At 43.1% G+C, this 58,761-nt stretch overlaps 2 protein-coding genes across 2 annotated transcripts; both read left to right on the top strand.

The window, feature by feature from the left end:
• Nucleotides 1–1,790: 1,790 nt before the first annotated feature.
• Bpifc (BPI fold containing family C) lies at nt 1,791–39,597 on the top strand. The gene is made up of 16 exons (XM_046429725.2): nt 1,791–1,987; nt 6,581–6,704; nt 9,519–9,639; nt 13,035–13,163; nt 13,880–14,035; nt 14,157–14,220; nt 16,102–16,162; nt 20,021–20,112; nt 21,082–21,258; nt 22,287–22,340; nt 23,340–23,510; nt 24,511–24,578; nt 34,865–34,907; nt 37,515–37,578; nt 38,271–38,347; nt 39,306–39,597. The coding sequence occupies exons 2-16, from the start codon at nt 6,581–6,583 to the stop codon at nt 39,426–39,428; spliced, it is 1,524 nt and encodes a 507-aa protein (XP_046285681.1). The 5' UTR covers nt 1,791–1,987; the 3' UTR covers nt 39,429–39,597.
• A 1,763-nt stretch (nt 39,598–41,360) lies between these two features.
• Nucleotides 41,361–58,416, top strand: Rtcb (RNA 2',3'-cyclic phosphate and 5'-OH ligase). The gene is made up of 12 exons (XM_046429716.2): nt 41,361–41,516; nt 43,127–43,205; nt 43,712–43,779; nt 45,190–45,289; nt 46,852–47,008; nt 48,753–48,909; nt 49,831–49,990; nt 51,517–51,692; nt 52,325–52,513; nt 53,153–53,263; nt 54,804–54,923; nt 57,353–58,416. The coding sequence occupies exons 1-12, from the start codon at nt 41,424–41,426 to the stop codon at nt 57,458–57,460; spliced, it is 1,518 nt and encodes a 505-aa protein (XP_046285672.1). The 5' UTR covers nt 41,361–41,423; the 3' UTR covers nt 57,461–58,416.
• The last annotated feature ends 345 nt before the right edge of the window (nt 58,417–58,761 follow it).

Genomic DNA, 58,761 nt, shown 5'->3' with positions numbered 1-58,761 from the left:
TTGAGTCACCCCCCTTATATCCGAGGAGACATTCGGCATTTGTTTTTTGGGGAGGATTGGCTAACTTCACTTAGCATATCTGCTCTAATGCCATCCATTTCCCTGCAAATGCCATGATCTTACTATTTTTTAGTGCTTGGTAATATTCCATTGTGTATATATGCCACATTTTTTTTTATCCATTCATACATTTAAGGGCATCTAGGTTGGCTCCACAGTCTGGCTATTGTGAATTGTGCTGCTATAAACATTGATGTGCAGACACTTTTCAGAAGAGGATATACAATTAATCAACAAATATACGAAAAAAATGCTCATCATCTCCAGCAGTCAGAGAAATGCAAATTAAAACTACTCTAAGATACCATCTCACTCCAGTCAAAGTGGCAGCCATGATGAAGACAAACAACAACAAGTGCAGGGGGAAGAAGGCACACTCATTCATTGCTGGTGGGACTGCAAATTGGTGCAGCCAATTTGGAAAGCAGTATGGAGATTCCTTGGAAAGCTGGGAATGGAACCACCATTTGACCCAGCTATTCCTCTTCTCAGACTATACCCAAAAGATCTTTTTTTTTATATTTATTTTTTAGTTTTCGGCGGACACAACATCTTTATTTGTACGTGGTGCTGAGGATCGAACCCGGGCCGCACGCATGCCAGGCGAGCGCGCTACTGCTTGAGCCACATCCCCTGCCCCACCCAAAAGATCTTTTTATCTTTTTTTTCTAAAGAGGACTTTTCACACAGTAGGCCCTCAATAAATGTTTGTTGATTGAGTGAATGAATTGATGTATGATGACTGACAGTAAATGATTATATGAGGACACTCTCTACAGGCTCATACCACCATACGGCCACATAAAAATAAAATATTATAGCACTTAATGGTGTTATGGAATGATCTCATATATTATCAATGTTCCTCTTCCTCAGAGCCTCTCACTGTAGATCCTGTTTCTATCCCCACTTTACCCCTAAGAAAACTCAGGTTACATGGGTAAACATAGCTTGAGGTACTTCAGATGAGAAACCTGACCCTCTGTCAGAGGTGGGGACAGTGCCCAGGAAAGTGCCTGTTCTTCTTACTGCAGGACTAAACTTCCTGACTTGCCCCAAACTGTCCTGTATTGCAAATCCGGCATCCTGGGAAAACTGGGGCAACTAATCCCCTTATCTCACTAAGAAGATTGCAAATAAAGACCTAGACACACCATGTAACCGGGTCCCTGGCCATCTAAAAGGCATTGACTAATAATAAAATAAAATGCATTGACCAAAAGGTAAGGGATGGAGTGGGGGTGGGGTTTTAAAGCCAAAGGTATCAGATTATCTAACAGTTGATGCCCCCCTCTAACTAGATCCAAGAAGCATCAGGACAGGAAGTCACTAACAAACATTCTAAACAGGAGCAGACACTCCGAGAGGCACCTGTGGTCCTGCCCACAACAATACAGGTGCCAACTAGGTCAGCCTGGTTGTCAGGTCGACTGAATCTGATGATTCAGGACTCTCTGTGGCAGGAGAACCAACACCCGGCGAGGCACCCTGACCTGGGTAGACTGGCTTCTTATCGCATAAAGGAAATGTCCTCCTCCTCTTCCAATTCAATGTGATTTGCACCTTTTTCAATACATCAGGAGTCTTGACTTAGTCATTTTGGTGAAGTAGTGGAAACAATTTCACAAGTGGTGTGTGTGTGTGTGTGTGTGTATGTCTGTGTGTGTGTGTGTGTTTCCAGCTGGTAACTATCGCCTAGGTGGTATTGGCTGTTCACCTTGGTAGAGACTGTAGTGTTCATTCATGCCATTGGGTAATTGTAGTGTAGCAATCCTGTGTCACATTTTGAAAGAATCCACCAGGGCAGTGATTCAGACTTAATTATCCCCGCGATCCGGCAGCTGGGTTAAGGCTGGAGAACACATCGACTTCAAAGGCAGAGGGCAGCGAAGGTGCTCCCCAGCTTTGGACACCTCCTGTGCTTGAGGTAAGTAAGAATCAACAAACTTCAGGTCTCTGCCAGCACCCATCTTGGAACAGGGATCTCTCGCTGGGGTGTCTCAGATCTGGTAGAACCCTTTGAAAAGTCAGCTGTAAAAAGTCCTGAGTTACTACTACCCTCTGCCTAGGCTTTTCTGTGTTTTATTCATTTTATGTCACTCATGTCCACTTGGTGTCTACCTAGGCAAAAGGTTTAATGAAAACTGGACCAGACTCAGGAAGATCCAAGTGTCAGTTTAGACTATCTGTTTAGTTTCGTCTGGTGTAGCAAAGTTAAGAGGGTTGCTCAATGGTCTGGACTGAGTTTTGCCTCCATTTCAGGGAGGAACCCAGCACAGGGGCAGAAAAACTCTATCTCATTTCTCCATCGGGGTGGTTAGGGCAGAGGAGCTATTATGATCTCTGCTTTGGAGCCAGGCCTTAAACTGTGTCAGTGACCCGGATCTTGCCAGAGCAAAACTGCCCTCTCACTGGCCTGAATAGTTGAACCTGTCGGTGTTCACCTTGGGGTCTGGGGAGGAAAGACTTACAGGATTTTTCAGGGTCCTTTTGTCATTGAAGATCTTGCTATAAAATCAGATGTGAGTGAGGGTGGAATCCCTTGAAACAGTCTCCAGTGCTGCCCACATTCCGTTCCTGTTGGTGGAGACTTCTGCACTCGTTCTGTCTTAACCAATGTACGTTGGAATATCCTCCTAGCATCGACGTCTTTAAACCCGGTGAACTTAATTTTCAACGTGTGCCTCTGCTTTTGAAGGCTACATTTCACTCACTCCTCGCTCCCTTACTCAAAGTTTTCCAGATCTGTCAAAGCTCTTGCCAACGAGCCGCAGTGGTAAGCCAAGCTGTGAGTCTCGGGAATGTTCTACACTGTGCTGGTGTTTTCTTATTCCTGGTCACCAGTGGCTCAAACAAGAACCATTTCATCTAGGGGAGCTCTTCCAGCTGCATGTTGGCACGGAACTCTTAACTACTGAGGTTTTGAATCTTGGAAAGAAGCAGTTCCTCAGCTGCCGAGAGGGCTCCTAAGTCATCTTGGATCTTTTCTTTTAACAAGCCACGCACCCTGCCCTTACTTGCCAGCCAAATTACTTAACCTTTAGGAGTCACCACCTTGCTTGACAGGCTTCCTGTCCTCCCCTGCCCACAAATTATCATCCTGACCAAACAAATCAACTGAAAGTTAATGTACAATCCATCCCTTTCCTTCACTCATAAAATTTCTAGAGGGAAAAAATATATATGTTTTTCTATAGACAGTTTTCCGTTCCTAAATCTCCATCCAAAAATATCAGTTCGGAAACTTCTTTTGACCAGGAAAGAAAAACAGGTTTTACTGCCAGAAGGGAATTTTAAACACTATCCATGCCCAAGAAAACACAGAAATGCGGTCAGATGCTTAGAAATTTCCAGTTGCTTACTGAATTTTTTCCACTTTAAAGATGGCATTGAGTGACTCCTATTTAAAATTCCCAGAAGAAAATAGAAAACCTAGCGTTTATCAAGTCATTCCTATAGGAAAACCATTCACAAACACTAGAATTGGGAACCAGAAGATTTTTATTCTTAGGTACTTGTGGGGTCTTGGGATGAGTCATTTGGACTTTATAAGTCTCCAGGTCCGGGTGTCTAAAATAGGGGCAAGAAATGACATCTACCTTGTGAGTTTTGTAAATGGTAAAGAAATATAAATTTATGATCTGGGTCGTTGTTCCGTTAGTGAGTGTTATCTCGGCTTTGGTTTAGTTGGCTTTTTTCCACTGTGGATGTGGAAAAATCAAACTATCTTATATAATTTTTTTCCCAACCTTTTCTAGAACTTTTCTTAGTTAACTGGAATCTCGTAAGCCAGTCAGCAAATATTTACTGAGGTTCTGCTCCTTCGTTTCACCCAGTCTAGGGGGCACCGACTTTTCGGTCTAATGTTTTTTCCTATCTCTTTCCACTGCTATGAAAATAGTTTGCTCTTTGATAAAAAAGACACTGCCACTTACAGTTCTCTCTCTTCTAGTGATATTACTGTGACCACACATCCATGTGGCCTCACCATTAGTTAAAATGTGGAAATGGTTCCATACCAATAGGCAAACAGCCACCAACCTGAGTCCCTGGACTGTCCCCCTCCTTCCCATGGTGCCACTCATGTCAACCTGACCTCCTCCTCTCCAGGACCCCTTGGCCTTCCGGAACAGTAAAGGATCAAGGAAGCTCCCACACAGGCCCTGGAGCAGCCTCCATTCTGAGCGTGGGCCGTGTGGACAGCACCTACCTGCCCACTCCTCATCTCTCCTCCAACCCTCAGATGGCTGGTTGCTCGGCAGAGCCCCTCCTCTCCCTCCCGATGCTGTCATTCCCACTCCTCTAGGCGTCCCCTGGGGTTGCTGCTCCTGGCCTGTCCTCAGGACCCCCCCAGCCCGGCCACCACTCCTTTCTGTAGATGGCCCTGCAGAACCAGACCAGTTTACCCTGCAGGGTTGAAACATCCACGGACACAGAAGGCCAAACCTGCTTAAAATACTGAAAAGCCTCAGCCTCTGATAGTAAAGAGTCACTGACCGGTGCTCCCAATGCGGGTGCCTGATTCAGTGTCACTAACCGGTGCTCCCAACTACCCTGGCCACTCCTCCAAGACTTCGCCGGTCCCCCCCATGATCCAACGTCCAACCTCCTGGGTCCTCTCCTAACTCTTACCTGGCCACAGGCCACTCCCCTCCCTCTGCCTGAACACGTGGCTCTCAGGGCTTCCTCTTCCTTGAGCACCTCCTCCAGGCCCCTGCCTCGATGTGTTTCAGGGGTGTGTGTGAACTCAGTGGCACCCGTCACCTGTGGGTCTTTGGCATGTGTGAGTGCAGCAGGGACAGATCACCCAGATGGGAAACCTCAAGACCAGAATCAAGGTCTGTGAGCCATCCCTCACTCGGCTGCCAGTAAAAGAAATCTACATCCCTGTCGCTGTGGGCACCTGTGCTTCTTCTGGCAAGAAAATAGGGTGGCATTGATTCAACAGGCGTAGATTGACCCATACGCTAAGCACGAGAGACATAAGGGTGAATAGACGCCATCCCTCTCCTTGGACAGGGTGTTTATTTAAAGACTCATCTGTCTGTCTAGTGGGAGCCGAGCACTGTGCTCAACTCTGGAGTTACAAAAGGAAAACAGAGCCCCTCGGAGGAGAGACAGACAGGTGGAAAGACCTCATAATACAGGGCAATACATACGAAGGTCAAGGACTGTCCTGAGTCCAGTAGAAACCCATCAGGCGCACTGACCCAACTCACAGCCTCATGAAGGAGCCGTGAATGCACTCATCCCAGTCAGTCAGTATGTCACCTACTGTGTGCCAGTCGCTGTCCAGGTTGCTGAAGTACTTCCCTGTGAAGACTAACGGTTTCCGTAGGGAAAACACAGGAGTAACCGTGCACTATGCCAGATGACGAGTGCTTCGGGGAAAATGAATCAAGGGAAGGGGCAGGGGGAAGCGTTCTGGCCTTCACAGAGTAAGAAGGAAGGCACCAAAGGGCTTTCGCAGTGGGGCAGAGGTGGGACGCGACCTGACTTTTATTATAAAAGCCTGCGTTGGCTGAGGTGGGGTGAAAACCCAGAAAGGGACAAAGGCTGGAGCCCGGTGACCAGCAAGGAGGCCATGGCAAACACCCACGCGAAGTGATATTGGTTGGAACCAGGGGGTGGGGGTGCCCCCCTGGAGTCAGATAGCATCATGTGTCCAATGTGCGTTTCCGCATCATGCAAATGTGGCCGAGGCACAGAGGAGAGTGTGCTGAGCCCAGAGGGATGTGACACGGTAAGGGACGTTCTCACAGAGGAGGACATTGGAGCTGAGCCTGGAGGATGCCTTCGCCAGGCAGAATGTGGGTGCCTGATTCAGGTGGTGGGGTGCAAGATGTAGACATGCGTGTGTGTTGCTGTTGGGAGAGTTGAACACAGTGTCCCCAAGAATGAGAGAACTTAGCAAACCAAGGAAGAGCAAATAGCCCAGAGTGGCCTGCTTGGAACACCACCACTTGGAAGAGGAGGCACAGTGACTACCTAGTCACCTGTGAAAAGTCTTGATCACCAAGCTAAGAGCTAAAGCCCAGTCTTGCAGGCAAAGGGGACTTGGCAAGGGTCTCTAAGCACATGAGGGATTCCTCACAGCCACAAAGACCATCTTTTTAATCTACCAACTTGTTTGTTCTAAAACTTCCAAGAATCCCTTCCCCCACCCCACCCAGTGTCCATTCCAGGGCACATCCCAAACATTGAGTTTACTATAAGGCTGTTGTGTTGTATCATATTATAATTGTGTGTGTGTGTGTGTGTTCACACACGTCTCACTCCCTAGTCTATGGGAAACAGAGGTCAGGGGCCACATGTTGGTCACCTCGACATCCTTAGCATCTACAACACATTCTGATGTGCTCAATAAATGGAAGCATGAATGGGCTGATAGACACGTGGACAGATGAATGAAGTTCTGGAAATCAGTCATGAAAATGAGGAGGGCTAGGGATTCTGAGTGGGACTGACCCAGGAGCGAGTCCAGGATATTAAAGGAGCCATAAATGTCTGTTCGTTGCAGATGCGAATGAAGGCAGTGCCGGTCCTCTGGGGATGCTTCCTCCTGTGGAATCTCTATACCTCCTCCTCTCAGACCATGTACCCTGGCATCAAGGCGAGGGTCACTCAGCGGGCACTGGACTATGGTGAGTTGACCCTTTCAGCAGCCGGCCTCAGCCCTGCCCCGTGGAGTCTAGGACCCACGCCCAGCAGCTCATGGCTTGGACTGTCTGGGGACTGCAACAGGCTCCCCTTTGGGGTGATCCCGTCCCTTATATGGAAGCTAAGTGCTCACCCCCTGGAAGGCACACCCACACACAGGCTCCCACCCCGCCTTCCCACACACATGCAAGAGGGATACCTCGGGGTGCTGAGTAAACAGCTCTGTAGGAGAGAGGAAGGAAATGTGAGAGTAAAAGCAACTCCGTTGAGCTTTAGAAAATGTCTGACTTCAAAGGGGACTTGGAGTCTTCTCCAATCAAGTGCAAAATTTAATGTGGGTGATGATTCTGTGCTTCTTGATAGAGACTCTGTTGTATTTATTTGATATGCAAAGGAGCCGGGGACTCTGAAAGGTTAAAAGGCCCTGGTTTAGAGGTTGTTTGTACCTAATAGGGAGAAGAGAAATGTTAGAACGTGGTTTTCTTTGGGCTAAACTGAGGTGGGAGCAGATTGTACCAAGGAAGGAGACTGCAAAATCAAAGTATATGGACCTATATTTCTCCTGTGGGAGATTTTTCCTGAGATTAGCTGGATGTAGTTTTGCAGAGCTCTCCTGGTACTGTGTGTGCGCCCACGCACACACCAGGGATTAAAGATGGGTGCTCTGCGGGGGGGGGAGCTTAACCACTGAGCTACATCCCCATCCATTTATATATATATATATATATATATTTTTTTTTTTTTTTAATTTAGAGACAGGGATCTCTTTAAGTTGCTTAGGGCCTCTTTAAGTTGATGAGGCTGGCCTTGAATTGGCAATCCTCCTGCTTCAGCCTCCCAAGTTGGTGGGATATAGGCATGTGCCACCTTGCCCAGCTTCCTGGTACTCTTTAACTGAAGTAGTTAATCCAACAACTACTAGTCTAACCTGAAAATACTTACATCTAACCAAGAAATTCCTCTCCAGTGATAATGCAAAAGAAATAAATGAGGGATTGAGGAAAGGAAGAAAGAAAAAAGGGGGAAGAAGGAGGAAAGGAAGAGTCAATTGGGGAGAAACTCTTTGTCTTTTCCCAGTAGCTCACAGGACACAGGGAATCTAAAACTGATCCATCTTGCACAATTTTGTGTGAAGGATGATGTGTACAGAATTACACACTAAGAACACGTGTGAAGGGCTGGTAGAGCGCTTGCCTAGCACGCATGAGGCACTGGTTCGATTCCCAGCACCATATAAAAAAACTAAATAAACAAAATAAAGGTATTATGTCCATCTACAACTAAAAATATCAAAAAAGAAAGAACAAGTCGGGCGCAGTGGCACAGGCCTGTAATCCCAGCAGCTGGGGAGGCTGAGGCAAGAAGATTGGGAGTTCAAAGCCAGCCCCAGCAATGCGAGGCCCTAAGCAACTCCGTGAGACCCTGTCTCTAAATAAAATACAAAATAGGGCCGAGGGTGTGTCTCAGTGGTCGAGTGCCCCTGAGTCAAGTGGGGACCAAGCCTTCAACACAGCAGCTTTTGGGGACATCTAGATCCAAACCATTGCAGGTCTGCTCTGCCTGATCCTAAACCTGCCCTCGGCTCTCTGTTCCTAATTGCTCTAAGTCCTAGAGGAACCGTTCTTTCGCTGGCTGTGGACTCACCAGCAAGTTCGTGAACTTCTCTGAGCCCTCAGCTGCCTCCCAGTGAAATTGGGATAAGGAGACACATGTCCCTGGGTTGCTTTGGGAATTTGGGAGAGACTTTCTTGGCCACTAGGAGTGGTCACTAGGCCGCAGGGCCACCTAAAATTGATTCATCCTGCCCAGTGTGTATGTGAATGACAATGTGGATAGAAACTCGTCCTAAGGAGAAGGAGAGAAAGAGGAAGTTCCAGGGAATGAAAGGGAGCAAATTCCATCCCATGCACGTCTGGGAGAACCCCACCATGTGTGTGACTATGACGCAGTAATAAAAACACGTGAAAGTTCTTTCTTGATTAACTATGAAGGTGGCTTCTCTCAAGCTCTTTAATGTGGGAGAGTGCTCTTCCCCCATGAGCTCAGAGAAATGTGTTCCGGGTGCTTCCATAGGAAAAGCCAACCGGCGACTCCCAGGGTGAAACTAAAGCAGAGGTCATTAACCTTTCCTGAGCCTTGGGATCCTTCCCGTGGGGGCCCGGGTGAAAACGTGGGTCCTTGTCTCTGGAAAAACCTGAGGCACATTTGCACACGCAACCCACCCACCGTCTCTCATTAGGATTTCAGGTCATTCTAGAGTGGCCCGTGGACGGTGGCCCTCAGGCCCCAAGTCCTTGAGTTTAAAGAATCTGGAAAGAAAGAAGAATGAGAAGGAACTTTCTGGAACTGACTACAGCACACAGATTCTGGAGCAAAACCGCTGAGATTTTGACGACTGTCTCCCCACCCCCTCATTCTTAGCTGTATGATTTGGTCAAGAATTAAGTCCCCTGGGAACAGCGTTCCCCTCTGTAGGGTGTGCCAGGTGATGACAGCAACGTCCCCTGCAGAATATTTCAGCTCTTCCTTCGCAGCTCACTGTCTTTTATCCAATGTCACCCCGGCCACATGATGGAAATTCCTCGTGATGTTAGCTCCATGGTCCTGGGCCAGATCCTTCGCCTCTCTGAGGACCAGTGTTTCCATCTGTAAAGCATAAACAACAATACACACTTTGTAGAGCCACTGAGTTCTTACCTAAGAGCATTTCCTGCTCAATAAATTGCATTTATGTGGCTAATATCATTACATCACTGTCACCTGGGTTATTATCACCGCTTTTTTTGTTTCCTTCACAGCTGTTCAAGCTGGGCTGGAGATGATTGAGGATATGATAAAGGAAAAGAACCTCCCAGATTTAAATGGTTCTGAGTCTCTTGAATTTCTGAAGATTGATTATGTAGACTACAATTTTTCAAAGTAAGTAGGCATCAAGAGCACTTTGTCTTTCATGTAAAAAGATTCACTTCGTCATAATTCAGCTTCCTTGTCTTGTTCTGTTCTGCCATCCTTATCTCTGATTTCCATTCTCAAGTTTGCTTCATGGCCCAACATGGCCACTGCAGTTCCAGCCATCAAATCCATGTTTTATGCAGCTGGAAGAAGGAAACAGAAAGGGTAAAAGGACCCTTAAAAGTTCAGTCAGTGTCTCTCTTTTAGTGAGTTCTTTCGGAAACTCTACCCTAATAAGATCGTGCCTATGAACAATAGATAAATGTACCAGCAAGAGAGATAGGAAAATTAGTTTTCCAACCAGACAACTTTGTCATCTCCAACAAATTCAGGGAAGTTTAGGGAAAGGGGAGAAATGGGTGTTCAGAAAACACTGCAACCTCTTTTGTAGTTGCTGACAAGATCCCCAAAGGCGGCACAGGGAGAAGATGCCTTTGCCAATCATGAACTGAATCTTAAAGGGGTGGGGGGTGGGGTCAGGCTTTTATAAGAAGTTCTCTGTGACTGAATCACAGATTGCCCAAACACCTTTCCAATCCAAAGAAAATTCCCTGCTATTCCAACTCTTTGAGGGAATCATTTCCCTGCTGTCAACAACGACCTTCTATAAAACTAAGAGGTTTCTTTGTGGGGAAGAAAGATGGTGATCTAGGGAAAGTTCCTAGTCTATTAGAAAGTCAGTCATTCAGCAGTATTTACTGAGCAGTTACTACATTCCAGGCTTTGTTTGAGGCACTGGGAATAATATAGTGAACAATACAGACACATCTCTTACCCTTAATGTCCAGCGGGAGAGTTGGACATTAAATATATATTCACAACTTCCTTAATTAAGCTAATTATTTAATTATAATGATAATGCCATAGCAGAAAAATACAGAAAGAATCATATACTATCAAGTGTTAGTGAAGATGAGGGGAAAAAAATCCAACGTCACTAATTATCAGGAAGAAACAAATCAAATCCACAATTCGATGTCCTCCTATCCCAGATAAAACAACTATTCCAAAAAAGCCAAAAGGTAACAAATGTTGGAGAAGATGCAGAGAAAAGGGAACTCAAACACTATTGCTGGGAATGTAAAGTGTTATAGCCCTTATGGAAAACAGTACGGAGATTCCTAAGAAAACTAGAAGTAGAACTACCATATAATCAAGCAGTCTCATTACTGGGTATATATCCAAAAGAAATGAAATTAGCATGTCTAAAAGAAATCTGCACTCAACATCTGTGTTGCGATACTGTTCACAATGGCCAAGACACAGAATCAACATAGGTGTCCATTGTCAGAAGATTGGATAAAGAAAATATGATACAAACATATGTAATGGAATATTATTCAGCCATAAACAATGAAATCCTGTCATTGTAGCAATGTAGAAGAAACTGGAGGATGTTGCATTAAGGTGAAACATCAAATGTTCTCACTTTTATGTGTGATTAAAAAGTTTATCTCTTAGGGGTAGATAATGGAATAGTGGTTACCAAAGCCTGAGGAGAATCTGAGGTGGGGTCCAGGGGATGGAGATAGTGTGGTTATCAGACATTGGAGTGTGTTAAAATAGGAATAATAACCTCTAACATTCTATAGCACAGTCGAATAACTAGGACTGGTAACTGTTAATTGAATATTTCAAAATAACCAGTGGAGAAGATTTGAACACTCCCACACAAAGAATAATAAATATCTGAGGTGATAGATAAGCTTAGTACCCTGATCTGATCATTGCACATTGTAGACACGTATTGAAATTCTACACCTTGCCCCCATAATATGTAAATCCCCATGAGCCAATTTTAAAATAATAAAATAAATTTCAACTGTTTTATTTTCTTTCTAAAATGTGATTCCTATAATTTTTAATTACATGTATATCTCCTATTTTTATGGGGCGGTGCCATTTTAGAAGGTGATTTACGATTTATATATGCACATGTGTTTTTTGGACTTGATAATTTCACTCCTCAGCATCCTCCCTAGAGAAGTTCCTGGGCACAGGCAGTGTGAGTGAGAATGTTCACTGTGGCATCATTTATAATACAGACATCCTGGAAATAACCCTGGAAATAATAATAAATAATCATTCCTAACGAAGGAAGAAATCTTAAATGTTCCATCTACAGCTTGGAATACTGTGCAGCAGATATGAAGAGCTGGCTAGGCCTACATGTGTCCAAATGAAACTATTTCCAAGACCTATGTTAAACAAATCTCCACCATTCTCTTTCCATGGTGGGACTCAGGATGGATGGTGGGGAGTAGCTAGGAAAAAATGCACAGATAGGTACATGGCAAATAATCCTGTATCACTATCATGTTCATGTTTTAAAGTTTTTCCTGATCTTAGCTCACAGCTGGGCCTTTCCCTGTGCTCAATCATACGCAGACAAACTCACCTGGGATGAGCTCACCTGCGGCACGTCTTCCCAGCCCCCCTGCGAGTAGCTCTTCTCTTGAGTGATAAGTGAAAGAGGTCGAGTGCCTTGCCCAAGGTCATAGGGCTAGAATTAAACCTGGCTGCAAGTTGAGAGCTCATTGCACCACACTCCAATGGCCCAGCTGGGGCTTCAGAGCAGTCTGAAGTCAGACTGAGGAGGGTCCCAGGTCCGCCTCCACCACTTACGTGTGACTTCCCAGCAACTGCCTCCCAGGATCACGGGGAGGCTTACAACGAGCTCGGGCACAGGCTTGCACACGCCTGGCAGGAAGTCCTCCCTCAGTGGGTGTTCACGATATCGTCCTTGTGCATGTGGCCATCTCGATGACAAGCAACCCAGGGCCTCACCGGTACCTGGGGTCACCTGCTCAACAGCCCAGAGAACCCCAGGGCGAGACAACTCTCTCAAATCAGTTTCTCAGCTAGGAAAGGTACCGGCCACCCAGAGGGCAACTGGGAGCAGGAGGAGGGCGTGACTTACATTGTCTCAGTGATGAGTAGGGAACGACACTCCTGTGCAGACGTCCTCTGATGTGCACCATAGTCCCCTACAAGGAGCTGTTCCCTCCAGAACACTGATGTCACCCACTCTGAGTAACACTACAGCTGCTGAAGGGAAAAATAATGACAGCGATGTTGCACCTGCTTTTGTGTTTAAAGAGACTCAAGGAAGTAGGTTTATTTGGTTATTTACTAATTTAATTCTGAACTTGCCCACTACCCTGCTCAACCAGAGAGCAGACGCCTCCTGCCAAGGCTAAGTGGAATCAGGAGGCAGTGCCCAGACTCTGCCCCGAAAACAGGAGGGTGGACAGTCACCCAGGGCGGGGGATGGGCAGTTCTACAACTGCAGGTCCAGTGTGGCCTGAGACGTGCGGACGCTCTCTTTGCTCTAACTCGGTTTCCTGTTTCTTGTCTCACAGCATAAAAATCAACGCCTTTTCATTTCCAAATACTTCATTAGCCTTTGTGCCTGGGGTGGGAATTAAAGTACTGACCAACCACGGCACAACCAACATCAGCACAAACTGGGCCATAAAGTCTCCACTTTTGTAAGTATCCCACCGAACACCTGCTGCTGATCTGGGGCAAAACGGAACAAAAATGGGAAAATGTATAAATTCACCACGATTTTCTCGGCGAGGTTGGTCTTCTCTCAGTAGTAACAATCCTTCTCCAGAGTGAGACCGAAATCAGCAAATTCCCTGCTTGCAGTGTGTGTGTGTGTGTGTGTGTGTGAGAGAGAGAGAGAGAGAGAGAGAGAGAGATTGAGAGCGTGCAGAGCAGCTGATCGAAGTCATGTAAGACTTCCCAAGAACTGGAGGCCCCTGAGTGTCAGAGGAACAAATGTGCGCCCCATTTTAGGTCCACTAGCAAATCACTGCATGACCTTAAGCCTCTCGTGGAGGGCACTTTCCCCATCTACAGGGACAGCCATGGGAAAGGGAGCTTCCTAGCTCCCGTGGAGGCCGGAGGATGGTAGGTAGATGAGCCCCACTCTCCTCCTACCAAAAGCCCACAGAAAAGTAGAGGTCAAATTCAAATACCTTGGTTGGTGCCCCAGAATACCACATTCATTCATTCTACAACCGCTTGTTGAGTGCCTACTGTGTACTAGTTCTCCCCATCTCAAGAACTCCAGTCTTCTAGAATGTACAGAAATGACATCGTCTCCCTGTAGGCAACACATTCCGAGAAACAGGCTTCATCTCCGTGCCTCGCCCAGACTGCGATAACCTTACATCTTTTTTTTTTTTTCTTGGAGCAGCCACGACTCGGGAGGAGCTGATCTGTTTCTCTCTGAAATCTACTTTACTGGTATCATTATCCTGACCCAAAATGACTTTGGCCACCCGGTTCTGAAGCTCCAAGACTGCTATGCCCAAGCCAGCCATGCCCACGTCTCATTTTCTGGGGAACTCAGGTGAGTGGGAACATAGTGGTGGGGCATGGCTAATCCGGGGCTGGTTCTCAGCACCCGCGGGAGGTTCACCACTGGCAGATTGTGGGCCCCGGTAAACTCTTCTTTCTTTTTCCCCCCCTAGTGTCCTGTATAACTCCTTTGCTGAACCCATGGAGAAACCCATTTTAAAAAATTTAAATGGAATGGTAAGTCTTCCGTAAAACAGCATTGGCAGTAGGTCTACCAGTAAGCCCTCACTGAGCACCTACTGTATGCAAGGCCCTTACACACTATCCTTTGCAACTCAGTAACAATTTCTCAAGTCCCTACTCTATACCAGCCACATGGTAGGTGCTAGGGAGATGAGTGAAATTACTCCCCTCTCCAGTTTCTCACCCTACAGTGGGCAAACAGCCAATAGAAATTTATTTATTATGTATCTATTGCATGCCCCACACTGGTCTAGGATCTATTGGGAACATGAGAGTGATAAACTTGTCTATTTAAACAAACAAACAAAACTTAGGCTTGTGAAGCAACAATTGTATGAGGACTTGAATCTAGTACATAATTACATGATGATTAGATTGAATCTAAGACATTTTAAGAAATGGAAAAAATTTGAACTAGAGGATGCAAGACTGAGTAGTGCCTCTAGGTAGAATTCGGATACGTAAGGAACAGGGGAGAAGAAAAGCTATTTCCAGATTATGGTGTAAGAATAAATTAAGAAAGCAGAATGTCAGGATGCCTCCTAACGCTATAACAATCCTGATTCCAGTGTCTGAGGAAGGGAAGGATGGAATTGGCTGTGTGCTCTTTCCAATCATCTTACCTTCTCTGAACCATATTCTCATATTTCGGGGAGAGACAGGGACAGAGATGAGGACCCGAGCAGAAGGATGAGGATGATGGGGTCTGGCTCCCTCATCTCCCCAGGGCTCAGGTCTGTGCTTGTCAGACAGTAGGTGCTTAATGAAAGTCAGTAAGAAGCTCAACCCTCCAAAACACCAAGCTGTTTGCCCCCCAGAGGCTGCAGAGCTGGTCAGGGGACTCTGGAGTTTCATGGTCTTCTCCATCCCGACCTGGCAGGGATGGCTGGCAAATAGGATGTCACCTCCAAGGTGACCTTTCCCTTATTAAAAACAGGGTGTGGTCTTTTAGCTTCTGACAGGAGGTCAATAAATGAATTATGTCACAGCAGCTAAGCTTCCCTGGAATTTCTATGTGGCTTGGAGATAAAAGATCTTTGCATCCATGATCCTCTCTGAGCCGCTGGGGGGAAAAAAAAGAGAGAATGTTCAGACCCCAGCTGTCTAGCTGTGGCACCCTCTGTTCTTTGCTTCTCCCATCTGTAAACAGAGGAAGAGTGCCTACATCTCAAGGCTGTAGCAATACTAAAATGGAATTAAGGTTGTAATTGCTAACATTTACTGAATGCTTACTCCACGCTGGGCGATTTTATGTCGATTACTTGCATTTCTACTTATAACTTGATGAGGTAGATATAATTATTGCCCCCATGTTGCAGATAAGGAAACCGAGGTCAGAGAGCAGAAGTGGTTTCCCAAGGGATTCAACCCCAGGCTCGAGGCTCCCTGATATGAATACGAACCTCCCCCCCCACCCCAACCCCACTTGGTCTCACAACATTCCCTAAACAGGTCTCTGATCTCATGGGCTCTCCAACTTGCCCGGGGGTAGTCAAGTGGCTCCAGCTGTCCAGGCAGGGCATGAGCTGCTGATAGAGGTGGAGGGAGGAGACGTCACCTCCAGCAGTGAGGAAAGGTAGTCGCTCCAGTGGCACGTTCTCCAGGTGTGACAGCAGCAGCATGAACTGGGGCACATGCCCTCCCCTGCCACAGGAGGAAAGCCTCAGGCTAAGTGGGTGAGGTCTCAGTTGCTATGGAGTTTAGCCAGCATTCAATGACGTGCTGCCCAAATAGACAGGACTCAAAGCCCACGGGTGTCAAATAACTTAAGGGAAAATCATAGTGACCGAAGGGGTAATGTCTCCTAACCAGAAGGCTTGCTTTCAACATGATAACATGCTTTTTATTTTTCTCTCCGATTTCTTTGGTGGCCAGCTGTGTCCCATTATCACAAATGAGGTGGAAGCGCTGAACGTCAACCTCAGCACACTGGAGGGTGAGTCTCAGAACCGGGTCTCCTGGTGATTCTCTTCCCACCTGCAAATGCTGCTGCTTCACAGATTTGCTTGGCAAGGCAGCGAGTGCCCACTCCTCTCTGTTCCTTCCACCCTACAGATTCAAGTCCCAGGACTTCAAGTGGCAGGATGCTCCCTCTGCAGAGAGCATGTCCCCTGGGCTACTAACCAGCTTCCTCGTGCAGAAGGGGGTTGCTCCAGGGAACAAGAGGCAATTCCAGGAGCTAAACCCTCACAAGTTCTAATTCCAGCTTTGACATTAAATCCATCCACTTCAAAATGAGTGACACTGACCTTGACCACATTATTCCCCTGTTCCAACCCCTTCAGTGTCTGCCTTCAGCATGGAGTCCACACACCTTCACCTGGACTGAAGGCTGGTTAGACTCTGCTCTGCTTACCTGTCTCTGCTTCGTCTTGCTCCTCTCTCTGCACCTGCAACCACACTGTTCCCAGTGCTCTCTCGCTCCCGGCCTGGGCTTATGCCTGTCCACCCTGCCTGGAAGCGCTTTCTCCCCTCCCTCCATTTCTTCCTTTAATAGATATTTCTGCACCAGCAGCCTGCTGATCCCTGCAGATCACAACCTTTCCTCTCTCTGCCCTCAGTCCTATTCACTCCTCTTTAAGATTCAGCTCAATCACTGTGTTTCCCAAGAAATCTTACTTGACCACCCCCAACCTACAAAGTGACACCTCTCGATGTTTGCACAACACTTTATATGTATCTCTTCCTTCGTGTTCCATGCATTCACCCGAGGATGGTGTAGGAGCACCTGAAATCGGCTGGGCACTCACTGATCTTGGTGCTGGGGATGTAGCAGTCAACTTGGGAGACAGAAATCTCCACCCTCACAGGACTAGAGGGATGAGCCAGACAGAAAGCAAGATAAGCAAGTAAAATCTGGTTTATGGCCGTGATAAGTAGTAAGAAGAATAACAAAGCAAGGGAGGAGCTGGGTGAAGGTTTCCATTTCAGACAGGGTGGCCAGGAAGCACTGATGAGCAGGTGGCATTGCAGGAAGAACCTGAAGGTAGTAGAGAGTGAGCACCCCCCAGAGCTGGATCGTCTTCACCCTGACTCTGCTGATGCGACAGAACTACACAGATTGTAAGATGACAAACCGTGGAAGTCTGTTCATCTCAGAGTTGTGAAGACTGGACAGTCCAAGATAGAGGAGCTGCCTGGGGGTGAGGCCTCCAAGTGGAGTCACAACATGGCGGAAGGGCAAGAGAGTGTGCCTGAGACAGAGGGAGGAAATCTAGCAGCATTCGAAACTAATTTACTCCTGAGAAAAGGGCACTAATCCATTCATGAGGACACAGCCCCGAGGCCTAAGGAACCCTCAAAGGCCCCACATACCAATATCATTATATTGACCATTAGGTCTCAACCTAAGTTTGGAGGAACATTCAGACCACAGCATGCACAAAGAACATTCTAGGTAGAGGAAATCACAAGCTTAAAGGCCATGAAGCATCCAGGCATGATGGTGCAAGCCTGTAATCCCAGTGGCTCAGGAGGCTGAAGCAGGAGGATCACGAGTTCAAAGACAGCCTCAGCAAAAGCAAGACGCTAAGCAACTCAGTGAGACCCTGTCTCTAAAAATATATATATATATATATATATATATATATATATATACAAAATAGGGCTGAGGATGTGGCTCAGTCATTAAGAGCCCCTGGGTTTAATCCCAGGTCCCAAAAAAATAAGCAAATAAAAGGCTGTGAAGCAGGGCCTTCCTCCGAGGGTGTTGGTGGAACAGTGAGGAGGCCATACTAGGGACAGAGGGAGTGTGGGGGAACAGCAGGTGATGAGGTCAGAGATGGGGAAAGGGATGATTCAATTTTCAGGACTCTGGAGACACTGCAAAGTCTGCTTGGTCTGAGATGAGGTTCTGGAGGGTTCTAAGCAAGGCCCGTATGACCTGACTTACTATGCTAACAATACCCAGGAAGGTTGGGTGGGGACAAGGATAGAATTAGAAATAGTGAAGTCCTGACCTGGTATCAGGGCAGCTGGCCCAGGGTGGGTGGTAATGATGGGAAGACATGTTCAGCTCCTGGATACACCTTGAAAATAGACGGTGGTATTTGCTAGCAGCCCAAATGTGGGTCATGAGAACTTCTGGTCGAGGCTCACTTTGGGTTTTCAGCCTAAGCAAAGGAAAACTGGAAGAATGAAATTAGCATTTACTCAGATGAGGAAGAAAGTCAGAGCAGGTGGGTACGAGGACCCTCAGCTCAGCTTTAGATCCTGTCTTACTAGACTGCATTATAACTTCCTAGTTTTATGTCTGCCTCCTCCCTCAGACTATGAGCTGGAATTTTGACTCCTCTTTATGTCCCCAGTACCAGGCCCACCCAGCCCCTACCAGGTTAATAAAGACTGAATGGGTGAAGGGATAAAAGGAAACGGGTAAGAGGACTGAGGGATTGATGAGTGGATAGACAGATGGATGGAAGAATGTGAATGGGGTGGAGAGTAGGCAAAGAAGATGGAATGGAGAAGGAGCTAGCCAAGGATTCCCACATCCTGGCCTGCCTACTCTGAGCCTCATTCTCCTCTCCTGCTTCATCGGCTGAGTGGTGGGGGATCCCTCCACATGGGACACTCAGACACATTTCTAAAATCATAATGAGGTTGGATAATGTTGTGCACCTACCTTAGCAAGTTGCTTCATCTCTTCTTGCTTCACATCTCCCCCAGCAGATGTGATGCTCAGGTAGCTTCCCCTGGAACAGAGAGGAAGTCTTCACACCTCCAAGCACCGTGGTCAGAAGGCAGCTCTCCCTAAGCCAAGGCTGCCTTGCCACACCTACTGTTTGTCTCAGACTCTGCAATCTTTCTTCCCAAGAACTTCACCCACCACTATCCCCTGATTCCTTTGCCTTCTGCTTTTGTTTCGAAAATGCTAATACAAAAAAAATTTAATTAAATTAATAGCTTTTGCATGAGAATTTCCTGGTTACTTTAACTTCATGGATTTTTATCTTCTCTCTCACAAGATCACTTCTCTGAAAAAATTTCTAATTGTGATAGTAATTGCGTGTTTATTATTTTTAAAAATGAAGTTCTAGCTACATAGAACTCTAACATTGAACTCGAAAGTCTCTCAATCCAATATATACGGCTTGATATTTGGAAGGGACTTTGTGCCAATTTCCTTTTTTAAAAAAGTATTTATTCATTTATTTTAGTTGTAGTTGGACACAATACCTTTGTTTATTTATTTATTCATTTTTATGTGGTGCTGAGGATTGAACCTAGGGCCTCGCACGCACTACGTAAGCACTCTACCACTGAGCCACAATACCAGCCCCTGTGCTAATTTCCTTTTCAAAGCTATAAACCGAGCATGGTGGCACACACCTGTAATCCCAGAGGCTTGGGAGGCTGAGGCAGGAGGATCTCGAATTCAAAGCCAGCCTCAGCAACTTAGCAAGACCCTGTCTCTAAATAAAATACAAAAAAAAAGGGGGGGGGGTGCTGAGAATGTGTCTCAGTGGTTAAGTGCCCCTGGGTTCAATCCCTGGTACCAAAAAAATAAATAAAAATAAAAATGAAACTCTATAGTTTCATTGTGTGTATATTCACGAAGATATCGAGGGAAGTGCCTAAACAGGTGTGCACCAAAATTTTACCTAATTTTTATTAGTGTAACATGATTAGGACACAGTTTTTAAAAGTAAACATGTATTACTTATTTAAAAGGGGGGGGGAACTGTTATTTTAAATAGAAAATTAAAAACATTGTTCTGTCTTTCTAGACATTATTCATGTATTATAGTATGCTTTAGTGAATATAAATTCTCCTTTTTCTCTTTTGCTCACTTAGTTATCACCAAGATCGACAACTATACTTTGGTGGATTTTTCCCTGGTTGGTCCTCCAGAAATCACTGAGCATTACCTTGACCTGAACCTGAAGGTAAACTTATGATTCTCAAAATCCTCACCTGGCTGTTAATACTTGGAGAACAAAGATTCTATGCAGAAGAAAATATGCAAACATGCTCTTCAAATAATTTTATCTTCTTTCTAGCTACTCCTTCATGTTCGGGCCTTTTCAAAAGACTCTTGAACCCTTTCTTGATGGGTTTAATGATTGTTTGCAGACAACATATGTCTGCCTTCTCTGTGAGAAGCATCAGGAGGTCTTTGTCTCGGGGAGTACGTGGGAGACTAGGAGCCTGAAAGTAGGGAGGCCTGCCTTTATTAGAACTTAACACCTGAGCAGGTCGTACATATTGGTACTTCTGTTCACGACTCAGGCTGGTGGGTTTAACTGAGGGCTGCTGGCCTCTGTCAAGGCCGTATGTCCATGGAAATGGCTGTCCCTGAGCCTGGAAAAACATTCCTCCTCGTGCTTATGTTCAGTTTTGCCTCAAGGTGAATGTCCTTGTTCTTTAAAGTGCATTTTGGCTTGCCTTTCACTCAGAGTCTTTCAGATCCGTTGAATGCTGTTCAATGACACCTGATGGCTAATGAGAGCAGCATTAGGAATGCCCCAAAATGCTTCAAGCCATTTGGAGTTCTGGGCTCTTCTGAGTGTTTTCACAATTTCCCAAGTAGCTGGTAGTCACAGATTTTGAAGGTCAAGGGTCTGATACCTTGGGAACTGTTCAGAGGTGGCCCCATTAGCCCCTCCTTCCTTTATCTGAGAAAAGTACCAGCCAGGAGCTTGTGCTGTGTACCCCCAGATGGACAGACACGTCCAAAGGTGCACAAGTCAGCACAGCTTTGAAACAGTCACGGCCCCAGGGGTCAGCAGGCCTTGCTGTTTTTCTCATCCCTGCCGAGTTTCTGGAATGTTCCATATTGGGACGTGACAGGGTCCACCTTCTCACTCCCGCACAGTTGAGTTTTCCTCTGGTAACTGGCCTTTGCTTTCCCACAGGGCGTATTCTACCCTCTGGAAAGCCTCGTGGACCCCCCCTTCTCTCCAGTTCCTTTTGAGCTCCCGGAACGCAGGGACTCCATGATCTACATCGGAGTCTCCGAGTATTTCTTTAAATCTGCATCCTTCGCTCATTTCATAGCCGGGGCCTTCGGCATCACCCTCTCCACGAAGGAGGTGAGCAGAGTTGGCGGATGGTGACCACTGGCACCATTGCTTAGCCTTTTTCTAAGCATCACATTCTGGGATTTTCGGGTCCTAGTGTTGATTTCTGGGCCTTTGGGGGCTATCGCTCCTAGCAGGACCATGAATGAAGGAACATGGAATGCAAGTTGTGATCAGGTGGGGGGCTGTTGGGTTTCCAGATCCGTGTGTTTGTTTTTACGTGATATCTGGCCACTGTTCTAGGCTGAGTTTAACTAATGCTAAGATTGCCTTCCGCCACGTGTTACCTACAACCTTTGGTCATTTCAACTTACTTAACATCCCTGTGCCAGAGTGTCCTCACTTGGGAAGGAGCTGCACACTCGCAGGCTTTTGGTGGCACTAAAAAGTTTAAGTGCATGTGGAGCCCCCAGACCAAGGCCCAGCACAGAGCAGGTGCTGTGTAGCTCTTGGTCGTCCTCAGGACTCCCGGGCTGGGTCAACAGAAGCCCTCCTGCTGGCAGTAAGCGCGTGTGCCTCCCTTCTGTGAGAACACTCCCTCCAGCCAGTCAAAACCTTTTCTTGAGCATCCCTCTTAGATCTCCTCCTCCTCTGTGCCTTAGTTATACGGGTAGTTCTAAGTCTTATGTTCAAGGTGGTAAGTGTGGCAGCAACAGCTACTTTATGCACTAAAAGTTAGACACTTCTACCTTTGGACCGAAGGCTGTTTATCTGTGAAGGTAAATTACATGAGCATTCCTTCTCAGTCATCTCTGAAGATGACCACACAAGCCTTATTGTTGCAGAATATCCCCACACGGGTGCCCCTATAGGATACACACAGAGTACAGCTTATTCGGATGGACTGTAACCCCTGTCTGACCTTGGGTGACTTACTTTACTTCTCTGGGCCTCAGGTTCCCAGGGGTTGGACTCTAAAGCAATAGGTCACCCTAAATGTTTTATCTTCATAATTCATAAAATTATAGGGGACACCACGTTTGCCCTGAAAAGACATCAGGGTAAAAGCCTTACAGTGACGTGGTGTGCTTGTGTTTCAGATTTCCAAGCATTTCATTCAAAACTCCCAAGGCCTTGGCAACGTGCTCTCCCAGGTGAGTGCTCTGGGTTGGAGCCCCTGGTTGTAGGCTTGTTTTGACTGAAATCACTTGGGGGTGGGGGGGCTTGTGGGTTCTTGTATTTTCTTTTGATCCCAGCATGGGTTCATCTTTCTGTTCTTAAGAGGTTGTTTGTTTTGTTTTTTTTTTTTTAATCAAATATCCACCTATATTTACTAACCAGTATCTGGAAAAGTAGAATTAAAGTATAGGTTAAAGTACTATTAAAGGGGGGCTGAGGTGGTGGCTCAGTGATAGAGTGCTTGCCTGGCATGTGTGAGGCACTGGGTTCAATTCTCAGCACCACATAGAAATCAATTAAATAAAGGTCCACTGACAACTAAAAAGTATTTTTAAAAAAAAAATACTATTAAAGGCCTGTGAGTTCATAAAATAAATCAGTTCCTTCCACATGGTTCCACCACACCTGAAATAATTAGTTTTATTTATTAGCTTAAGTGAAGAACTCAATCCTTGAGTGAAGGGTAGATGCCCACACTTGTGACCTTAGTGAAGCATCTATTAACAGCATACCTTTATGGCAGACTGAGTTTGGGACACGAGGGACCTACAGGCTCAGGTCTGCCTTCAAGGATGATGACACTTTAGAGAAAGAAGCTCCACTCAAACAGACCTAGGCTCAAATCTCAGTTCCACAACACTTTAGCTTGAGCCTTGAGAAATCCCCTAACCTCCACACGACTCACATTCTCCATTATGAATCAGGGGTACAGATACAGACTGAACCCGCCTCAGGAGCTTTTTGAAGATTTGAGGAGATAATACCTAAAGCCCCTGCCACGGTAGCTGGCACCCTGGATGGATGATAAACGTCAGCTGTAATTTCTGTTGGGTTTTCTCGTGCTATTTTTATTACTACAAAAGAACTTTCTTCTATTCTAATTCCATGGTGTAAAATCCAGTTCTCCCAGACCACCCCACATTCACGGTTTCCCTTCACCCACTCAGTCTCTGTTTCTTTCCTGAACGGGGCAGATTGCAGAGATCTACATCCTGTCCCAGCCCTTCATGCTGCAGATCATGGCCACGGAGCCTCCCATGGTCAACTTGCAGCCGGGCAACTTCACCCTGGACATCCCTGCCTCCATCATGATGCTCACCCAACCCGAGAACTCGACGCTCCAATCCATCGTCTCCATGGACTTTGTAAGTCTGGGGGCCAGGAGGGCAGCCTGTGGGCGCCATTCCCGTTGTTGCCAGGGAACATTGACCAGCAGCTTCTAAGTGTTTGGAGGAAAAGGCTGAAGCATCGATTAAGAGTGAGGATAAGCCGGGCTTGGTGGCGCATGCCTGCAATTCCAGAGGTGCGGGAGGCTGAGGCAGGAGGATCCCAATTTCAAAGCCAGCCTCAGTGAGACTGACTTGCCCACTGCACAGAATGCCAATCACTGTTAATGAGTTTGGGAAGAGAAAGTTTATTCATGAGGCGGCCACATGTGGAGACAGAGAGCAAGTCAAAAATGCATCTCCCCAAGGATAGGGTTTGGGGATACTTATGGCTGAGGAGTGGGGAAAGGTGATTGGCTCAGACTTCATCAAACTTCACCCCTGGGACCTACATGTCAGAGGTATTATCTGTAGTCAACTAAAAGCAACTAAGAACAGGTGAGGTCTAGAGGACTTGTTCGGGAACCAAGAGCAGGTGGTCTGTTCGGAGTTTCCCTCAGTTTCAGAGGAGGGGTGTGGAGGGGTGGGAGGCCAGACTCACTCCCCCATGCAATGTCAAATCTCTCTCCAATCTCTGCATCCTGTGTTCCCTCCCCACTACCTCAGTTACATGGATAGCTGGATTTCCTTTTTCCTCAAAATAAAGCAATCAAGGTGGAACTCAAGTTCACTTGATCAGATGAAGTCCAAGTGCAGTCTGATAGGAGGGAATGAATACAATGAACCTAAGCAAAATCACAAGGCCTACACAGAGAAGAGAGGTTAGGAGAAAAGAGAAGAATAATCTAAAGAGCCTCAAATAATAAATCTTTATAGTTTCCCTAGCTGAAAGGCAGGATTTTCAGAGCTATTTCTTGCCAGCTTCTTTGAATAAGAGGGAAAGTTTGGTTGATGATGCTTCCACTATTGGAAACTTCAACGTGTGGCCCAAACAGACAGATTCATTCACCTTAGTGACAAACGTTTTTGTTGTCTGCAGGTTGCTAGTACCAGCGTGGGCCTGGCTATTCTGGGACAAAGATTGATCTGCTCATTGTCTCTGAAAAGGTAAGATCAGTTGAACAAATGCATCGACAGACCCCAGATTCAAAGTCGCCACAGAGAACAGGTGAAGGTAATCCTGTGTGAACAAATTCTTCAGATCACTTCAGAGTATGCACTTCACTAAAAATCGCATTGTGAAGTTTTCCTTTTTTTCTTCCCATTAGAATACTACTAAGATAAAATAGGGAACAAAATAATTGTAAAAAAAAATCTATAATCTAACTGCTCAGTCTATGCTGCAGCAATAGGAACAAGTTCCCCTTCATCAAATTCAGAGATCATGGTCTTAGGAAAGGGCAGAAATCTTTTAGAGTTACAGAGTCAAGTTTCAAATCGCTTCTTGGTTCTCTGATCCCAATTGGGTCTAGTAACCTCTTTGAGCCTCCGTTTCCTTATCTGTAAAGAAATGAAGTTGGATTGAATTGTGTCCAAGGTACCTTCAGACTCTGATGATGTGGTCCCATTACTAGAACACAGTTTATTCAACAGGACCTTGGCCCGTGGCCCAGATGGCTCTCAAACGCAGGCGATGCAGTATGGAGGGGGGCAAGCAGGTCATTGAACGCCAATTGCCATTTGGAAAAATTGTCTTCAAAGTGCATTTTCTTTGGTGCAATCAACCTGATAGTTGAAGTTCTGATTGAGACATGGGGTGAGAATTTACAGAAAGCTCAGCTGTCCCAGACTAAGTCTTGGAAAGAAGAGGAAACAGTAAGACAGAATAAAGGCAGAGTCAGAAAAGAAACGAACAGGGGGAAGTCAGTGGAGCGCCACAAGTCAACCTGACGGGTAGGAAGAGTGCTGTGGAAACACAGAAAATGTTTTCAATAAACTAACGTTTTTAATGGGGCTGGGCTGGGGCTCAGTGGTAGAGCACTCGCCTAGCACGTGCGAGGTGCTGGGTTGGAGCCTCAGCACCACATAAAAATAAATAAAATAAAGGTATTGGTGTCCAACTAAACTGAAAAAATAAAATGTATACATATATTTTTTAAAATAAAATAATGGTAAATGGTAAAAACAGAGTGCAAAACTGCAGAAGCACCATAGTGAGGGGTTGTGTGAAATAACTTCACATCTGACAAAGGAAGTGAACCCCTCACATGAAAAGAGTCATGTTAGAATATGAGATTATGAGATCTGGGGGAGTGTATAAAAATATTCTTAGTAATTATATTGTTTTTCCAATAAAAAGAATACAAAATTTCAAAGTATGTTTTCCAAAGAGAAAAAAAAATCCAAGGGGCTTTACTTAAATTTACTGACCCTCAATGCAGAGCTGACTTTGCCATGATGCCCAAGAGGCATAGCCCCTGGTGCCCCAGGAACCCAACTTTAGGAACCCAAGAAAATGTTTTCATATATTTAAAATAAGAACTTAAAAAAGAATATATTCCAAACTTGATTATACTTATTTTATACCAATGCAGTTGTAAAATATAATTTTAAAAATATATTTTAAGAGTCAAGTGCAGTGGTGCACACCTAATCCCATTGACTGAGGAGGCTGAGGCAGGAGCATCACAAGTTCGAGGCTAGCCTCAGCAACTTAGTGAGACCCTGTCTCAAAATAAAACCAAGGTGTCTGGGGATGTAGCTCAGAAGCAGAGCACTTGCCTAGAATTTGTGAGGCCCTGCGTTGGATCCTCAGCACCTCAAAAAAAGTAAGGAAGAAGACCAGTGCCTCAGGCCCCAGAAGTCACAGGAGGACCTATGGGATCCTCAGGGATCGCTGGTGAAACCCAGAGGCATGGCAGGTGATCTTTGATTTAATGGTTCTACCAGGTGAGAGGATGTGAACCAGAGAGCAGGAAGAGGAGGAGGGAAAAGCCAGAGGGTGAGAAGCTGGGGCATCCCAACTAGGCCACCAGAGAAAGGCAATGGATTGGGATTGAACTGCTGGACTGAGAGTAAAGGTGAGAGCCAATCTCTTGGAAGACAGAGGAAAGAGGCAGTAGGGCCAGAGTGATGGGGGAAATGCAGGCAGGTGCTAACCAAAGCAGCAAGCATCTGGAGAAGGTAGGAACAGCCCAGGCTGCGCCCAGTGCAAGGGTGGTTCCTTCAGGCAGTGAGTATCTTGGAGCAAAGCAGGTGGGCAGGGCCTCTCTAGCCTTTTTGAAGTCTCCAAGACTGTGCTGAACCAGCCTGGGCCTTTGGCAGTAAGAGCAGTGGCCAGGCCACCCACATGCCACCCCAGCAGGCTTCTCCACTCCTGGGCGTCACAAGCGCTGCCTTTCAGGATGAGCTGGTTTGGCCCTGGCTGATGTCAGAGAGACACAGCAGGAAAGGTGTAACGTGGGTGGGGATCTGTGGGACAGAGAAGAACCCAGGAGCACAGGATCTCTAAATAAAGTTTCCAGCACATCTTTCTGCCACCCCTGCCTCAATGTGTCCCTTCTGGAGCCACTCAGGGCTGCTGCATAGGCATCTGATGCAAAAATCAGACAAACCCTGTGTGACAGGTTTGACAAGCAGTAAGACCATGAATTGTGGAGTCAGTCTGGCTGGGTTCAGATTATTAGTTGTGTGGTGTCAGGAAATGTACTTTCTCCCTCTGGGTCTCCATGTCCTCCTCTATGAAATGAAGCTCTAATAAAACCTATTTTAGGGATTAGGAATGTAGGTCAATGGTAGAGTTCCTCGATTGGGAGAGGCCCCGAGTTCAATCTCCAGGTCTGCAAAAAAATTAAAATTAGATTAAATAAATGAGTAAAGGCTACTTTAGAAGGTTATTGTAGGATTGTGGACTAATACAAGTAAAGTGTATATTTGGTGCTCAAGAAAATTTGGCTATGACTATTCTTGAGTCTCAGCCAGGGCAAGGAGGTATTTGATTATGCAAGATTATATGAGATCTGGGTTTTTTTTTATATTTTGTCTGTTTTGCAGAGCTGGGAATCAAACCCAGGGCCTTGCACATGCCAGGCAAGCGCTCTACCACTGAGCTTGACTACACCCTTGACCCCTACAAGGTCATTTCGAGAGTGTCCCTACTCAGGATACACCTCATTCCCTGTCTCCTGCCCAGTGATGGCTGTTCTACAATTTGGGTCTCCTCTTCATTATCCAGCCCCTATTGTCTTCTAGGTCCTGTGCCCAGCACAGCACCTATATTGTTTCACAGAAACCTTACAACTGTGGGTCTCTGGGGCCTGGCCTGGTGCTGTAGATTAAGCGAACGGTTCTGGAGGTGGGTATTATTGAGGGCTCATGGAGGTGGAATAACTCAGTCAAGGTCACAGAGCTATTACTGGTCGAGTACAACTTGAACTTTTTCCCAAAGCCTTGGGTGGTTTTCTGTTTGTTTGCTTTGTGGTGCTGGGATGGAACCCAGACCCCGTGCCTGCTAGGCAAGTGCTGTAACACTGAGCCACACCCCCAGTTAGTGTTTACTTACTACATTATCCTGCCTTTGAGCTAGTGAAGAGCTAAGACTCAGAAATTAACACTTAGGCCTAGGACTTAGGAAGCCAATATCCTTGCTCAGAAGAGAAAACCCACAAGTGAGGAGTTAAGCAAAACTGAATCAGGCAGCCTGCCCACGTTCAATATTGAAAGTCCAAAGAGAAGACACTGGGTGTCCTGAAATGGAAAAGACACACAGCTCTCTTTTCATTGCCAGGATAAAGAGGAGGAAATAATAAAGAAAGCAAAAAAATCTAGGAATACTAATAACAAACCTGACTTCTTTGGGCACGTCTAGTTAAGAGCCGTCTCTGGAGTCAGGCGTATCTGGATTTGGATTCTAGAACCTTGGGTTCCTGCCAGCTGGGTGGCCTTGATCAAATTACTTAACCTCTTTAATTGTCAATGTCCTCATCAGCAAAGCAGCTCTGTGGGTGAGGAGATCACGGATGTAAAGCCCTTAGCACGATGCCCTGTGCAGTTCGTGGCTAGCAGTCCCAGAGTTTAATTCTCTCTTCCCATTTTAAGATCCAAGTCTCACCCCCAGGAGGGAGAAACTGGTCCCAAGGGATATGAGAAGTCAGGCTGGTCTTAAAAGCTGTAGGGCTGGCCCTCGAAGCTCTATCTGCCATGGAGTCTCTTGTTCCCAGCATGATTCTGTCTGAAGGCAGCTCCAGAACAGGCTGGCCCACACGGTAGACGTCTGTAGATTGATACAGAGGCCAACCTTAATGACACTTTCCCTGCTTGGGTCCTCATCCAGGTGGCTTAATTCTAACCCTCTTAATCACATTCAAAACTCAAAACAATCAAATTCATATTACTGTTGAACCAGTTAGAACTTTGGAACTTTTTCTTGACATTACTACGATTGAGACTCTGATGTCCCCAGCTGCACCCTACTCCAGGCCCATCAGCACACGCACACACTGCAACCCCTCCCAATGGACACAATCAGAGAATGCAAATACAGCTGACCACCACAAGCAGATGGAATCGCTGCCTAACTCCATCCTCACAGCTTGGGGAGGGTGAACATTTCCCCGCCTGAGCCACCTGAACAGAAACCCAGGAAAGAAGCTTGTCAGGCAGAATGGACTTGCAGTTTCTACAGGATGGTACTTTGGACAGGTCAATGGAACGCACACTTGGCATCCGGGATGACCCCCATCTGAACCCTTCCTCTGAGCCCCGGCTGAGCCAGGCAGAGGAATGCTAAGGTGGGGTGCCATCCCATCGGAGGAGGAAACCCCAAATGGATCCTTCTCCCAGGGATCCTGGAGAAGATCTCCAGGTTTCCAGAGGTACTTAGATAAAAACACTGGGGAACTCTTACCCATCGAGAGGGTGCTTTTACTTGTGGAATGGGTCCAACACATTTCTCCCCTCAAAACCTTTCCAGGGACTGGGGACGTGGCTCAAGCGGTAGTGCGCTCGCCTGGCATGCACGCGGCGCTGTGTTCGATCCTCAGCACCACATAAAGATAAAGATGTTGTGTCCACCGAAAACTATATATATATATATATATATATATATATATATATATATATAAATTCTCTCTCTCTCTTTCAAAAAAATCTTTCCAATATAGATGAAAGGGGAAAAATACTCGGATCAACAGGCAATTACAAGAATGGGTGCTAAGGGACATGCTAGCAGATACAGGAAGAGAGGTGCACAGAGATGTGCAGAGTGCTTCTCCCAGAGGGCAACTCCTTTTCCCCCAGGACATGATCCCCCCACACACACCTTTAGCCCATGATGGTTTCTTCACCTTTTCAGAATCCCTGCATTGAAATTTTGTGGTGTGTAAACCCATGAATGAGCATCTGAGTCCATAATGCTTTTTGTGTTTATTTGTTGATTAGTGCTTTATAGTTATACGTAATAGTTGGGTTCACCTCAACAAACTCATACCTGAATGGAATTGGATTTCAGCTCATGATTCCCTCCTTACCCCCTTTTCCTTCCCACCCTCCCCCCATTCTCCTTCCTCTACTCAACGAAACTTCCTTCCACTTATCTTCTAATTTATATGTGACTAGTTCTTCCTAGCTGTGCCTGAAGGTGAGGTTCCCTGTTGTATATTCCTATATGCACATTACATGATGCTTAAAGAATTCATTCTGCATTGCTCCCCTAACCCATCCCCCCACTCTGCCTCTTGCTCTTCTTCTGCATTACTCATCTACCCTGTATCTTTGTAATATTTTATCCTTTCCTCTCTCTTTTCTTTATTTTACTCTGGCTTCTGCATATGAGAGAAAACATTTGACCTTTGATATTTCTGAGTTTGGCTTATTTCACTTAGCATTATTAGCTTACTTCACTTATCCATTTACCGGCAAATAACATGATTTCATTATCCTGTTTCATTCTTCTTTATGGCTAAATAGAACTCTATTGTGTATATATGTATGTGTATGTATATGTATGCATTACAATTCTTATTACACATACATATATATATATATATATATATATATATACACAATACAGTATACATATATATACACACACCACAATTTCTTAATTCATTGATAGAAGGGCACCTGGGTTGATTCCTTAATTCGGCCATTGTCCACACTGCTTTTTATTTTCCTCTAAATGCTCCCTGTGTATAGTTTCTCTCTCCTCCCTCCATAATTACAAACAGAAGTTGAATTCTTTGTCTTGCATAGCACATTGCTGGAGGAAGCATCTTGTCCTGCCCGTCTCCCTTCTCACTGCATCCAGAGTGGTTTCTAGAAAACACAGATGTGGCCTCTCTTCCTAAAAACCCTCAACGGACTCCTTGCTCTTAGGCTAGAGATCAAAAATCCCATCATGGCTGAGTCACCCAGCCGGGTTAACCCCCATTTGCGTCTCCTGCATCCTCTTGCTGTGCCCTCCCAGAAGCCCTCTCTTTCCTGCACAAGGCCCTGGAAGCCTCTCCCTTCCCCATTTTCATTTTGGAATCCTGCTTGTCCTTCCTGTATCGGTGCAAGGGTCCCTTCCTTGGAAACCTTCCTACATCTACCAGGCTAAATCCTGAGGATGCAATAAGTAAGACTGGACCTCTACCCTCGGGGAGTTCACAGCTGCAGAAAAAGACAGAAACAAGAGTTCACGGGGCATGGAGAAGTAGGAGTGATTGTCATTGTCTGCCACAGCACATGTTGGAGGAGTGATATTGTCAGTACCTGTGACACTTGACCTTGACTCTAGCCTTCATTTTGTCCCAACTGCTATAATGATTCAGATCATGAATGACCTTTTTGCTGTGCTTGAGTTTTCACTTTAGCCCTAGTTTTCAAGCCAGGCAATAAAACTTCTTAAACTTCTTAAATAGGCTATTTTGTGTGTGTGTGTGTGTGTGTGTGTTGGGCATGGGCATATGCGTGCTAGGCCAGCACTCTTTCATGGAACTACATCCCCAGCCCAAGAATGATGCATATATGTCTTCGGGGTAGGTCTATTTGAGCTCTCTTCCTCCCCAAAGGCTCTGTGGTTCTGCAGTAAGTTCTCAGCAGCAGGACTTTCAACGAGTTGGCCTGAAGGATGAAGTCAAAGGACGGGAGTCAGGCGCCACCTAGTGGCCAGAGTTGAGTTCATGCGTTCTTTAGAACCAGGAGCTGTGCGAGTTTGCTCTTAGCTCCACCACCTTTTCTGCAATTAGTGAGAGCAGTCCGTTAGAAATCAGACAGGAGCTGGCCCTGGGAAAAAGGGTAGTTTGGTTCATGGGAAGCCCCAGGCAAACTCGCTCATCACGGACGGTCCTGAGCCAGGACTTGGGCTTGTAATGAAAGAAATAAGAGGGAACTCCTAAGTGTGCTCTACCGTTCGTACCCTGGATTTCCTAAGTTTAAGAGGTTTGCACACGTAAGAGACAGCCGTTACCAGCGAGAGAAACCTCACATTCCCTCAGCCAGGTCAAAGACACCCTACAGATCCTAGCCCTCACTTTCCACTGGGATCATTGAGTCCCAGAGCTAATGATATCATATCTGTTCCTTGCTGGACTTCACTGATTGTTTTGTTTTGTTTGTAATTAATTATTAATCTGAAGCTATCTCAAAACCTAATTCATGCCAACATGATATTGTCTGATAGTAAGCAACTAAGTCTTCTTTGAAATTCTCTTCTTTAAAAAAGAAAGAAAGAAAGAAAATCTGTTCTTTAAATGTGGTCACAGAAAGAGTTTTCAAAGAGGTAGCACTCGAGCTAAATTTTTTAATTGATTTTTTAAAAAAAAATAAATGACAGCAGAATGCATTACAATTCTTATTACACGTACACAGCACAATTTTTCATATCTCTGATTATACATAAAGTAGTTGACACCAATTCCTGTCTTCATACATGTACTTTGGATAATGATGTCTGTCACATTCCACCATCTCGAGCTAAATTTTAATTGATTAAAAAGAGTTAACCAGCGAAAGAGAAAGGGAAAGGACAAGGATCATGAAGCAGCGTGAGCCCAGGCAGAGAGGGCAAAGTATTGCGGAATATACAGGGACATATCTCCAAGTTCTTCTAAGATCTTCCTTGGTTACTCTAATGTTTGGAGACTCCAGCCCAAAATTCTATTGCATATATTCAGATGTAGCCAGCATTAAATTTAATTTGTATCTAACTATGAATGGTGCTGAGGGCAGTGATCAATGGCCATAGTGTTACTTTTTTAAAATATTTTTTAGTTGTAGTTGGACACAATACCTTTATTTTATTTATTTATTTATATGTGGTGCTGAGGATCGAACCCAGGGCCCCATGCTTGCTAGGCGAACACTCTACTGCTGAGCCACAACCCCAGCCCCATAGTGTTACTTTTTGTACATATTAATTTTTCAGGATTTTTTGGTATGTTTTGAAACCACTACCTTTTTTAACCTCAGGTCTACAGTGTCCAGTGAATTAATGAAAAAAAAATAGCACCAAACAATTCTGGGTTAGTGAGGATAAAATTCAAGATAGAGAATAAAGAGATGAGGCTAAAAAGGGAGCTGGGAGCCAGGGTACAGAAAGTCTCATGTGCCGTATTTTTTAGACTTTATCACAAGCCATTAAAGAATTTTGATCAGGAGTGTGCTCATCAGACATGCCTGTAATACCCCTCACTCTGGGAAGGTGTGGAGGTCAGATTACAGAGCCTCGAGTCAGGAGACCGAGAGGCTCATCAGAAGGCTGATGCAGAAGGGAGGCCCTAGACCTGGGCAGGAGTGAGCCACAGAAGACTAAGGAGGAAAGCAATACAAAGTAACATCCTTTAAAGGAAGGGAGCTCTAAAATGAACACCAAGAGATCTGAGTTCCAAAATCCGCTATTCATGTTGCCCCCTTTCTATGTCAGTTTTCCTACCTGCAAAATGAAGTGGTCCTGCCTACAGATCACTACTTCTTCCCATTACTATTGCACAGGAAATCAAGCCAGCATGTTACGGGAGCTACCTAGGGATCAGCCCTTAGCAAAACTGGAACAGGGACAATGTTGGCTGTTAGCTGTCTTCTGAATGTTCCCATAAAATATCAAACATCAGGACATGCTGACATCCACCCTTACCAGGCATATTGGGGAGGGAGTATCTTATTTCTTGGACCTATAGCAAACACTTTCTTGATATTTGACCAAGAGTATCAAGGACAATATGTGCTGGCATTTGGTATTTCTGCTCATGATAAAAATGGCTCATGTTTATAGAGACTCAGCATTTTATGTGCATTATCTCATTCAATTTGCACAACAGCCCTATAAACTAGATATTATCCCTATTTTATAGTTGAGAAAATTAAGATACAGAGATTAGGGAATAAGCAGAAATGACATTGAGACGGAGGCATTGTGCTGGCAATCACCCTGCACCTGTGCCCATCAGATGGCTCTTGGCTAAAGTTCCCTTATGTGTTACCACGGAGCTGCTTTCTAAATGGCATGAATAACACAGCCCTCTGAGGGGTGTCACCAAGACTGATCACAGATAAGGTTACTGGGATTATAATAAAGGATCAAGGAAGTTTTAAGGTTGAGTTCGGAGCCAACAGGCCTGAAAACTATTTCTTACCATTGTTCCGCACTGAGTTTGCAAACTGTAAGTCCCATGTGTAAGCAAGTGTATTTGGGTAGCCACCCTGGCTACATGCTCAAGCCTTCTGCTTGTTGCTTTGCTTCTTTTTTTTTTAAGAGAATATATTTTTATCTTTATTTACTTTTTTAATTTTTTTTGTAGTTGTAGGTGGACAGCATATCTTTATTTCATTTGTTTTATTTTTATGTGGTGCTAAGGATAGAACCCAGTGCCTTACACATGCTAGACTAGTGCTCTGCCACTGAGCCACAGCCCCAGCCCTCTTTATTTAAATGTTTATTTATTTATTTTTAGTTGTAGTTGGACACAATACCTCTATTTTGTTTATTTTTGTTGTAGGACACAATACCTTTATTTTATTTACTTTTAGGGTTTTTTCTTTTTTATGTGGTGCTAAGGATCGAACCCAGTGCCTCACCCATGCTAGGCAAGCGCTCTACCACTGAGCCACGACCCCAGCCCCTTTATTTACTTTTTAGCTGATACACAAAAACATGGAAATTGTACATATGAATGGGAAGCTCCAATACACCTGCTTTGCTTTTTAAGCAGCAAAATTCAGGGGTAGAAGATGTAATCGATGCCCTTTCAAGTTTGTTTTTATTTTTTTAAACTAGTGACTGGACTGGGGATATAGCTCAGTTGGTGGAGTGCTTGCCTGGCACGCACAAGGCCCTGGGTTCAATCCCAGCACCACAAAAAAAAAAAAAAAAAAAAAGCTAGTGACTTTTTGAGCTTAAAAAAATTCCCTTTTTCCTTGTTCTGCTTTTTATGTTTTTTAAATATCCCTCCTTCGCTTTTCTTGTTTCCTTGCAGATTCCGCCTGTCTTTGCCAGAGTCCAATCGCAACGATATTAAGGTAGGGATCTGACCCCTCAGGGCTCCCTGGCAAGGAAAGACTGAGAACTCTATACAATGCCTACATTCTCCAGGACTGCGCATCTTAACCTTGAAATTCTTGATGCAGCTGCTCATCTAGTGAGCCCCTTAGCTCTCTGATGTGCTTCTATTTATGCAAAAACACTTTTAAAAGAACTCCAGAGACTGTTAAGATTGGGTAATGCTAGGAAAACAGGTATTCTCAAGGTCCCATTTTCTCCATAAAAATGATTCTATAGAATTAAATTTAAGATCCAGAATCCCAAAGGAAGAGGCTATGGTAAATTATGGGGCCATGATCAGGTTTATTCTTCAAACACCTTCTACCCATCTCCTAAAATTAGACCAAGGCTGGCTGTGTGGATGCCTTTGTGGAGTGGGGAGCCCAGCCTGGGTACCTCCTGCTTGGGAGTGGACACCCCAACAAGCGACTTGGAAAACCCCTGCCCTCAGGCTTCAAGGTCGAATCACTACTTCCATTTATCATACAGAAGTTGATACATGGATTTCAGTGTCACAACACCTGAGGGGAACAGTGACTAGTTCACTCTCAACCCTGTACAAATGTTGACTCTTAATATCATTCATTTTGTTTACAAATAATTAGGGAGCCTGGCACTGTTCTAGAGAAAACAGAAAATGCCTACCCTCCTGGCACTTATATTCCAGGGTAGTGCTTAAACGAGGGTCCACGTAAGCCCACCAGGGACACCTGGCGATGTCTGAAGAACTTTTTCATTATTATAGCCTGGGGTAGGAAGAGGAGTACTCTAGGGACAGAGGTCAGGGGTGCCTCCGGGCATCCCAAAGTGCACAAGACAGACCCAGATGCCAATAGTACCATTATTTGGAAACCTTGTTCTAGAAGGTGTGAGAGTGTGCATATATGTATGTGGCTGAGAGAAGATACAGACAACAAACAAATATATATTGTATATAATGAAACATACTATAGAAAAAATACATCAGAATGGGCAGTGCAGGCAAGTATGGAGCTGGGGATCAAAATGTCAGTGTTGTGGAGAGATTAGCTGAAACTACATGTGGAATTAACTTAGCACATTGGCTGCTATGTGGCCTAGGACGAGTCACTTAACCTCACACCAAGGCAGCGTGTGGGAGATGGGAGGAACTGCCATGTTCAACAGAAACATGGTAATAAGATAGGAATACATGGGGGCAGGGGGATAAGCCAAAAAGTCCGAGAATTGAACCAGGAGGCTAAACAAGATTTTGTTTGCTTGTTTAATTTTAGAGAAGCATCCTAACTTTCAGCTTGGAAAAATTAGAATTCAGTAGGATTGAGTCCATAAGCTGTAAAATGAGTCAGACCTTTCATGGGAGACACTGAGGTCTAAAATACCAGCATCATCCTAGGCTCTGTTGGTTAGCACCCCAGGGCGTAGCCTAACTAGAGACTGTCCTGCATTCTGAGCATGATAAGAGAGAATCTAGTCAATGAGAAGACAGAGGTGACTTTCTCACAAATACTATTTCCTGAAACCAATGGGGAGGCAAAAGGCATCCAACTCTTCCTGGAAGATTCCAGTAAACTAGTTAGTATCAACAACAGAATGTACTAACCATGGGGCATTTCAGGATAAGATGGCAATTGTTTATAAGAGGCATTTGATATATTATGAACTTGTTCGATCCTGATGACCCGCCCTATGAGATTATTAATATAGTTAACTATTATTATCTTCATTTTACGGTTGAGGAAATTGAGGCACAGAGAGGTTGAGTAACTTGCCCAACATCACATAGTGAATGTTAAGAGAAAGAGGAAATGCAGGAAGTCTGGCTTCAAAGCCATGATTGCTATGAGACAAGGAGGTTTTTATTGCTCAGCATATAGGATGCTTGAAAAGGATTCACCCAATGAATTTCTGTTCTTCCTGATTCTTTTGTTTTTTTTTTTTTTAATTTTTATTCTTTGGTACTGGGGATTGAGTCCAAGAGTGCTCAACCACTGAACCACCTCCTCAGCCCTTTTTAGGTTTTGTTTAGAGACAGGGTCTCGCTAAGTTGCTAAGGCTGGCTCTGAACTTAGATCCTTCTGCCTCAGCCTCCAGAGCCACTGAGATTACAGCTTTGGCCACCACGACTGGCTTTGATTCATTTATTTTTAACACCTAAATCTCCCCAAGAGCCAACATGTTTATTAAAGATAAACTGGATGTTCTGATGGTGCAACTAACTTCAGCGCATAACATAAAGCAAAGGAATTTCTGTGGTTGAGGTTTCCGATAAAGAAAGAGAAGACTGCTATTTGGGAACTCTCTTAATTCTTGATTATCCTTCTTGGTGGATAGCTAAGCTGCTGCACTGGCTGCCACCGTGTGGTTCTGTGCATTTGCAGTCACCAAGGTCCAGTGTAAAGGGAAACAGAAATGCTTATCCCCAATGGGAAAAATAGTTAGGAAACTGTCATAAGATTTCCCACAAAGAAAATATATCCTGGTGAGAAACTCTCGTTATTGCTTTCTGTCCTGGTGAGTTCTTGGAAAGGGCATGTCCAAACCGGGCGTGGGATTTGCAAACGGCCCCGATTTGGCAACTGATGCGGTTTCCTCTTTCTTTTCAGGTCGTGAGGTTTGAGAATATTCTGTCCTCCATCCTTCACTTTGGAGTCCTTCCCCTGGCCAACAGTAAGGGATTCTTGGGAAATGACACGACTCTGATAATGGCTAACCGTTGGGGATTGTTTGGGACTTTCCACTTTTAAAACGTTTTTAGGAATCCAGACCAGAGCCAGAAATTTACAGGGTGGACCCTCCACAATAGGGTTCTGAAATTACTTGTGTTAGGTCCAAGCCTTGTAAGCAACTCATTTTGTAAATTCAGCATCAACTCTGGCTGAGTGAACGAGATCAAAACCACGCTCCTTAGTGAAGAGTGTCCCTCAGTTCAATTGGAAATGAGATGATTCTCCCTACGAAGTATCTCTGTGGTTATCTGGATAAACAGTTTATTGAATGACAGTCCAGGGCCTCTCCCTGCCCTCCAATTATTCTCAAACTGCAGCATCTGGAGTTCAGCTTAGTTAAAATACTGTTTTTTATATTAGACACTAAAATGTTCTCAGGACCCACCAATTAGGAATTTTCAAAATATATATTGGGTAAGCATAAAGTCGTTTCTGAAGTCCAAATGCGCATAATTGCAGATGCGTTTTTATTAAACAAAGGGGAATTAACGAGTCTTCCAGAAAAATCCTTGGGACTTATCAGGAGGAATGAAGAAATGAATTATTTAAAAGCTTCTTGTATGTCTCTTGCTAAAAAGTTTGCCAAAATGTCTGTGCCCATGCCTAGTTATCTTATATCTTTCTATATTTTAGCAAGATTGCAGCAGGGATTTCCTCTGCCCAACCCGCATAAACTCTCATTCATCAATTCAGACATTGAAGTTTTGGAGGTAAGATTTTGAATCTCCTCTAACTGATCCATTTCTTTTCATGATAGAATAAGCTTGCTTCTATTTTGTTTACCTTTTGTTTTAGTTTCATATGTTCTGTTTTTTTTCCCAAACCAAGGAATTTTATAAATAAAACATTCAACTCTTAACATTTGCAATTACCAATGAAATGTTTAAAAATCAGATCAAGTTCAGTTTTGCTTAGCCAAATTTATTCACACCACAGTATAGGGAAGATATTCTTCCCCCCACCCCTTGTCAAAAAAGGGGGGCTTTCTACCACTGAACTATATCCCTAGCCCTTCACTTTTTTATTTGGTGCCGAGGCTGGCCCCCTACTTGCAATCCTCCTGGTTCAACCTCCCAAATCTCTAGGATTCCAGGCTTGTGCCACTGCATTCAACAAGAAAATATTCTTTGATGCATTTTACACAATTTACTCCAAAAGACAAGCTATAAGGCAGAGATTATTAATCTCATTTTACAGATGAGAACAATGAGATTCGAAGTGGTAAAGTGGTTCAGGTAGCTGGAAAAGGGTTCAGATTGGCTCTTCTAGTTCTCCCTATGACTTTCCCCTGAAGACCCTTCTCTGGGCTCCGAGGTCCGTTGAGAACTGTTTCCTGGCTAATCATGGTTAACTAACTTCATAATATCTTCTCCCCCTTTTTGGCGTTGTCTGATTGGGGAGGTGGAAATAAGCTTCTGAAGGAATCTTCAATCCTCTACACTCCCCAGTGCTTCTCACCTCCCTGCCTCCCTCTCCCCCCAACTCCCAATACTTAAGTCACATCTGATGACAATCTTCCATAACTTCCTCCGATATCCAAGGTCCTCAAAAAGAGGGCCAGATGTTGGGAAAGGCTTGGTACCTTAGGATGCAGTAAAGACACCACCCTTAGGCAAACCTAGATGTGCCCCAAATCTGATGCTCTCTTCATTGGTGTCCCCTTTTCAGGGTTTCCTGTTAATTTCCACCGACCTGAAGTATGAATCATCCTCAAAACAGCAGCCAAGTTTCCATGGTTGGGAAGACCTGAGCCTGCTAAATGGACAGTGGACGGGGAGGGCAACCCCTTGACTGCCTGTTCACCCGGCGCCCCAGGAAGGAAATGACTCTTAGTCCCACAGCTACTGTAAACCAGGAGGGAGAAGACAAGGCACACCTTGTGCATTACTTAGGCAGAAAGTTATCTTTTGGGAGGCTTCTGGGACACAGAGCAAGGCCTGTTAAAGGGCTGAATGAGGGGGGGGAGGGATGGGTGTGTGTGTGTGTGTGTGTGTGTGTGCGCGCTATATGTGGAGGGGCAGGGGTTTGACTGTGAGTGTGCGCATGTTGTGTGCCTGTGTTTATAAGGTTCTAGGGACAAGAGCTAGGCATGAACTTCTGACCAAGGCGTCAGGAACTCTCAAAGTCTGTATTTGTATGGGTTGTTATCTGTGCAGATCTTACAGCTCCTTCGAGTGTTTCCCCCACCTGCATGTTGGATTTTATGTTTTATATTCACTGTTACCATCCCCTGTGTTAATTAAAATTGTTTTCTATCAATGTCAATCTTTTTTTTTTAATTATTTGGGAGATTTCCTGTCCTGAATGTATTTTAATAACATATGTCAAAGAAAAGGAAAGGATTTAGTTTAACACTAACAAAAAAACTGAGGCCATGCAGATATCAAGGCTTGATTTTAAAAGAGTTCCTTTTCCTCTTAAAACTTTCTGGTGAGAGGGCAACTATAGGACACTCTAGAGGTCAGTTTGGGGATGTTTCCCCTCACCACTCAATAAAATGGCAGCAAAAAGTACTGGACCTAGACAATTCACAGTGGATCATGATAGTGTCAAAGCATCAAATAAATGGGGTGAAACTGGGGCAGAGGAGGAGAGGGGAACCAGTGTGAACAATGTACGAAATTAACAGAAACTACAAGCTGCTTTTGCAGGCCTTACAGTCTAGTTGGGAGGCAAAGGTGGAAGAAAGCCACTTACCATCAGCCAAGCCCTATGCTGGTTACTTTTTTAGTATCATGTAATTTAATCTTCAAAACCATTCTATGAGGAATTGTGACCCCATTTTATACATGAGAAAATAGAGACTAAAAGGGATAGATCACACAAAGCTAGAAAATAGCACAGATAGAAACTAAATCCAAGTCTTCCTGACTCCAAAACTGTTGTTCTCAACCTGAGGCAGCGCTAGAAACTGAAATCACTTAGAGCTTTACTTATCTCAATTAGCAAGAGTTGTTGCCTTTAATAGCACCATCATAAATGGGTGCAGTGTGTGCCTATAATCCAGCTACTGGGGAGGCTGAAGGTAGGAGGACTTCAAGTCCAGCCTGTGCCACTCAGTGAGACCCTGTCTCAAAAAACAAAACCAATCAAACAAACAAGAATAAAAGCATGACCGTAGAAGATTTAATCACCAAAGAAGGCCAAATGGGGAAGCCCAGACCATCCATAGGGACACTGGTTGATTCATCTTTGTTGCATATTTCTGGCCTTGAAAGGTGTCCCTATAAGTGTTTGCGGGAATAAATGATAAAATGTCACGTTTCATTCTTTGGGATGCTCTTTTCTACCAAAAAAGTTACTTGATGTATATCCACAGATTCATTATGAGACATTACAAATGTTCAGGTGTGGTGCTTTTTCAAACAGGATTGTCTTTCTCAGCTGCAAGCATATATTTTCCTTTCACTGTTGGGGATGTAAACTCCAAAACGAAGTATTCTATAGAGCGACTGGATCTGACTCGGATTCAAGGTGTTTTCGACAGCTGCTCAAAAACACTTCCAAAATGAAGGATAACTAGATCATAGGAAACATTAACTGGATTTAGCTTAGCTTTCGCTTAGATGTAGCTTGGCTGAGATCAACTCATAAAGCAAACTCCAGAGGGCGGTCTAACAAGAAAAAAAAGCGATTGCTGCGAAGAGTTTCGAGCCTCGGCGCTCGCCGTCGCCGATCGTGCGGAGCTGATCGCGCCTGCGCGTTGAGCGCCAGAAGGCGCGCTCCGCGGAACCCGACAGCGCGGCAAGAGCCGGACGCCGAGCGTCTGCTACTGTTGTCGCAGCCATGAGTCGTACTTACAACGATGAGTTACAGTTCCTGGAAAAGATCAATAAAAACTGCTGGAGAATCAAGAAGGGCTTCGTGCCCAACATGCAGGTGAGACGGGGGAGCGGGACCCGGCGGCCGGGCCTTCCCTATCCCGGGCGGCGTCTCGGCGACCTCCTAGATCTCCCCGAGCCTCCAGACCCCTCCCCGGGGCCACTCCCCGAGCCCTCCCGACTCCTCCCCCGAGCCCTCCCGAACCCACCCGAGCCCGGGTCCGCCCCCGACCCTGCAGGCTGACCCCCTTCCCCTGCCCTCCTCGCTCCATCTCGGGCAGGAGAGGTCCCGCGACCACCGGGACCAGCGAAGCGGGGCGCTCACGGAGCGCTTTCGCGGGCGTCTGAAGATGCGTCTCGTACCTGGTGCTCAGAGACCTCCGCGGGCTTTCCGAGGCGCGGGGGGAGATGCCAGGACTGGAACTCCGCTCCTCTGACGCGTGCTGACCGCTCTGCGCTCCGCCAAGTCTTTAGCGCTCCCTGCTCCATGTTGGTTCTCCGTCAGTGACTCCCTTCCTCCCACCCGTCAGGAGTAGCAAGGCAGGGTTGGTTGGTCTTTGCTCTGCGCTTTGCAGGGGGCCCTGAGGATCAGCTCTCCGGACCCATCTAGTGAGATGCTCAGCCGGGGCCTGACGTCCAGTTTACTTCTTTCTGTGCCAAAATCATGATGGAGACCCGGGAGCCCACTTCTAGAGTGTGAAAGGCTGAGCTTGCTGTCTCTTAGTGTGCTCATGGCTTCCATTAACGTGAAGGACAAAGCACGTGAGGTTTTGGTACCTGTGGGTGACATTGCTTTGAAACCCTCTAAGGTGCTGTGCAAGTGCCCTAGGCTATGCAGTCCTGTGTCCTGGTAAAAAGTTCCTAGAACCTTTCCACTCTTTTAATCAGTGTCAAAGTTATCAAATGACCCCTATTCACACACAGCTTTAGCTACAAACTAAGGAGAAAAAAAGCCCACGGTGACAAAACAGTGCTGTTTTCCCTCTTGATGGGGGCAGGGTGTTCATTTGTTTATTTTAATTGGTGAATAAAAATAATACATATTATGGGGCACCATATGATGTTTTATTACACACATGTGTTGTATAATGTTCACAGTAAATTTATCTTGTCCCCTCAAACAAAACAGTTTTTGAGCATTGCAAATTACAGGTTGAATATCCCTTATCTGAAGTACTTGGGGCGGGAAAAGTTTCAGATTTTGGAGGGGGTTTTTTTTTGTTTTTGTTTTTTTTTTAAGAGAGAAAGAATTTTTTAAAAATATTTATTTATTTATTTTTTAGTTTTCGGTAGACACAACATCTTTATTTTATTTTTTATATGGTGCTGAGGATGGAACCCAGCACCCCGTGCATGCCAGGCTATCGGGTTACTGCTTGAGCCACATCCCCAGCCCCAGTTTTTTTAAATTTTGGCATATTTGCATAAACTTCTCTGGTTGAGCAGCCCTGACCCATACAATTCAAAATACTCCTAAATCTGAAACCCTTTGAACATCTTTTAGACTTTGTTAGGAGTTGGGTTTTTTTTCTTGCTTGAGCTAATGTGAAAGTTTTACAAAGAATAAAGCAAAATAAAATAAGTATTATATACTATGTATTATGTCCAGTGTGCCTATACTTCACGGACACATGCTTAGAAAGCATTTTTCCTTTCCTTTGGTACCAGGTTGAAGGAGTTTTCTATGTGAATGATGCTCTGGAGAAATTAATGTTTGAGGAATTAAGGAATGCCTGTCGAGGTGGTGGTAAGTACATTAGCATTTCATTTGTTGTATTACAAATATCTGCCTAAACCTGTGGCCTGAATAAATGATAATTGTCAGGAAATGATCAAGACTTATAGTGACGGACTGGGGTTATAGGTCAGTGGTAGAGCGCTTGCCTAGCATGGGTGAGGCACTGGATTCGCTCCTCAGCACCCATAAAAATAAATAAATAAATAAAAGTATCCTGTCCATCTACAACTTAAAAAAAAAAAGACATAATGAGACCAAAGTCCTGAATTGTGATCACATTGTTAGCCATTTTCACTTAAAGGATTTGGAGCTGGGTGGGCCTGCTTTGTGTCTCAGCTAACCCTTAAATAATAATATCAAAGCTACCACCATTAATCCTACACCATGTGCCATACATTTTAGGTTCTTTACATAGATTATTCATGTAAACATGTAATACAGTCTAGAAATATGAATGTGACTAATGCTGAAAATCAAACATATCTTTTTTTCTAAGACTGACTTTTTGCTTTCAGGTGTTGGTGGCTTCTTGCCAGCCATGAAACAGATTGGCAACGTGGCAGCCTTGCCTGGAATTGTTCATGTGAGTTAGATTTCAGAACTCCAATCAGTTATATTTCTTGTCTGAATTATGTTGAATGGATGAATGACCATTCCTAACTCAAAGTGGTGTCATCTAAACAGTAACCTTTGAGCATATAGTACTAACCATGAGATCTAAGAAATAATTGGGCCTGGCTAATATGTCTCAGTTTCTGGTTGCCTTTGGCTCGAATCTATAAGCATTTGATAACCTTTAAAGTAGTTTTTATGTTTTCTTATTTCTTTGTCATAGAAACATCATTACTCCTGCATTAGTCTACCATAACATTGTAGGTTTTGCCATGGCCCCATTTAAGAGAATACTTGGGGAAGGAATAGAAAGAAAAAGTTTTAAGGATTGGGACACTGAAATGATGGAGAGAGAACGTGATAGCTGTTCTGGACATGACTGAAAAAGAGGGCAGGGGCTGGGGTTGTGGCTCAGTGGTAGAATGCTTGCCGAGCACATGTGAGGCACTGAGTTTGATCCTCAGCACCACATAAATAAGTAAAATACAGGTAATTTGTCCATTTACAACTAAATAATATATTTTAAATAGTTTTAAAAACAAAGAGGGGCTGGTGTTCTGGCTCAGTGGTAGAGCGCTTGCCTCGCATGCATGAGGCACTGGGTTTGATCCTCAGCACCGCATAAAAATAAATAAAGATATTCTGTTCATCTACAACTGAAAAAGAAAAAAAGAGACGATGGCAATAACAGATGGAAGTGGGTAGTATGAGTGGGCCCCACCACAGTCAAATATTCAGATTTCACCTAAAGGTACATGTGGAAAACAGATCCATTTAACAGACATTTTTTTTAATATCTTTATTTTTTTTATTTATTTTTATGTGGTATTGAGGATTGATCCCAGTGCCTCATGCATGCAAGGAAAGTGCTCTATCACTGAGCCACAACTTCAGCCCCTTTGAGTCCTTCATGCCAGTTATTATACTGTGCTGTGAAGAGGTTGAAAAGGCACGGTTTGTGCATTGTCTGTGATATTCATAGATTACTTAAGTTCTAATGGCCATGTAATGAATATTTACCTCTTCTTAACTTGACACAACTGTGATTTGTCAATGTCATCCTTGAGCTCACCTTTAAAAGGTATTAAAATATTAAAGCTACGTATGGTTCTCCTGTACCTGTTAGTCTGAGGCTTTTCTGTCTTAGGTTTCCTTAGTTAATAATTAGACTTGTACGAGAAAGTTTTTTTGTTTTTTGTCTCACTGTATTTAGTTTTGTGATTAGGAGTTCTTATACCTAATTTTCACCAATAGAATTTTGTGAAAAAAATCTTGATCTTGGGAAAGCTCAGCCTGCAACCTGAGAAACAGTATCAGGCCCATCTGGCAACCAGAGTTCCAGGTTAAAATAGCTACATTTCACTGTCTGATTCTCTTCTAGCGATCTATTGGGCTTCCTGATGTCCATTCAGGCTATGGGTTTGCTATTGGGAATATGGCTGCCTTTGATATGAATGATCCTGAAGCGGTGGTATCCCCAGGTAAGTGTGTAGTTTCTCTCCATCGATCCTACTCTTTTAAAACAGAGAACTACTTTTTTTTTTTTAATCTCAGTCTTGTATTGTGTGTGTGTGTGTGTGTGTGTGTGTGTGTGTGTGTATGTATCTATCTATCTAAATGCACATGCATGTGTTCACACCTAGGATTCAATCCAGGGCTTTACATGTGCTAGGCAAATACTTTTGCACTTAGCTGTAGCCACAAACCTTTTTTAAAATTTCATTTTCAGACAGTATCTTGATAAGTTATCTAAGCTGACTTTCAAATTTGTGATCCTCCCACCTCAGGCCTGTGCCACCACACCCAGCCTATTATTACCTTTCCTCTTGTTTACTGAGAAAATTGGTTGTAAACATTCAGAGACTATTAAAACATCAAAAGTATACATTTTTAAAATTTTTTGGACACTCGCTAAAATGCCAAATGCTATTCAGACATTGGCTACCAAACAAAACCAAAATATTTCTCAGCTAATTTTATATTCTTGTAGACAAATGAGGTCTAACTGTCATTTACCACATAGCCTTGTTATGAAGACCGAGTTCATGGGGATGTAGCTCACTGAAAGAGAGCTTGCCCAACAAGCCCAACCAGGTTCAATCCCCATATACCACCAAAAAAAAAAAAAAAGATTGAGTTCATCCTTGTCAAATACTTAGGCAAGTGTTGAGCACACAGCAGGTACTTGGTAAGCATTTGTTCTCATCGTTTTATCTGTGGTCATTTGTAGTTTATACATTCAGGACTGCTGTAGCTACGGAGTATGTTCAGTAAAAACATTCTACACCAGAAGTAAAAGCCTTACTTTCAAAGGGTCTGAGTGAAAAATGAACACAGAGTCCTACCCCAGCAACTTAGCGATGTCTCAGAAATTTTTTAAAAATAAATTTTCTTTTTAATGAAAAGGACTGGGGACATAGCTCAGTGATAAAGCACTCGTGGGTTCAGTCCCTAGCACCAAAAAAAAGGAGAGGAGAGGCGAGCCAGGAACCAGCAAAACCAAAAGTTGGTTATTTCAAAAGACCAATAGAGCTGGGTCCAGGGGTACACACTTGTAATCCCAGCTACTCAGAAGGCTAACGCAGGAGGATCGCAAGTTCAAAGCCAGCCTCGGCAACTAAGCCAGGTCCTAAGCAACTTAGCAAGACCCAGTCTCAAAATAAAAAGGGCTGGGGATGTGGCTCAGTAGTTAAGCACCCCTGGGTTCAAACCCTGGTACAAAAAAAAAAAAAAAAACTAATAGAATCTATCAACCTCTGATGACTAATTAAGGGGAAAAGAGTGATGCTTTACTCATTTTTATCTTGATTTTACTTGTTACTGTTCATTGCTGTCTCCCAGGCCCACAGTATATATGTTACTTCACATTATTTCAATGTCATCACACTTCACCCCTCAGAGAACTAATACATTAAAATATGGTAATCTTAAAAAGAGTGGGTATCTCTTTAATGCTAGGTTAATGAAGAGAAACTGCAGGTACGCATGACTGTCTGATCACCTGGATTTACTTATATTTGACCAGCTTTTCTGTATTTTGTAGGTGGTGTCGGATTTGACATCAACTGTGGTGTGCGCTTGCTGAGAACCAATTTGGATGAGAGTGATGTCCAGCCTGTGAAAGAGCAACTCGCCCAAGCTATGTTTGACCACATTCCTGTTGGGGTGGGATCAAAAGGTGTGATCCCAATGAATGCCAAGTAAGAGCACACATTTCCCAGATATGGAATGGGAGAGAGAACAACCACATGACCTCCAGCTTCATTTACAGTGTAGGATACTCGAGATGGGGAGTGCTCAGTCACTTTCTGGAAGTAGAAGTGAACTGCTTTGTTAAGCTTGAGATCCAGCCCATTTGTTAGAGTGGATGCTAGTCAACTGACGTTTATTACAATAGTCTGTGATGTGGATATTTATAGTAGAGTAAGTTCCACTAACATTTTTGAGCAGTTCTTATATGTAAGGCACTATGCATTGTATTGTTTCTTGTAGACAATAACCCTCTTATTATCCCTGTTTTACAACAAGGAACCTGAGGTTAAGAAAGATAATAAGCTTAATAAGTGATGTAGGGATTCAAACCAAAGAGCCTTTGACTCTTCAGAGGCTATATTCTGAATCCCACTGCCTTTTGTCAGTGAACCCATTTATCCAGTTTTCTTGTTGAATGCCAGCACTGAATCTTCTCTTCAACTAAGTAGAGAATTAAGTGTAACTGCCTCTCAGGTGGCCATTAACTCTACCATACTGTTTCATAAATCCTGTAAAGCAGCTCACCTTAAACTTTGCAGAGAACTTCATTTTCAAAATAGTGTGTTTAACAAGGAGAGTCAAAGATGTTTCTTTGCCACCTTTGTTGTGTCTTTAAAATTCATGTGACTTTTTCATTCTTTTCAAAAATTTGTACACATTAATATAAAAATGTTTTTAGCTATTGCCTGTTTTGCAACTCCCTCCCACTAAAAACACATGGAGTAAGATGACAGTTCCATGTTTTCACATGGTCCCTGACAAGTAACCTCATTTTGAGAAGCTTCCAAGTAACACAGATTAATTTCAAGCATCTTTACAAATGTTTTAGATTAGAAGTTTTGTTGTAATGAATAATGTTAGTTGAGCATTGTGGTTCAAGCGTGAAATCCCAGCAAGTTGGGAGGCTGAGGCAGGTGAATCATAAGTTTAAGGCCAGCCTGGGCAACTTGGACCCTGTTTGAAAAATTAAAAAGAGGGCTGAGATTGTAGAGCACTTGCCTAGCGCATGTGAGGTGCTGAGTTCGATCCTCAGCACCACATAAAAATAAAAACAAATAAAAATAAAGATTAAAAAAAAAAGAAAGAAAGAAAGAAAGGGCTGGGACTCAGTGGTAGAGTGCTTGCTTAGCATGTGTGAGGCACTGAGTTTGATTTTCAGCACCATAAATAAATAAATAAAGATCCATTGACAACTAAAACTATTTTTAAAAAAGAGAAGGGGGCTGGGGTTGTAGCTCAGTGGTGGAGCACTTGCCTCGCACGCTTGAGGCCCTGGGTTCCATCCCCAGCACCACATAAAAATAAACAAATAAAAGTAAAGATATTGTGTCCATCTGCAACTAAAAAATATATATATATTAAAAAAAAAGAGAGAGAGAATTGGAGATGTGCCTCAATGATAGAACACCCTAAGATTTAAAAACAAGTTTGAAATAGACTGACAATCTGGGTTGGTAGGGAAAGGAACATTGAAAGCTGTAAATTGTTATTGAAGGCATGTATCTGGTAAAAGTATTGGTAGATGGTAATATCTGATTGAAATTAAGAGTTGCTAAGCATGAAATTCAGCGTGAGCCAGGTACATCGAAGATAGTATTTGCATCGTGTTCCTCTGCCCTTTGAGATGAGGTGTTTTTTAGAATTGATGTTGTTTGCTGTGAAATGAGTAACACTTTTTTATTACTCACCCAGAGACTTGGAGGAGGCCTTGGAGATGGGCGTGGACTGGTCCCTAAGGGAAGGCTATGCCTGGGCTGAAGACAAGGAGCACTGTGAGGAGTATGGAAGGATGCTGCAAGCTGACCCCAACAAGGTCTCTGCAAGGGCCAAGAAAAGAGGCCTTCCTCAGGTAACTTACTCTGCAGGGGTGACATGTTAATTTCTCATATTTTAGTTTAATTAAGGGATGAAATCTGTTATCTTTCAGTTAGCAAAAAAACAAACATATCCTCAGGGTTTTGGTTGTGGTTTTGGTTTTTCATATAACTTTTTTTTAAATATTCTTTTTAGTTATACATGATAGTGTAATGTATTTTGACATATAAATACATGGAGTATAACTGCCCATTCTTGTGGTTGTACGTGATGTGGAATTATACTGGTCATGTATTCATATGTGAACATAAGAAAGTTATGTCTGATTCATTCTTCTGTCTTTCCTATTCCCATCTTCCCACTTGCCATCATTCCTCCCTGTCCTATCCAGTGAATCTCCATCCCTTCCCACTCCCATTGTCAGTCAGCATCCACATATCGGAGAGAAACATTTTGGCTGTGTTTTTTGGGGGGATTGGCTTATTTCATTTAGCATTATAGGCTCCAGTTCCATCCATTTACTGGCAAATGCCATAATTTTATTCTTCCTTATGGCTGAGTAATATTCCATTGTGTATATGTACCACATTGTCTTCATGTATTCATCTGTTGCATTCACTAGCATTCTTCCCAGAATTTGAAACTTTCTCTTCATGTTTAAAATGTCCCATGAACCACTTAATGGCATGACTTTTTTTGATGAAGCTCTTTATGTTTGTATACTTCAAGCATCTAATAACACAACAGACTTCAGGAGCTTGGTCTATATTTTTTGTTGTTCTTGTGTGGAATATTGTTTTAAATGAAAGCATTTCTAAGGCTTAGAATTTTTTGTTACATAAAACACTATTTGTGTGGTTATTTGTTGTTCATTTGTTTTTACCTATTTGCTTTTTAAATTGATTTTTTAAAAAAACAAGAATAGAACCTCTTACCAGATATTTTACTTTTGCAGTTGGGGACCCTAGGAGCAGGCAACCACTATGCAGAAATCCAGGTTGTAGATGAGATTTTCAATGAGTATGCTGCTAAGAAAATGGGCATCGACCATAAGGGACAAGTGTGTGTAATGATCCACAGTGGAAGCAGAGGCTTGGGCCACCAAGTAGCCACAGGTATATAAAGTAGTTAATTTTTTACTTCATGCCAAAATGTACATTTTATAGGAAACTATGTAGAGGCTTAAGAAAACTTAAACCTGGAACTATACTTCATGGATTTTTATCCCGGCGCCCCTAATTTGTAACCTTGAACAAATTAAATAACTTCATTAGGACTTAACTTTCTCATCTGAGAAAAATGAACATATTTAATTATTTTGTATGATATTGTCACGAAAGGTTAATAAATAATATGTAAAGCACTTAAATCAGTGCCCCAAACATAGTAAGCACTCAATAAATGCTAGCCCTAGTTATTATGTTTAACTTAAGGGTTACTGTTGGCTCTCGTGCCAAAAAGAGCAAAAAAGATTTAAATTGCAAAGTTGATAAAGAATGCATTCATTCATGTAGTAGATCCCTACTCTGCAAGATTAGGTATTATGGTAGATTTGGTTATGAAATAGGCAGATACTTTATCCCAGATTTTCTCATGAAAGAAAGATCATGTTCATTTAAAATAAAAGTAGGGGGTAAAATGTAGTAATTGATAAAATATTATAAGAGACACAAATACAGTGAGTTTAGGAAAAAGATTTCAGAGATGTCTTCAAGGGCACAGTATTTGAGCGGGGCTTTGCAATTTGAACAGTCACACCTAGGGCCCTCGTGACAAGAAGACAGCATGAACAAAAGCAGGAAGCCAGAACATGGGTCACTTTGGATGACTTGCAGAGTGTGAAAGGATTAATAAATGTATGAAAAGGTAATTGGACACATGGAAATTACAGCATTAAATTTCATGTTATAGTTCAACTTTGTATTTACATTTTATCCTGTGAGAATTTAATTGGGCCAGCTTGAACCTTTATTTTCTCTATCAGCTGTACGAAACCTTAACTAGTATTTCAGAACTTTCTGCTGAGCAGTTCTCTGTATTTTATCATGGATTTGATTTGCATACATAGCTAGCAATTCGTCTCCAGCTCTTTTATATATATATATTTTTTTTTTTTTTTAATTGTTGTTATAGATGGACACAATACCTTTTTTTTTTTTTTTTAATGTCGTGCTGAGGCTCAAACCCAGGGCCTCACACATGCTAGGCAAGTGCTCTACCACTGAGCCACAACCCCAGCCCCTCTTTTTTATATTAAAGCACTAAATTTGTTTTTAAAAACCATGATGGCAATAAAATGTATTTTACTCCTTCTCATTCATTCATGTATTAGGAAAGGAATAACTAAGGCTATAATGTTACTGATTATGTGCACATATCATTCTCATTACAAGTTCTAGTACACACACATGTAGTCTTTGTGTCCCACACAGCTTGTATCACTGAAGTCTGAAAGAGGAGATTGTTGGCAAATGTATCTTGATTAAGGGAATAGATGAGTCAGAAGCACATTATAGAAAAAGTTTTACTGTTTTTTTTTTAATAGAATGGGTTTGAATGTAGCCTACCTTCTGCAGTAAATCTGAATGATTTACTTCAGGAAACCTAACTGGTTTGGGCCTTCTTTCCTCTCTCATTCCAGATGCACTGGTAGCTATGGAAAAGGCCATGAAGAGAGACAAGATCATAGTCAATGACCGTCAGTTGGCTTGTGCTCGAATTGCTTCTGCAGAGGGTCAAGACTACCTAAAGGGAATGGCAGCAGCTGGGAACTATGCCTGGGTCAACCGCTCGTCTATGACCTTCTTAACGCGTCAGGTACAGTAAAATAGGTCTCTTCTGAATTTTTCATGATAAAGTATAGTGTAGTCAGATCAAAGCCTATAGGGTTTGGTTTGGAAATGTTATGTCCTATTCAAAATACTGGAGAAGCATCTAAGAATTTGGTGTGTTCTTAAACTAAATCAGAATCCGGCAGTCCTGGAGAATGAAAGAGGAGGGCTGGGGCTGTAGCTCAGTGGTAGCGCGCTCGCCTCACATGTGGAGGGTACTGGGTTCTATCCTCAGCACCACTGAAAATAAAGTTACCATTTCCACCTACAACTAAAAAAAGTATTTAAAAAAAAAGAAAAAAGAGAAGCCAAAATTATTGATAGGATTTTCCTTGAGTCTCAGAACATAAGTACCATTCACTGAGATTGAGAAGGCTGGGAAGAAGCATTTCTAAAGGATGGTATCAAGAGGAACCAGGCAGCTTTTTTAATCATATATGGAATTTATGGAGTGTGGTCTAAAGCAGTTTTTTTGTCCTTTTCATGAAATTAATACTACTACCATTTTTGGACTCTTTAATCCCTCACTCCCTTCAGGAACAGACTGGCTGAAGTCAGTAAGATAAGTTCTGAAGTGCTAGTTCTGACTACTTTTTTAACTTAAGCTTTTTTCCTAAGGCTTTTGCCAAGGTCTTCAACACAACCCCTGACGACTTGGACCTGCATGTTATCTATGATGTTTCTCACAATATTGCCAAAGTAGAGCAGCATGTGGTGGATGGAAAGGAACGGACACTGTTGGTGCACAGGAAGGGATCCACCCGTGCTTTCCCTCCTCACCACCCCCTCATTGCTGTTGATTACCAAGTATGTACCCCTGCATTTGTGTTTTTTAAGCAATAGGTCATAATTTGACTAATTCTGAATATGGATGAAGGAAAGCAGCAGTTGTGAGAAAGTAATCTGTTCCCCATGAGAACAGGGATCCCCTGTCTTTGAAGCAGTGACCCCTGCCCCCATCATATGTGGTTGCAGTGTGCTGTCTAAAAAGTGCTGCACTAAGTGTATTCTACTCCACTAAGATGATCAAAGCCTTCATATTTTTAGAAGAAGGATAAAGATTAAACTCAGTCTGTTTCATTTCCTCTTACTTTTTTGGTGTCTGCCTGTGGTAGAGTTGGAAAGACCTTTAGCCTGTTCTCTCATTTTGCATATGAGGAAACAAAAGCCAAAAGAGGGCAGATACTTGCTTAGCATGGTTCTAGTAACAACTTGTCTCTACACTTTTGGATTTTGCTTTGCTCTAACATTTAGTCTGGCTTCTGTGTCTTTTCTGGTCCTCACATTTTCACTCCCTTCCTCTTCCATTGTCTCCCTGTTGTCAAAGAATCAGAGTAGTCTTAATATAGTTGTAAGAGCAGTGTGTTCAGAGGCCCAAGTTTCTCCCACAATTCTACAATGCAAGAGGAACTTAAATTTAACATTTTTTATTTGTGTGATCCTCAGCTCACTGGACAGCCAGTACTTATTGGTGGCACCATGGGAACTTGTAGTTATGTTCTTACTGGCACTGAACAGGGCATGACTGAGACCTTTGGAACAACCTGTCATGGAGCGGTAAGGAAAAGAAAATTTCCTTAAAAATGTACTTTTTGGGTTAGTTGTTATTTTGCATTTTGACAGATAAATGCACCTCATTGACCATTAGTAAATTTAAGATTTGGGCTTATTGTGGCTTCTATTTAGAAATTATTTCTCACAGTATATACTACTTAGTGAACTGACTGAAATCACCTAGTATCTCATCCTTAGGCAGGTCATGGTAGGGACAGGAACTGTTCTGCAAATCCAGAAAAATCCATACTGGGACAATAAGCTTACATTAGTTGAGTTTATCGTAATGGTTTATAAGTGACATAACTGTAACCAATGCAAATTCACATCACAGCTTATCTCAGCGATTCCCTAGACCTGCTCTTTTGCCTAATTTAGTTCTTCCTTTTGTGGTCCCATTCAAGATTCAGGGCACATGTTCTGTTTTCACCACATTGCCTTTTATCTACAAAGCCAGGGATCAGTGAACTTTTTCCATTAAGAACCATACTAGTAAATATTTTTATGCTTTTTATATCATGTGTTCTCTGTACCAGCTGTTCAGCTTCCATTTAGCACAAGAGCAGCCAAAAGTACTATTTAAATAGACATTTCCAACAAAACTTTACTTACAAAAATAAGTGCTGGGTTAAACTGCAGTTTGCCAACCCATCTTCTGAATGACTGTGCTTAGTCAGTGTTGGAATGGGAAATAGAAACTGTATACTGTACTTTCTGATAGGACAGACTGTCACATGTATATTTTAACCCTGCTCTTTTCTCTGATTATTTCTCATTTCCAACTGCCTCCCACTCCTAGTTTAACCAAGTGGTTCTCAACTAGGCAGAACTTCCTACCAGCCCCTGGGGACTTTGGCACTTTCTGGGGGCATTATTGATTCTCATGAATAGAAGGAGGCAGAGTGCTACCAGCATTTAGTGGTAGAAGCCAGGAATGTTGCTAAATATCCTACAATGCACAGGACGCCCCACACCAGAGCTACCTGGTTCAAAATGTCAGTAGTGCTGAGGTGGAAAAACTTTCAGATCACAACAAAGAGTTTTTTATGTTGATAGACACTTTTTACAGTTAATTCACATATTAAATAGAAGTACTAATTGACAATAGTTAGAAATATGCAAAACTGGTCTGGGTTTGTAGCTCAGTTGGTAGAGGGTTTGCCTTGCATGTGTGAGGCACTGGGTTAGATCCTCAGCACCACATAAAAACAAATAAAATAAAGGTATTGTGTCTGTCTACATCTAAAACATATTTTTTTTAAAAAAAGAGTGAGAGAGATACACAAAGCTGAATTTTTAAATACACAGTGTTTTATAAAAGTAGATAAAAATTTATTTTCCAAAAGGATATGATGAGGTTTTTAACACATAATATGGTTGATAGAGTTAAAAGAAATATTGTTTTTTAAACTCTTTTTAGTCTTAAAAATAAAGGGGAAAGCATATAATCATAAGGTTTTAAATAATTGCTTAGATCAAACATAAAATCAGCTCAGAATTTATAAACTGAAGTTAATTTTGTCCCCATTCCTTTTCATTCTAGGGCCGTGCATTGTCCCGAGCAAAATCTCGGCGTAATTTAGATTTCCAGGATGTTTTAGACAAATTGGCAGATATGGGAATTGCAATCCGTGTTGCCTCACCCAAACTGGTTATGGAAGAGGTGAGTGAAATTTTGATAAATATGTAGCATCAAACCATTTCTGATGACTTCAGTTTGCTTTCTCTTCCTTGGTTCATCTCATTTCAGTATTGTCTTCTCTTTTGTTTGGATTGGAGATCAGTTTCAAGCCAAGTCCATTAAAAGTGATGTTAGCTGTCTACATGGTAAACTTAAAAATAGTTTGAGCTGACCTATTGTAACTTGGTTTTTGTAAGTTCTATACTTAAGTTTCAGTTTAAAAGCAAGTTTTGGGAAAATGTTTAGAGAAACAGTTTTGTTTTATTCATGAGTAGGAAAGCTTTTGTTTAAATTATTTTTGTGTGTCTGTATGCATACATACATACTTGTTAGAAGTAACATGACTTCTTTCTTAAAAATTTAAGAGAAAATTACAGTCATTCAGAAATAGCCCTAACACAGCTATCACCTCTTCTTTTAGAATATTGATTGCCATATTTTTTCCTAAATCCTTTGCCCCCCTTTTTGGTAGTCCTGGGGATTAAACCCAAGGCCTCACCTACCACTGAGCTGCACCCCTACTCCTTTTTATTTTGTTTGGAGACAAAGTCTTGCTAAATTGACCAGGCTAGTTTTAAATTTGTTATTCTCTTGCCCCAAATTCCTGAGTAGCTGGGATTACAGGGGTAGCCTACCATTCCTGACTCCTAAATAGTGATTTAAAGCTAGTTACAATTGCAGTTTACGAATTCTGTAGTCCCTTTTTATATTTAGCACATTATAAAATTGAATCACTTTTTAGTCATTTCTGAATATTCTGCCAGCTGAGTACCTTGATTTCTGTACATATAAGTATCTTCTAGGTTTTTACTACTGTAGGTTATAATGATGTTCTTTCATGAAACTTTTCTTGGTCTTAAAATAATTAGAATGAAGTCTCAAAAGTAGAATTACTGAGTCAGAGTAAGACAAAGCCTTCTTTATAATACTTAATTTCTCCCTGTTCTTAAGAATAATACATGTTTAGTTAAAAATATATATATATATGAAAGCAGGTGACACACACCTTTACTCTCAGTGGCTCCAGAGGCTGAGACAAGACTACCACAAGTTGGAGACCAGCCAGGTAGGGCAACCTAGCCAGACCCTATCTCAAAATAAAAGGGCTGCAGTTGTAGCTTATCGATAGAGCACTTGCCTAGCATGTACAAGACCTGGATTCAAATCCCCAGCACTGCCAAAAAAAAGAGAAATACAGAGAAAACAAAAACACCTAGACTTCAACCAACAAGAAATAATTTGCCACTGTTGGTTTTTTTGGTTGGGTATTTTTGTTTGTTTGTTTTCTTGAATAGCATGAATAGCATCCTTACTAGAGATCTAGGTGCTTAGGGATAATACAGTGAACAGAACTGACATGTTCCTTTCTTGTGAACTTACCATGTATTATGCTTTAAAGACCATATAAGTGCTATACAGTAAAAATGGAGCAGAGGAGGTGTATGTTTCAATAAGAACAAGGTGAGAAAGGAAAGAGGGATTTTGCACTTGAGTACACCAGAGGGAATTCCAGAGGCCATAGTGGGAAAGTTGTAGGAACTGAAAAGGAATGAGAGATGCACCAGAACACTTTGTACAGAGCCCTGTGGGGGTTGGTCCGGGAGGCCTAGCCTGGTTGTATTGACATAAATAGAGACAAAGCAGGGATGTGAGGAGATGAATTCTGATGGTGGCAAGAGGATATGGGTAGGGAGGAAGGGTGGGGGCCTTGCTAAAAATTCACAGAAGTAAATTGTGAGTGCATACACACACATCTACATAAACATTTTGGGGTAGTTATAATTTTGCACATGTTTATATATGAATTTATTAACTTTCTCTCGCTATAAAGAAAAAGTTATTAGTACATGTTCATTTAAGAAATTTGGATAACTACAGAAATCCATAAAGAAAATTCAGATTACCAATGATTCTACTATTCAAAGATAATGTGTTTGGGAATATATGTTTGATTTAATTGCATTTACTGCCTTTTTTTTTTTGGTAGTTGTAGATGATTCTTCTTTTATGTGATGTTGAGGATTGAACCAGTGCCTCACATATGCTAGGCAAGCGTTCTGCCACTGAGCTATAGCCCCAGCCCTGCTTTTCTTAATTATACAAGCAATTTGCAATCTTTGGAGAAGTTTTTAATAAAGAACAAAAACAGTGTTTATCTCACTTTCCCAACAATGACCTTACTCAGTTTTTTAATCTTTGTTTATTTGATAGATTAAAAAAAAAAATCCTACCCTCAGCTTTGTTTTAATGTACATTTGTTTAGTACATGAAACTGAAAACCTTTACATTTCTTTATAATACTTAATTTTTATATTTCATGGTTGAATTATTATAAAAACATTAAGTGGAATGGAGTACTTTTAAAGGTCCCCTTTTCAGTACACTTACAATGTTTGATTCTTCCCCTGCAGGCTCCTGAGTCCTATAAGAACGTTACAGATGTGGTAAATACCTGCCATGATGCTGGAATCAGCAAGAAGGCCATTAAACTGAGACCCATTGCTGTTATCAAAGGGTAGAACCTTGATGGGAGCCTCTGGACGCCACTGACCCTCAGTGAAGTGGCTGTGGACTGCAACACTCTTCAGACGTCAGACTTGAGACTTGGCAAGTTCAAAGTGTGCTGCTGAAACTGTCCATACCAAAATGGCTGCTGACCCCAGAGCCAGTGTTGTGAAATAACTTTCCAGAGGGGGGACCATCTGGAAAGGTTGAAAGTGCTTCCTCCTCAGTAGTCCCATAGACTTTTAGGAAAATCTTTTAGGGGGAGGTATCAAGAAACTCCCTTTAATCATCAGAATGAACTAACTCCTTCACACCAGATTCTGTTTACATCCTAATAGGTGTAATGTAGAACATTCTATTAAATATAATTTTGGAATGTTCTCTTTTTTCCCCTCACTTTGTTCATTCATTGACTCATCTACCAACCACCCCTGCACTAAACAAAATCTAAATATCCCTCTTACCTGCAGAACACCCGGGGCTTGTAGTTAGGACACTGGATGATTAAATAATGAAACATGTTGAGGAGGGCATGTGTGGAAGTGTAGGAATAGAGCCCAAAAGAGAAAATAATTTTTAAAAGCCTTACAATTGCATACTAAAGACAGAGTTGCCTGCAGCATCGTACCTGTTATCTGACTTAAATTAGGTCCAACCTGGCAAACTTTTTTTTCTTTTAAGTAATGCAATTGCATAGCAGCAGCAAAAAAATAAAACTGAAAACCTTTACATTTCTTTATAATACTTAATTTTTACATTTCATGGTTGAATTATTATAAAAGCATTAAGTGGCCAGCTGCAACATTCACAGTTGCTCTTTGTTGATGGTCTTATGTCACCTAATTGGATTTTACATTATGTATGGTGATGTCTCAAAGATGTTAAAGGACCATCATTATAGGTTACTAAGACCTTGCTTGAGTCCAAACATAAAATAGAAAAATCTAATAAAGTTGCAATATGTTGTTTACATTTTGTGTGTAATATTTTATACCTTAGAAAAATTAGCATTTATACTAATTATAATATTAGTATTATAATTAGTGTTGCTATCTTCTGGTTTTCTCCCATCCTAAAAATGTTCTTTCCAGAACTTACCCCTCAGCTTATACTGAAAAACCCCCATGGATATCTTCTAGATCCTGCTGTTGGGAGGGGAAAACAGACTTCCTCTTAACGGTAGAGTTTGAAAGTTATCAATAAATAATTAAGTCTCTGTGATAATTATGGGTGACTCATGCCTTTAGGCTGGACCAGCAACTGTTGTGGCTTGAGGATGCAAATCCACAGTGAAGCTGGAGGACCCTGAAAGATG

This window comes from Marmota monax, unplaced genomic scaffold (assembly GCF_021218885.2).
Source record: "Marmota monax isolate L192 unplaced genomic scaffold, Marmota_monax_Labrador192_F-V1.1 WCK01_AAM20220418_F8-fsc00051, whole genome shotgun sequence".
NCBI classification, from domain to species: domain Eukaryota; kingdom Metazoa; phylum Chordata; class Mammalia; order Rodentia; family Sciuridae; genus Marmota; species Marmota monax.
The sequence above is the reverse complement of the archived record's forward strand: the minus strand, read 5'-3'. Positions and strand labels throughout refer to the sequence as shown.

Excerpts from the sequence above, each read along its gene's own strand:
- Rtcb (XM_046429716.2), top strand. The coding sequence starts at position 41,424 with ATGAGTCGTACTTACAACGATGAGTTACAGTTCCTGGAAAAGATCAAT. Across the intron at positions 52,514-53,152 it reads TCATTGCTGTTGATTACCAA|CTCACTGGACAGCCAGTACT; the intron begins GTATGTACCCCT and ends TGTGATCCTCAG. Across the intron at positions 54,924-57,352 it reads CCAAACTGGTTATGGAAGAG|GCTCCTGAGTCCTATAAGAA; the intron begins GTGAGTGAAATT and ends CTTCCCCTGCAG.
- Bpifc (XM_046429725.2), top strand. The coding sequence starts at position 6,581 with ATGCGAATGAAGGCAGTGCCGGTCCTCTGGGGATGCTTCCTCCTGTGG. Across the intron at positions 9,640-13,034 it reads GTAGACTACAATTTTTCAAA|CATAAAAATCAACGCCTTTT; the intron begins GTAAGTAGGCAT and ends CTTGTCTCACAG. Across the intron at positions 13,164-13,879 it reads GCCATAAAGTCTCCACTTTT|CCACGACTCGGGAGGAGCTG; the intron begins GTAAGTATCCCA and ends TTCTTGGAGCAG.